Below are 72,089 nucleotides of genomic sequence, written 5' to 3'. Positions count from 1 at the left end.
CTGTTTTGCATTCCAGCAACAATAACGGTAATAAACTCATTCGCCAAGATAATCAAAATAGATTTATTAAAACATGTACAAACTACTTTTTAAAATGATTTATATTCATCATATGTGAAGCAACCTTACACTACAATGCTAATTTCTCATGAAGCTTTGAAATTGTAGAGCCACTAAATACATTCCCGAGAAACAAATACAAAGTTTTTTTTTCCTAGAGCTATAATAGACAGATAATCAAAATGAGCTCTATGCAACCAGTAAAATTGTATGCCCTAAGGTCAAGAAGAGTGGAGAATTTGACTTACCCGTCCAAATGAAAATCTAATCGGATAGAAAGGAAGCTCTCAACTCCGTGAGCGAAAGAACGTCACCTAACGGGGAATGCAACGGTGCAAATGAGTGTAAGGGTAGAGAGAAGGCAGAGAAGGAAGAAGAAAGCTGAGTTTAGAGAGAGAAAGGGAAACTGGAATTTGGTTCAGAGTTGGGAAAATGAAGGAACCCCTTCTAAGGTCATGGTGCCTTTGGCCCTTTGGGTCTGACTGCCCCAGAACATAAGGCCCAATGGCCCATACAGTTTTCCAGGACCTTACATTCTCCCACACATAAAAATTTTCGACCCCGAAAATTAGACTTACCAATGAATAGTTGAGGATATGACTCTCGCATTTCTTCCTCAAGTTCCCAGGTAGAGTCACCCGTTCTACCATCCCAGATCACTTTGACCAAACTGACGGTTTTGCCCTTAAGCCACTTGTTTTGGCTCCCCTCAATTCTGACTGGTTGTACCTCCATGGATAGATCCTCTCTGACACTGACATCTTCAGCTTCTAGTACATGAGACAGATTCGGCACATATTTCCTAAGCTGTGAGACGTGAAAAACTGGGTGAAGGTTAGCCAGCCGGGGTGGCATGACTATCTCATAAGCTACCGGTCCTATACACCGTAAAATCTAGTAAGGACCAAGATACCTAGGAGATAGTTTCCTAGCACGAATGGCTCTTCCTACACCAGTAGTAGGAGTCACTCGGAGGAACACATGATCCCCGACAACAAACTCCAACGGCCTACGCCTCTGATCAGCATAGGACTTCTGCCTATCCTAAGATGCCCGCATCCTCTCCTGTACAAGCTTCACCTTCTCTGTGGTTTGCTGAACCAGTTCAGGTCCCGTCAACACTGCCTCTCCATCCTGGAACCAACAAAGAGGTGTTCTGCAGCGCCTCCCATATAACGCTTCAAACGGTGCCATGCCGATACTGGCCTAGTAGCTGTTGTTGTAAGTGAACTCAACCAGTGGCAATATCTCATCCCATACCCCTAGGTGATCCAAAATGCAAGTTCTCAACAAATCTTCAAGCGATTGGATCGTCCGTTCAGACTGTCCATCCGTCTGGGGATGATAAGCCGAGCTCATCTGTAGTCTGCTTCCCATCTCACTTTGGAGGGTTTGCCAAAATCTGGATGTGAACCTCGGGTCTCTATCTGATACAATACTCGAAGGCATCCCATGTAACCTTACTATCTCCTTCACATACAATTGCGCCAGCTTCGTCATAGACATTCTCAAATCGATTGCCAAGAAGTGGGCACTCTTGGTCAATCGGTCCACTATTACCCATATCACATCGTGTCTTCTAACAGTGCGTGGCAAATGGGTAACAAAGTCCATAGCGATGTTATCCCATTTCCACTCAGGTATCTCAAGCTGCTGTAACAGACCTCCAGGTCTCTGATGCTCTATCTTAGCCTTCTGGCAGGTTAAACAGGAGGCAACAAACTGAGCTACATCCCTCTTCATACCGGACCACCAAAAAGACTCCTTGAGGTCTCGATACATTTTAGTCATGCCAGGATGCATACTAAAACGACTCTTATGACCCTCCTCAAGGATTAACCTCTTCATTTCTGAATTGTTGGGTATACAGACCTTGCCTTTGAACCTTAGAATGCCATCAGCCCTTGAGGTAAAATCCTTGCCTTGCTCGGTTCCAATCAAACTTGCTGACTTCTGAAGCTCAACATCTTTCAACTGCTCTTCTTTAACATTCCTCAACAATTCATTGGACACCACCAATTTACTGCATTTGATGTTGTCAGCTTCAAATTCTACCTGCAACCTCAAATCTCTGAAGCTTTCCACCAGCTCTAACTTTCTGACCATCAGGGCTGAAATATGCACTGACTTCCTGCTCAATGCATCCGCCACCACGTTAGCCTTCCCAGGGTGATAGAGGAGATCAAAATCAAAATCTTTAAGAAACTCCATCCATCGCCTTTGCCTCATATTAAGCTCCTTCTGATCAAAGAGGTATTTTAAACTCTTGTGATCACTATAGATTTGAAACTATGCACCATACAGGTAGTGCCTCCAAATCTTCAAAGCAAATACTACCGCCGCCAACTCTAAGTCATGAGTGGGGTAATTCTTCTCATGAACCTTAAGTTGTCTCGATGCATAAGCCACCACCTTCTTCTCCTGCATCAGTACACATCCTAATCCCTGATGAGAGGCATCACAGAAAACCTCAAAAGGTTTACCTGTGTCAGGGATAACCAAAACTGGTGCACTAGTCAACCTTTTCTTCAGCTCTTGGAAGCTAGTCTCACAATGATCTGTCCAAACAAAAGGTTGATCCTTCCTAGTTAGCTGCGTCAACGGTACTATAATCCGGGAAAAGCCCTCAATGAAACGACGATAGTAGCCCGCTAGACCCACAAAGCTCCTGACCTCCGTAACAGTCTTAGGTCTCTCCCACTGAAGCACTGCTTGCACCTTAGCGGGATCAACAGAAATTCCTCCAGCTGAAATCACGTGCTCCAGAAAAGGAACTTCTCCCATCCAAAACTCATACTTAGACAGCTTGGCATACAATCTTCTTTCTCTCAGCACTCCAAGCACTGCCCTAAGGTGATCTTCATGTTCTTCTCGACTCTTAGAATAGACAAGTATGTCGTCTATAAATACAACCACGAACTTGTCCAAGAAGGGTCTGAAAATTCGATTCATATAGTCCATGAAAATGGCTGGAGCATTAGTCACACTAAAAGGCATAACCACATACTCATAGTGGCCATATCTAGACCTGAACGCCGTCTTTTGCACATCATCTGCTTTCACCAAGATCTGATGATAACCCGACCTTAGATCGATCTTAGAGAACAATGTAGCCCCGGACAGTTGATCCATAAGGTCATCTATTCTTGGCAATGGGTACTTATTCTTGATCGTCAACTTATTCAGCTGCCGATAGTCGACGCACAATCTTGAGCTACCATCCTTCTTCTTTACCAGTAACACTAGCGCACCCCACGGCGAAGCACTCGGCCTGATAAACTGTTTCTCTAACAGTTCTCCAATCTGCTTCTTCAACTCAGCCAACTCAGCTGGAGCCATCTGATAAGGAGCTATGGATACTGGCCCTGCTCCTGAGACCAGATCAATTGAGAACTCCACTTCTCGCGGAGGAGGTAAACCAGGAACTTCTTCAGGAAAAACATCCATGAAATCACTCACCACCAGAAGGTCTACACTCTGGTCCCCATGCGCTGAAGAGCTCATATCAGAAGTCCCATCCATATGAAACATGATTAGGAAGCAGCTGGCACCCTCAAAGATGTCTTGTCTCAATACGCCTAGTGACAACGACAGGTCTTCATCTCCTTCGGAAAATATTAGCTTTTTTACTCCGCAGTCTAAGAGAATTCGATTGGCGGCTAACCAATCCATTCCAAGTAGCCCTTGTAGAGGTAGACAAATAAGGTTCACTCTGAACCTGCGCCCCTCTACCTCAATAGGACATCTGGAGCACACATTAGATGTCCTGACTAACCCAGCTGCTGGTGTGGACACCACTAGATCGCATGGAAGCTCTCTAACTACTAAGCCAAGCCTCTCCACACAAGCCTTAGACACAAAAGAATGTGTCGCCCCCGAATCAAACAATGTCACACACGAAGCTCCAAACAACAAGCAACTGCTGACAATTAAATTACCTGCACTGGCTGCCTCAGCTCCAGTCAATGCATAAACTCTCCCCGCTGCCTGTGGTCTGTGCCCACCCCTCTGTATAGATCTACCAGCCTGGCGCGACTATGCTCCTGCCCTCCTAGTAGTAGGACAGTCTCTGGCATAGTGTCCCTCTTGCCTGTAGATATTACACCTCCTATACCCTTCCAACTGAGGGCAAGCAATTTGGAGGTGTGGCCTACCACACCTGAAGCATCTAACGGGGCTGGCAAAGCTGGACTGCCCCAATGACTGTGAGGAAGATACTCTGGACCCGGAGGAAGTAGGTCTAGAGAAAGGGGTACTCCTAGAACTGGAGCCTCCCCTGGATATCACAGGTCCACCAACCCTCAATGGTTGGCTCTGCTGTCTCTAAGACCCCTCAGATTCCTTTTTAGTCTTTTCCATGTCGCGAGCCATCTCCACTAGAGCAGGAAACTCTCTGATGCGCAACCCCTTCACCAGTAGCTTGATATCACCTCTCAAGTCGTTCTCAAACTTCCTGCATTGCCACACCTCATCTACTGCCATAGTGTTGAAGCGGAGTAGATGTTTGAAACGATCAACATATTCTGACACCGTTTTGTTGCCCTGTACCAACTCCAGGAATTCCACTTCTTTGGCAAATCGGACACTGTCAGGGAAGTACTCAATGTAGAACTTGACCCTAAACAGCTCCCAAGTAATAGGAGTCTCACTCCTTTTTAGTATCATCCTCATGCTGCTCCACCAGTGGCCAGCTTCTCCGGTCAATAGATACTGAGTGTAAGCCAGCTTCCTCTCATCAGGACACGCCTTAGCCTCATAGATTATCTCCATGTCCCTAAACCAATGATCAGCTTCGTCAAGGATGCATTTTCCAGTGAATCTAGCCGGATGATGTTGGAGAAAGCTCTCCAGACTCCACTCTTGGACAGGAGTAGCGGACGAAGAAGCACCTAGAGTGGCCCTGCCACTAGTCAGTACCTCCATAAGTTGCCTTTGAGTGTTCTCAGATGACACTCTTGCATTCTCGACAGCTACCCTCGCGGCTTCCAGATTTTGCAAAGCTATGGTGTTCTGCTGAACCAATGCAGCATTCTGTTGTTGTAACGCCTGAAGCACCGTATTTAACATATGATTAGAGTCAGACGGATCGACCTGTGGGGGAGGAGGAGGAGGAAGCCTAGGTGCCATCTTCTGTTGACATAGAAAGGAAGATCCTCAGTCTAGTTCAAACAAGCAAGAACACCCAATTTGAACATAAGTAAGAGTACACAAGCATAAGCAAGGCACACACATACCCTACAGGATTTCCTAAGGACAGAAACTGCTCTGATACCATAAATGTGACATCCCAATTATATAGAGAGCATATATATAATAAAGACGTCCACATGTATAATATAAGAAAACAGTTGAGAGTAAATAGGATTACAGTCATCCTTTAAGTAACTTCAGAATATAAGCTTAAACTCCAAAGAGATCTAAAATGTAAGCCGAAAGGGAAGTAGTATTTCAGAGTACAAAATCAAACTAATAACATCCTAGGGGACTAGGTAGCAGTATTGTCTTCAACTTCCAAAGCTGTCTCCAAAGGAACCTCCTCGCCATCTGCTCCCATCCCAAAAGGATGATCATTGCAAGAAGAAACATACACAAGCAATACAAACAAGCAAGGGTGAGTTAGATACAAAAATCATGTTAATCAATCACATACGACATGCAAAAGCCACTTATCTATAGCACATTGACATCACAAGACCCATTGCTTTATAGAACGACTCGTCCGGACCAGAATGATTACCGAGCTATGGCGGGTTATGCACTCGTGGTGGCCTCTACTGCTTTGCAAAGCCATTGCCAATGGGTTCCACCCTACCACCCTGGAGCATACTGGAAGCCTCCACGACTAGGACCTCCTGCTACTCCTCACCACATGGATCAATCCTCTCTACTTGAGAATGAAAGACCATTGGAGCGTTAGGAAAACCCCCAAGACTGAGCTACCATGCAATCATTCCATACACCCCCAAATCACCACCATGTATCCTCTCCTTGAGGATCATGGAATTACGTCCATGAATCATACTGTTACTATGAAACTTAACCCAAGTCATGAATAACCAGATACCTCCATATTATCACAGTAAATCCAACATATCATGCATTCACATACTTTTCACATAAATCACATCACAGTATATATATTCCAAACATTGTGCACACTCAATTCAACCCAGAACAAGAGCAAATGGACTTAGAACCGAACACCCTTGGTCAAGACCTATTTGGCCGAACACTATTTGGCCGAATACTATTTGCCGAACGCTATTTGGATGAACGCTATTTGGACGGACGCTATTTGCCGAACACTATTTAGACGAACACTATTTGGCCGAATACTATTTACTGCACTATTAGGTCGAATACTGTCTGGACGAACACTAAGAGACCGAACGCTATCAAATCGAACATTGTGAGGTCGAACAATGTCTGGACGAACGCAAAGAGACCGAATACTATCAAATCGAATACTGTTTGGACGAATACTAAGAAACTAAACACTATACACTGTCAGGTCGAATACTGTTTGGACGAATACTGTTTGGTTGAATACTATTTGGACGGACGCCAAGAAATCAAGTACTATTAGGCCGAACACTAACGGTAGAAATCTGAGAATAGCAATTCAAGACCGCCCGCTACAATCACTATTACATGGTTAAGGTCGAACGCTAAATATCACTACAGGAGAATACCAAACCAAAATCGGACGCTATTTGTTGAACACTGTTAGGTCGAATACTATTTGACCGAACACTATTTGGCCGAGCACTATTTGGATGAACGCGCTTTCTGCAGAATTATACAGAATCGCAACCAGACTTCCAGAGCCCCATTTTCATCCCCTTTTTCCCCAGATTCTCAACAAACAACATAATATCACAGATCTCAAACACAGTTTATTATTCCTACAATCTATAGAAACAGATCTAGCTCCCCTTACCTCACAGTAACCTGCAACAGTTCATGTATCCACTCACTATCCATTCTAACTATTTCCCAGAGTTCTTATTCCAATCCAGAAACCAGTACAACCAACACATGCTCATCCAAGTCAAACAAGGTTCAGTACATCATGTATACACAACTTTCACACATCCAGCAAATACAAATCAACATGTTCATTTCCAAAACATAATATAGCAGTACCATGAATCACAAGTTATTCAAACACACACATAATACAGTCCAAACAGTATATGACTAGCTCCCCTTACCTCGAGGTTGAGTAGTACAGCCAACTAGAGTTCCCTAACAGCGCCTTCACAGAGAAAATCTAAATAGTGCCCCACAACCACCTAAATGGTGATGAAAACAGCTCTTAGAGCTATAATAGACAGAGAATCAAAATGAGTTCTATGCAACCAGTAAAGTTGTATGCCCTAAGGTCAAGAAGAATGGAGAATTTGACTTACCCGTCCAAATGAAAATCTAATCGGATAGAAAGGAAGCTCTCAGCTCCGTGAGCGAAAGAACGCCACCTAACGGGGAATGCAACGGTGCAAATGAGTGTAAGGGTAGAGAGAAGGCAGAGAAGGAAGAAGAAAGCTGAGTTTAGAGAGAGAAAGGGAAACTGGAATTTGGTTCAGAGTTGGGAAAATGAAGGAACTCCTTCTAAGGTCATGGTACCTTTGGCCATTTGACCCTTTGGGTCTAGCTGCCCCAGAACATAAGGCCCAATGGCCCATACAGTTTTCCAGGACCTTACACTCAGCAGTTCTCCAAATACAATAGTTAAGTATATATAGTATTAGTGCAAATTTTAGATTCTATGACCCATTTTAACGATGAAGTCATTATTGGAGAAAAAAAACACGTGATGACACTGCTTTGTAAATAAATGTAACTTTTTGATGACGATTAACCTAGAACACTCGTTAAAAGTTAAAAATTGACAAACAATGTCTCTTATATGATCATTGCTAAAAGTTAAAATATTAAGAAATAAAGAACATTTTTTTGCAAAATAGTCCTCATTCCTCTTTCAAAACAGAAAAAAAATCGGATGTGCTTATCACTCCCTTTTCTATTTTTGAAAAAAATTTAAATTAACTTTTTTATAGTTTTTAATTGAACTAATATGTTCTAATCTATTACCATTTTCGTTTGCACAGTTTTTTTTTTTAAATTAAACATATTTACAAAGAAATTATCATTAATTAAACATATTTATAAAGAAATTATCATGATGATTTTACCTTTTTAAAATTTTATAAAAAAATGTTAAGATTCATTATGACTTCCATAGAAAAATTATAAAAATTTATAATAATACTTTCGGACTGTAAATTTTAAGTTAATTATTTTATTTTTGTAATTTAGAGGATAAACTACCATCATTTTTTTTCCTTCCTATTTTCGTCATTTTGTTTATAGTGTTTCTCATTGTTACATCACACTTGTTGTCCCTTGTTGCGCCTACTACTATGTTTGCTATTTTACACCTGTTAATGCTATTCTCATCGCAACGTTTTGTTCCTACGATCCTAGGCTCTTTTTTCTTCTTTCACCACCACAACTTTACACCACTACATCATTATTATATAAAGTTACCATGGCAATCGTCATGTAATTTCGTTTTAATAATGATCATGCTTGTAACACATTTTTAATAACAATGGATATATATTTGTTTCTAAAATAATAGTAGTTGAAAATCTTGTTTACAATAAGGAAATAAAATAGTTAAAGATAGTTAATAAAAACATAACCATGAAAAATAATTAAATAGAATATAGTTATTTACTATTTAACAAAAAAAAATATAGTATTGATGTTATTAATATCTAATAGACAAAGTTAGAGATTTGTTATTCATAAAGAGACATCTGTCTACATACAGCCATAAATACGTGTTTCTGTTGAAATGAGACGAGGATAATTCTTGTGCGATACTCCCGTCTTGGACGAATGTGTACTTCCTCTATGCTCTGGGTGACCGATCAGTTTGAGGGGATTGAGCTGCAGAAGACACTTCAACGCTCAAATCAGAATTTTTCTCTGAAAGTCTTAAGTAATTCAATTATGGAAAAAATCTCATTTATCTCAAAATTAAACATATGTTTATATAGAGTTTACAAGAATTTGACCAATTAGTATTAGTCTTAACCAATCATCAATAATAGTTACTGTATTGATTGCGTTTTAACTCTGCTCAATTGTTATCGACAGAACGAAGTCATTTTTCGTACCCTTACCGTTCGGTTCATTCTACTCAACACAGTCATATCAGATCGGTCAAGTTTATCCCTGTACTAACAATACGTAACAATATCAAATATGTATTTTTAACTCTCAAATATAATAAGACCTACTTGCAGGCAATTTAAAGAGTGAATTTTCTAAGCCGCCTACAACCCAATCTTAAAAGTATGTCACCTTTTGATATCACGTGCATCCATATGATCCAATGTAAAAATTCGTTTTTTTTTCAAAGATTCTCAAGAGTAGACATTATAAGATGACATGATCGGATGAAAAAAAAAACTTTTTTTAAAAATAAATTATCAAGAGTAGACATCCCAGAAAGACACTAATTACCTTTTTGGTTATATTGTATACTAAATTATAAGTTTAGGAGAAATGAGTGTTACGTATTGGATATCGGTGTCCATTCATTTTCACTTACGACTTCTTATAATCTGTGTCTCCTTTGTGATTACTCAAATGGGAAAAGTAATTTTGGTTTGCATTTTAATCTGTATGGTTTGGCAGATTTTTCATTAAATTGCGTGGGACCAATTTTTGAAGACGCAGAAAGAATAGACCAGCCAGCGTTCATGACGTGCGAGAAAGGGTTCATGCTCGTGACTAGTGACCTACTTCTCAATCACATGAACAACTACACAAATAAATATATTGATTCGTTCTTATTCACTTATATATATTAGTATAAATGTATGTTACTATTATTGATGATTTCAGCTCATCTCAAACTTTTATGGAGTTTTCTATTATTTAACGTTGAATTCTTAATCAAGTTTCATATCGTTCCACATAAAATAAAAAAAATAAATATATAAATATATATACATATAAAATATTTTTATTGATATAAGATTTTTTAGAATAGTGTAAAAATAAATTTGTGAAAATTTAATTCAAAATAAATAATATTTTATCATTGTAGAGATTGTGTTGATTTCCCTATATCATAATAGTCAATTTTTGTGATATGATAAAAAAACAAAACAGGTGCTCGGATCACAAGAGGCCTTATTTAGAGAGAGAAATTGACATTCTCAAATTTGATGAAAAAGTTCAACAAGTTTCTTTGCAATAAAAAATAAATAAATGTTTGCTCTCCTAATATACTCATTTTTATTTTAAGTAATTAAGGTTTTCCTAATTATATTGGATATTCAATTATTTGAACAATTTAATTTGAGTTCTTTCTTATTTAGTTTTAGTTCTTATTTGCCTCAATTCTACAACTCATGTTTGTTAAGTTAAAACGTGTCTAAAATAATTTAGAACGTTAATGAAGGATGCGTATTATATTTTTTTTATTACTTGTACTAATAATATACATCCCTATATGTTAAAAAATTTGATACCAGAGAAAGATTTAAAAATTTAGAGATCATATAAAATATTCAACACGGACAAAATTAAATAAATATAGTTTTAGTATTTTTTTATAATTTAGATATCGATTTTTAAAAAAGGTATTGGATATTCAAAGTAAAAATGGATCATTTGCAATTTATTTAAAGTAAACAAGTATCGTAATTAAAAATTTATACAACTAAATTTATATTGATTCATATATTACTCAGAACGTCGTATATTAGATTCGTTAAGTAAACAAGTAATGAATATAGCAATGTTTGAATTAGCTTTATACATTGAATTAAGTCATATTATTTTAGTTTGGAGACTATTATGAATGAGAGTTGAGTTGTCCATTAACCTAATCAAATTTAAAGGTAATTTGAACACATCAATATTTTGAAATTAAATAATAGCTTTTTGAAGAATGGTTTTTGAGTTATACTTAGGTAATTTTAGTTTGGTTTAATCTTTTACATTTTTTTAAATACATTTTTTGACATTGTATTAATAATAAATTAGTATTTAATAGATATTAATATTTTAAAATTTATCAATGTTTAAAAAATTAAATCGAAGTGATCGGTCGAACTAGAAAACCAGTTGAACCAAAAAAAGTTATAAACAGATTGAGTAATTGATTCAAACAAATAAGAATTTAACCTAAAGACAAAACTAATAAAAACAGTTCGGAAAGGACTAATAAATAACTGAATATAATATGATTTAAACCAATATAAAAATAATATTATTTAAAAAAAATTTCTTAAAAAATAACATCAAACCAAAATAACTTTAATATTAATATATAACAATAATAAATGTTGATATTTATTGTTAATACTTTGATTTAAACTTAAAATGTAATTAAAGATGAAATATTTTTAATTTCAATATTGTAAATTATGATAATATTTAATATAATTTCATATATTAATTTGTAATTATAAATTTATCAATATAGATTTAACTACAACTCAAACCATTATTCTGTAAATAAGTGTTATGAAGATTGAATGATTCTAAAAAAGTGAATTTAATGAATAAATGTGACATATTTCAAACATGAATTTTCTGTATTCGTAAACATTGAGCACAAACCGTTTATTTAATAGTTGTTTAAGATTCTGATTTAAACGATGAAAAACATTTACTTTTGATATTTTTAATATAATTTTAAGCCGAAAATAAAGATATAAATGAAAAAGAAAAAAAAAGGTTTAATTATTCAGACAGCATTAAATGAAGTAGCTTGTTTGTTAACCGAGGAGGAGAAAGTTGAATTAGTAACATTAACTAAGATTATAAATCCCATCTTACTTTTTCTGCTCCTACCTAGATTCTCTTTTCTCTCCTTTAGCGAATACGGTTACTAACAATCTATCTCTTTCAATCTCATCTCATTCTCATGTAAACACTCACACAATCCCTTCTTTTCTTTTCTTTTTCCTCTCAACTCTTCTGAATCACAACCACTCCTCTCTCATCAATCTCAAAAAGCCAAAGTAACGTCCAAACACCACTTCATATATAACATAACACCCGCCGTAACGTATCGTGTCCTATGATGTTTTTGGTTGTTCCATTCAAACGTAGGATGGAAACAAATCACTTTGTTATGTTCCGGCGTGTCTGAATTTGTAATGCACGTGATGATTATGATGATGCTGGCTGTGGCGGCTTAAGAAGCAGATCCTTTCCTCGGCCATGGGGAAGAAAGGAGGCAGCTGGTTTTCCTCCGTCAAAAAAGTTTTCAAATCCTCTTCTAATAAGGACTCGCCGGTGCCGGAGAAGAAGGTTACCCGTTCCCTCTCTTCTCCCACAATTATTTTCTATTCACAATTTTTATCACATTGTACCTTCATACTCTTCCTCTTTTCTTCTTTTCCATTCGTCTCTATAAATTGGTTTTTGTGAACTACGATTTTCGATTTTTGATTTTCACTGGAGTTCCACAAGCCTAATGAAGCATTCGCCATGCCTCTTCCTTTTCTTTTTTTTTTTAAATAAAATCATTACCATTTTTCACTGTTTGAAGATTTCCAGAATGGATTATAATGGATGTTTTTTTTTTAAGATTATGATATCATGTTTGGTGCCGGGAGTTAACCAACTGTTTTTTTTTTCAATAACATTATTTGAAGACTAGTTTAAGGTATGGATTACCATACGATGAAATTCTAAGAATGTTTCATTCTTCTTGGAGGAGACTTTTTCATCTGATGTTATGTTAAAAACTAATCTAGTTAACTTTGATGAATATGTGTGCATCCGATTACTATAATAAGATTGTTCTAATTTATTAGTCAGTAGCTTTAAAACTATTAGGTCTATGATTAGGTTAATTATTCATGTTTTTTTTTTGCCGCGGTTTGACCTAAGTTAACTGAAACGTCATTGCTTGAATAGAGGATATATAAAAACACAGTGGTTAACCTTGAAGGGATTATTTACTGTACCTTATATAGGTGGAGGAGTTAATTGTGTGTATCACGTCATTAATAGCGATTGAGCTCCAAAGTTATTGAATCAGTCACGCACGAGTCATGATCATGACCTTTTACTCAATCCCCAACAAACCTAGAAGAAAGTAGAAACTGCTTAACTGCAGCATAATTAATGCTATCACTGCGTTCTACCTTACACATTGAAGGCTAATAGCTCCTTCGTATGTATAGTAAGTGGAATTCTTAGTTGTTGCTGTTGTCTTTTGTGCTTCCACATAAAAAGGATGAGCGACCTGGTCCTTAGGACCATCGACCCGATACAGTGTGTAATTATGCGCGTATATGGTCCCCTGTCATGTGAACATGTATCAAATAATGTTACTAGTATTCGTGTCACATACTTATCATATCACCCAACCCATCACATCATTCATCTCCACCATCATGTGCTTCCCATGTCAGATCTCCATCATGCTAATTAACAGAACACATTCTGTTTCATATTTTGTTACTCCTTGATTTTCCAAATGATTGCTAATTAGGACATGGTTGATGTTGGGATTTCCACTTTCAGAAAGACAACAAGAAGGAAGAACAATGGCAGCTGCATGAGGCCCCAGAGGAGGTGTCCTTGGAGCATTTTCCTGCTGAGAGTTCTCCTGATATTACCAATGAAGGGAGTGCCACGTCAACACCGGTGACTGAAGATAGAAGCCATGCTATGGCCTTTGCAGCAGCAACTGCTGCCGCTGCCGAAGCCGCAGTAGCAGCTGCTCAAGCGGCCGCTAGAGTTGTGAGATTGGCAGGTTATGGACGCCAATCCACGGAAGAAAGAGCTGCAATACTCATTCAATCATACTACAGAGGTTACCTAGTATGTCCTCCTTTGTCTTTCTCTTACAAACCGAGTAATTAGTTCTTGTCTACTTTGGGTGAAGTTGTTAATTGTTTAATATCAGAGTGTAGCAGGGCACTTAATTAGTTTGGTATGGACCACAGATACGCCACACCCACCCCCAAGTTTTACAGTTGTATTTATAATTACATGGATGACACTTGCAGTACAATATGATCGCTTTCCTCTACTATATATCATTGAAATTCACGCTCATTTTTAATTTATAAATGGTGAACTTATTGAGATATTAATTGAATTCAGCGTACGGGGTAGCAGAAAACTAAACAAAATACAAAATTAAAAATTGAGGTCATAAAGGGGTTTATCTGGAAGTACAATATTTATGCATACTGATCAGTAGCTTGATCATTGGGAATTCTTGCGTGACTACATTACTTACAAGCTCAGGATATTAACTATTACTATAAGTTTAGTACAAAATTACTCCGTTAAGCTTTTGATTGATTGTGTCTATATCATGCAAATTATATTATTGATCACTGCACTAATTAAAGAACGAAAGTGAATAACTTGATAAGTGGATTCGTTGGTTGAGATTACTGATCGTTGCATACTCAAGTCATTATTTATTTTTTCAAGAAACATTAGAATGGTTGAATTCTGCAGGCTCGACGTGCTTTGCGGGCTTTGAAGGGATTGGTGAGACTTCAAGCGCTTGTGAGGGGACACAATGTGAGAAAGCAAGCCCAGATGACAATGCGATGCATGCATGCATTAGTCCGAGTACAGGCAAGAGTAAGAGCTCGAAGACTCCAGTTGACTCAAGAGAAGTATCAGAGAAGAGTTGAGGAACAGGTCCAAAGAGGACTAGAGGAACAACAACAACCTAAGCTACTTTTGAGCCCCATCAAAATGTTAGACATGGATACATGGGACAATAGGCGTCAAAGTAGCCAACAGATTAAGGAGAATAATTTGAGGAAACATGAAGCTGCAATGAAGAGGGAGAGAGCTCTTGCATACGCTTTCAACTGTCAGGTATTCACTTTTGTCCTTCCAAGAGAGAAGAGAACCCACATGCACCAAAACTATGAAACAGTCTTGAATATGTAGTTTCGTTCAATCTTTAAGGACTAAGTTTTTCAATAATTTAGAATGATGTCTCTACATCGTTGATGATTTTGTATGCAACAGCAGAAGCAAAATCCAAATGATGATGATGTTGGAAGCTATAGCAATGAGCGTGAAAGAGCCGAAATGGATTGGAACTGGTTGGAACGGTGGATGTTATCACAATCACAGAACTCAAGGCACTTTGGGTCACGGGAGAACCTTTATAGAACTCTTGCTACTGCAACTTCCACCACTGATGACATGTCTGAAGAAAAAACAGTTGAAATTGACATGGCTGCAACTCTGGATTCAGCTCATGCTAACATGGGTCTCATCCACCAAGAATCTTTTGACACAAGCCCAATATCCAATAGGTACCACCAGCGCCACCACAGTGCAGGTGTACCAAGCTACATGGCCCCAACTCAGTCTGCAAAGGCCAAGGCTCGTAATCAAGGCCTGTTTAAAAATAGGGGTTCACCTGGGCCTAACTGGAACTCGTCCACCAGGAGAAGTTCCGTTCTAGGGCTGGGCTGTGACTCAACTAGCTCTGGTGGGCCCACTGCAGCTCATGGGTTACCAAGAAGTCCAAGCCCAAAAATTAATGAAATTCGCCTCCAATCCAGACGGATTTCGGGTAGCAGCCCGGATAATGTTCACATTGAGGATTGGGCCCTTCCCCTTGGAACCAGTGGTTGGACTTGACTTTGTTAATTTATTTATTTTTCTAAATATTCTAATAATTAATAGCATGTTTTTCTAAATAATAGCATGCTCTGAACTTTGGTCGTTGACATGCAATGGTGCTTTAATGTGTCTGTTGTTGTCGTGTCATGAACAATATAATCCCTCGTCAGAAATATCCAAAATTGGGATTGTAATGTCTAGCCTGCTGTTAAGAAAATGTTTGAATTTTGTTTTTCCAAGGAATTAATATTTTCATGAGTGTATTGTTTTTCGTTGAGAACAATGTACGTACACTATTTATTTGTTGGGTTGAATATCACCTTTTTTTTTGAAAATATACGGACTAATATTATTACTGGTAAAAGACTTGAATTATTTATAATCTTTTGTCTTGATTCTTCAACAGTCAAATCATTAATAAACTCCGTTAAAATTTATACATATTACAAGAATTTTTTTTAATATTTACAACTTTTAACTTATTATTAAATATAACTATTTTATATTTATTTAACAAAATTTAAATGTTTTCTTATTTTTCATATTAGTTTGTCTACTATTTATCTAAACATTTGACATGCAGTCTTCTCTTGTTCATTTTATGATTGATAGGGTTCTTCATTATTTCAATGACCAATTTATATTTTGTTTTTATTATGGTCGACTTATTCTTTGCTTTGATCAACTTGTTACTTACTGGGTTCTTTGTTATTTTAGTAACTAACATTTTTTTAACCAAGTTCTTATCAATCACACTTAACTTTTCATCCATTTCACACATCACTTCTCATATTGCACCTTTAATGCAACTCTCAAATCTTTCTTATCACGAAATTGTTCTTGCAATCTTAAAATATTTTTATAGTTCCAAGCACCTTTTATGCAAAACCTACTTCTTTCTTTCTAAACTTGCATGTAACTCTACATTACTTCTAACTTCCTTTTCAATTCTTTGTTGCAAATTGTCTCTAGCAAGCTCTAACCATTGAATAACAAGCTCATCTCCACACATGATCGAGTTATTTGAGGTGTTTAAATGCTCCACCAAGATTTCTAAGCAAACTTGGCACCCCATCAAGCTTTGGAGGCCATTTGCACGTCTTATCGACTTATCCATACTACTCGATTATTTTGTGATACTTAGCTTTCTTGTCGAATTCTCCACTTGCTTACCTTGGGCCCAAAGCTACATTCCATCATCAACAACTCCAATTTGTCTTCAACTTCTTTGATGAGATTGATTGTCTTTTCTCTTTAAACTTTAGATCGACAATCTTTTTGTGAAATTCCCGACCCTTGCCACAATTAAAGCACTTAACCAATTTGCATTCCTTTGCATAATGACGATGCTTACTACTCTTGAAGCACTAAACGTCTGAGTTGCTTGACCGACATCCTCTCCATTAACCTTATCTCAGCCACACCAATTTTGTTGATCAGACTGTTCTTTCTCTTCTTGTCCTCCTCAACCTCTGCCACAAAGATCGCTTCCTATACCTCATTAGTATCATTAATTGTCTTGAGTATTCTCCGCTTCTCCCTTTATTTAGAGTAGTTGATCAAGGGGCTTCCATGTCTTCTTCTTCCATTGTTCGTGCCCCTCAAGTAACCCAACAAGCTCTTCAACCGGAAGTGTTGACAAGTCATTGGACTCCTTAATAGTGCATACTATATTTTCAAAGTCATCGGTTAATGACCTCAAGATTTTCTCTACTACTCGGCTAGTGGGTAGGGTGGTTATCATTGTTTCAACTCGAGATATGTACTTAGTTGTTCCCTAAGTCTCCTACATCCCCATGCTCTCCAAATCTCCCTTGAGAGTTTGAAGTCAAACCTACTTCACTTAATCATTTTGAAGATTTTCTCTTATTCGTTTTTTCTAGAATGCCCCTTGCTTCTTTTGAAGATTTTGCACTTGTAATCTTCTTAAAGCCAGAATCGTCTACAACTTACAGAGTTGCCTTGTCCTTCACATGTGCTTCTTTCGACACTTTCAACTGAACATTCGACCAATTCTTGGTGTTGATTGGTTCTTCGAAACCATCTTCAATCACCTCCCAATTGATTGGGATCCAAGAAGAGCCTTTGTCTTAAGATTCCAATTGTCATAGTGATGGGAAAATGGCTTGCTGATGAGTCAATATTTTCTTGATTTCACTTAGCTTATTGTACTGGATTTAATTAGGGAATTGTGCTTAAATGTCTAGTATTTCCCCATTTTTGCTAATTGTGCTTAAATTGACTAGAAATTCTTATTTTAATTAATTTGAAGTATCTGAGGCTAATTATTTGCATTATTAATTGTAGAGAAATTTTTGGATAATAATATGGGACATTTGGAGGACTGTCACTTAATTCAAGACTCTCCACAAAAGAAGTGTGGACAAGAAAAAGGGAAGTGACATCCAAAAAAGCATTTGACATTCAAAAAGGAGCTTAAAAAAAATAAATAATGTGTCACGGCCCATGGGGAATGCACTACACGGTCCAACAAGAAGCCCATGTGCACATGAAGAGGGTGTGCATGTTGGAAGAAAACCAATGGGAGGTGCACATGGAAGAAAAAAGTTGTTGCCACGTCTTTGAGAGTGATTCTCCCTGCACCTCACGCGTTTCGTCCTACACCTCCAAATATAATTTAATTCCAAGTATAGCCTTTGCAAGTCAAAATTGATTTTTAAAAAGTTTGACTAAAACTTTAACTCTTCCCTGCCGCATTTCAAACTCAAACCCTACACCCCCTTTCCAAATCACCCCTCCCTCTTTTTCTCTCAGTCTTCCTCCGTCATTCTTCTCTCCCCCGTATCCTCTACCACCACTGTATTTTGTCTTCGCCCTCCCTCTTGTGCAAGCGTTCGTCCTTCGTGCCAAGACTCTACGTTCGTCCCTTTTGCGTTCGTTCTTGCCACGCTTTGCGTTTGTCCTGTCGTGGCCTCACAGATCTCTGGCGTCTAGGTTAGTACCATTGCATCTACTTTGTTTTGTTTGCTGTCATATGCATGTGCCTGTGTGCTTGGGTGTTCGCTTCGTGCGCCGGTTCGGTTCGTTCGTTCGCCGGAGAGCTTAAACGCCGTTGAAGTTGCGGTCAGAGACGTCCGCAGTTGGAAGTGCGGAAAGGTGCAAATAGAACCGCATTTCGATCTACGGAAAGCAAACGATCTACGGAAAGCGCAAACCGTAGTTCGATCTGCGGAAAGGACAGAGTACCACCGCATTTCGATCTGCGGCGGCAGACTAACCGCACATGGAAGTGCGGTTACGAGATTCCGCCAAACGTACCTGTCTTCTTCCTCTCGCCGAACAATGTCACAGCAGATCTCCAAATCTCCCAACACACCCAACGCTACCACCCGAGAATGATAACCACCAACTCAATACACAGTAAAGGAGTGAAGAAAAATAGCAATGCTTGCTACAGTGAAAACGAAGAACAGGGCGCACCTGAGGGTTTATACCCAAAAGATATTTTTGTGGTTGGCAGTTAGGAAAATGGTTGGTGGTTAACAAAAATAAATTCATTAATTAAGTTTTGACTTTTTGTTAAATAAAGGGCAAAGAAGTAAAATTGGGGGTGCAGGATGAAGGCAGTGAGGTGTAGGAAGAATCACTCCGTCTTTGAATGGAAGTGTCAGTACAGCAGCAGGTCACGACCCACGCTTGGAGAGAAATGAAGGCATCCCATAAGCACATCTTGGAGCATCCAGCTGGCTTGGGAAAAAGAGGCCTTCAATTGGAGAATGTGCATCACGGTCACGAGGAGGGAACTCAAGCTCCAGCCGCAACCTAGGATGGGGGCTGTTACGGAAATGAGAGAAACATGTGGATGGAGTGAATGGGCTCCAGCTGCCACCTATGAAGCATTTTTTTTTTGGCTTTAAAAAGATGTAGTGCGTGGATGAGGGAGCTACACGGTGTCACAGCTAATTCCAGGAGCTGGGAGTGCACACGGTGATTTACTTTAGAGGCAGCAACGGTGATTAAATTGGAAGGAGAGCACTTATTTTTGGCTTAGGGAATTGGGGGAAGCAGAGCCAGCCGCCACCTGGGAAAAGGGGGAGGATTCATTCACTTCATGGAGGAGTAGCATGTAGTTATGAGAGAGTACAGCTGGAGAAAGGATGCACACGGGCAGCGAGAAGCACATTTCAATTTCTTTTTAGAAGCACACGGTCACATACAGGGATTTATTCTTTCTTTTAAATTAGGGGCAGAGTGCACATGATGTAGGTGCTGGAAGGAGGTTGGCATTTTACTTTGCTGGAAGAAAAGTGAAGCATGGTGATTCACGGGAGAAGAAAGAAGCGCGAAAGCAGAAGAAGTGGCACACACGGTGTTGGATTTTGGATGATTGATGATGGAGAATGGAGGTGCAGCAGCCACCTTGAGAGGAGAACACGGTGTTGGATTTTGCACGCTGACTCATTTTGCTTTGGAGGAAGAGAGTAATGGAACGGTGATTCAAGGTGCTGTCACGGTGAAGAGAGACACACACGGCCTGAAGTTTCATTTAATTTCCATTTGAAAAGCACATTTAATTTTCATTTTGCTAGAAGCGGTGCACACACTTTCTTTCTTGCCTTTTAGCTATTCTGTGATTGAATTGCATTTCAATTACTAGATAAAGCATATACTCTTTTATTCCAACACGTTTTGTCATTTATTTATTGCATTTCAATGTGTCGTGCACTTTGGGATTTCGTTTATACCCGATGCATTTAAATTTGTTCCAACCCTTTTGAATTGAAGTTTATTAGCTAAGTGTGTTTCTTTATTTCCACTGCAATGAGCATTTTAATTATTAGTTAAACTTTGTTTCTTTTATTCCCGCGGCTTTGTGTTTCAATTGGTTAACATCCTTGTTTCTTTGAATTTTTATTCCAAGTTGCAATGTGCATTTCATTTCTAGCTTTAGTGTTGCATTTGAATAGCACACCAATTGTTTCTTTATTATCTGCTGCGTTTTAATCAGTTCATTTTTAATCACAAAAACACTTTCAAACCCCCACACTATGTGTTTGACCTAAGCCTCGAACCACATTTGGTCCTTGAGAGACGACCTAGGAGTCACTTCCTAGCACTGTACTGCATTCTTTAATGCACATCAAATTTGATGGGCCGCGACAGCTGCATCACTTGCTCCAAGACCAAATGATGGAAGTGGACCAAGGCACTATTCACTAAACTACAAATTTGACACCAATGGTGGAATCATAGCCTAGAGGATAGGACATGACCCATATGAAGGAACAAGGTTTGATGCCAAATGATGGGAACCTTTTTCATGCAAGTTGAAGAAGACAACATGGATATGAGGTGTTGGACGCAAAAGCATGTAAAGATGAAGGAGTATGTGTTTGGAGAGTGGTTTGGAAGTGTATCTTGAAGGAGGTTGGGCCAACCATCAAGAAAATGTTAAGAGACATTAAGAAGACATCTATCCTAGTGAACTTAGAAAAGGAGAACTGCAAAATTTGGTATAATTTCTCTTCATTAATTCCAAATTGATTGTAGAAATGCTTGAGAACTTCTTTTTATAGAAGGGGCAGAGAGCTCAAGTCTTAACAAAGAAGAAACCATGAATTTAATGAATTATAAAAGTGTAATGAACCTAGGAGCTTCAAGAACCTTCTTCAAGAGTAGATGCATGCACAAGGTTCTTTTACCCACCCCCCCCCCCCCAAGTAAGGTTTTTAAGGGTTACTTGAGGCTCAAGCAAGCCCAAAAATCCGCTTAGTTCGTATACCCACACAAGAAGCAAGTTAAAAAGCTAAAACTGACATTTCTGTTGCAAGTTGTCTATTTTAATCGATTATGAAAAATTGATATCGATTAAGTCAAACAAACTTCATTATTTTCAGAATGTGTCTAAAATAATCGATTATTGGATAAAATAACAATTATTTCAAAGGTTGGTCCAAAGAAATGGCCAAAGTACAAGCCTAAATAAAATGTAACATTGGCTCAAATACAAGGCCTAAAGAAAAGACTTATTTACATGTTTACAAAGCTTAAGAGAAGGAAATATAAGGTAATAAACTATCGCCTACAAGAGTAGAGTTCTTTGAAGTCCTTCTTCTTCTTCCATTTTCCTAACCTTGGTTCAAGTTGTAGCTCCTTGGATGGGTTTCTATTATCCCCTCTCTCTTTAAAACGATTTGTCCTCAGATCGAAAAGATATCTAAGGAATCACAACTTTGGTTGTTTATTTCCTTTAAGATAAAAAATGTATCTACAATAACCATCAAATAAAAATTGAATGAATTTTTGTATCAAAATATGAGTATATCTAAAGTAAAAAACAAATTAATGAATCATTTTTGTATTTTTGAAACGATTTTCCTTAAGAAAATATTTTTGCATCCTTCACAAAAGAAAGTAATTTTATTGGTGTAGCCATCAAGGATGGATCTATGGTCATTTTTGTATTTTTGAAACGATTTTCCTTAAGAAAATATTTTTGCATCCTTCACAAAAGAAAGTCATTTTATTGTTGTAGCCATCAAGGATGGATCTATGATCATATTGACAAAGCCTACCAAGTAAAATATGCCCAATTTCCATAGGAATAATTTCACACAAAACATTTTCATCATAATTTGTTATAAAAATGGGTATATTGACTTGGTCTTTGACAGTTATACCATCATCATCTTTAATCCACTCAAGTTTGTAAGGATTTAGATGGGGCTTAGTAGTCAAATCTAACTCTTCCACCAATTTTAAACTACAACAATTACAACTAAATCCATTATCCATAATAGCAAAACAAATGTGATTAAAATGTTATATCTTGTGTGGAAGAAATTCACTTGTTGTGATTATTTTAATTTAATTGGATGGATTCCAATAAGTGTACACACCAATGATAACTCTCCCCCACAAGAAAGAATTTCCTCTACAAAATCTAAAATATCTTCTTCGTTAGGTGAAGAAAGAGAGTCATCAAAGCTTCCAATGCTTTGATATTTCAAAACCAATGTTCTTTTGTAAGAACATTTAAAAGAAATGTGTCCTCTTTCAAAACACTTAAAGCACTGAACACCTTTTGTTTTAATTTCTTTAGACTTTTCTTTAAAATTAATAAGGCATACTTCACAAAAATGTTTTTGTTCATTTTGAGTTATTTGTAACTTGTTAGGCAACAACAACTCAAAGTACGATTTTTCAAAAGCTAAGGAGTTTATAAAAATGGGGAGTGGAAATGGAGTTACAAATTCTTTAAGAGTGAAGGTTGAAATTAAGAAATGTGAATCATTAGTGAAATGATAAAAGTTCAAAGGTTGGAAAACTTCCTTTAAAACTTTTGACTCAATTATAATTGTGGGAGTGGGAGGTGTCTTTAGTAGCGCTTCCTCCTTGAGTAGAATTTCTTTCTTCTCCTTTTCTCTCCTCTCAATCTATTATTTCTATTTCTTCTCTTTCTCCTTCCTTTATCTTCTCTCTTTGTTTTCTCGCTCCTCCATTTCTCTTCTAGTTTCTTCTTCTCTAACTCTTTTAGCGTTACAAAAATAAAGGAAGATAATACTAAGGAATCAAGTAATATTAAGAAAATATCAAGTAGACTCAATAGAATCCTCACTCTAAAAACCTTGTTATGAAACTAAAACCAAGCATGAAGTCAAGATCTAACACAAAAGTACAAAGAACTCAACAAGACTAAAATATTTCGTAGCTTTTAGATTTTAATGATGTAAAATGAAAATAAAAGGCTAAACCAAGAAGTAATGACAAGTTAGACTAGACATGACATTAGATAAAACATCAAAATTATATAATTCAAGAAAAGACACAAAAAACTGCACATATTAATCGATTAAAATGTTTCTTAATCGATTAAAACAAAACCTATTGCACACATGAAAGGTTCAAGAAGAATAAATGGGTTTGAACCAAATTTAAAGATAATATGAAACACATATATCACTCAACATAAACACATATATACATGTAGGGAAAGGAAGAAACAACACGAACTTGGATAAAAAACATTTATCTCTTAAAGACCCATGAATTAAATTCATTCACAAAGGATGTAGCCCAAGCTCTGATACTAAATGATGGGAAAATGGCTTGTTCCAAAACCAAATGATGGAAATGGAAGAAGGCACTCATCACTAAACTGCAAACTTGACACCAATGGTGGAATCATAACCCAAAGGATGGGACATGACCCATAGGAAGGAAATGAGTTTGGTGAAAATAATGGAAACTTTCTTCAAGTAAGTTGAAGGAGACTCCATGGAGATGAGGTGTTGGACACGCAAACATGTAAAGATGAAGGAGAATGTGTTGGGAGAGTGATTTGGAAGTGTATCTTGAAGGAGGTTGGACCAACCATTAAGAAAAGGTCAGGAGATGTAAGACCCATAAAAAATATATATATATTTCTAATAGTAATTTTAGCATTTTATTAGTAATAATAATTTTAATGGATAGAAAAATGTAAATTTTTGGATATAAAATTATAGTAATTCTAGAAGGAGAGCTTCAAATTTTTGATAACTTATTTAGGATTTTTTTAGAAAAGTGAATAGTGAATAGTAAATAGTAAATAGTAAATAGTGAATAGTGAATAGTGAATGGTTAAAAAAAAAAATATTAAAATAAATTGTGGAAGAGAACACTCCACGTAGAATTAATCATTCAGAGATAAGAATGGTGAATAAAAAATAATTTTTGAATAGTAAAAATGAATAGTAAAAGTGAATAGTAAAAATGAATAGTAAAAATGAATAGTAAAATTTTTGGCTATAAATAGCCAAGGGGGGAGGCTGAAGATTTACACCAAAATTCTAGAGAAATTGTGAGAGAAGAGAGTTGGAGGAAATTCTAGTTGAAGAAGGGAAATTCTGGAAGTTTCCGGAGAACGGTTTGAGAAGAGGAAACTAAGTCTGGAATAGAGGTAAGGGGAGCTAACTTTGAGTATTTCTTTTTGTATTATCCTAAATCTTGAATATGGAATATTTTGTTTCTGTATGATCTTGAATTTAAATGAGAGTATGCTTTTGTGTTGATATCCAAGTGTGATAGTTGTAAATTGTGATGTTGAATATGTTATGTCATTTGTATGTTATTAGTTGTTTATTTTTGTATTTTGGAAGGATTAGAAATTGTCTAACCGGCTCTGCCAGATTCAATTTCTTGTTTCCCCAAACATTTTATTGTTTTCCTTATTTATTTTTATTGTAATTTGGAAGGATTAGAAATTGTCTAACCGGCTCTGCCAGATTCAATTTCTTGATTCCCCAAATTTTTATTTCTTTCCTTACTTATTTTATTACATTTTTGGAAGGATTAGAAGTTGTCTAACCGGCTCTGCCAGATTCAACTTCTTGTTTCCCCAAACCATTTATTGCTTTACTTATTTATTTTATTACAATTTTTGGAAGGATTAGAAGTTGTCTAACCGGCTCTGCCAGATTCAACTTCTTATTTCCCCAGACATGTATTGTTCTTGTTATTTAATTATATTGTATTGTTGGATGGATTAGAAGTTGTCTAACCGGCTCTGCCAGATTCAACTTCTTATTTCCCCAGACATGTATTGTTCTTGTTATTTAATTATATTGTATTGTTGGATGGATTAGAAGTTGTCTAACCGGCTCTGCCAGATTCAACTTCTTGTTTCCCCATAAAATTTTATATTAAGATTATTTTTATGATTGTCAAATATTGTATTCTTCTATGACCATTTATAGTAATATTTTATTATTGTTAATTATTTATAATTATCTTGTATGAACTCTATTATGGATGTTTATTGTGATGAATTTATTGAATGAGTTTGTTGGCTGAAATTGATCTTGTTGGAAGGTTTGGAGAAAGGGTTCTGTAATAACTTGTATATGGGTATTAAATATACATATATTGTTTGAGGTTGTTGTGAGAGGAAGTAAAATATTAAAATTAGGCATTTTAGATTTAGAGCATAAGAGAATAAGGTAGATAAATTAAATAAATAAATTGTAAATTATTAAGGGCCTCCCTTTGTTGGTAGGATAGAGGAACCTTAAAAACCTGAGTTGGCACATCCCTGATCATAGAGCAGCCCTGGCCTGGTCCAGTCAGTTGTGACTAGTCATATGTGCTCGCGTCGAAGGTGAGTTTGATGCGTTCAGACATCTGGGTCCTCTCCGGTGACAAATTGGGGTAAAGAAAGATCTCTAATAGGATGAAAATAAAATAAAATAAGTCAATTGTAAATGCATAACGTTATCATGGTAAAAACTTCATATATATTTTATTTGTCATTACATTGAGCCTAGACTTTAATATGTAGTTCCTAAGATATGTTGATATATTTTGGTTGTTCCATAATCTTTGTTTGGTGAAAATACGTTGAGTTATACTCGTTATGGGCAAAATGAGTTTATAATATGAAGCATGATATTTGGCAATATGTTTAATTTATTGATACCAAACGGGTTATTATGAATTTATGATTAAAGAATGAACATGATTGAGTTAGGTGGATAAGAGGGTATGAATTGTTGGTTTTATGAAATGTTGGGGTGGATATGAGAAATTCATTACTTATGAAATGATGTTACTACCGGGAGTAGTATGATCGAGTTATACCATGAGAGTTTGGTATGAACAAAGTAACATTGAGGTTTATAGAAGCAGGCAGAGAGGGGTCTGACCATAAGGCTTCAGAAAGTAAGACATAGTATATAAGTGAGGCTTAAGGAAGCAGGCAGAGAGCGGTCTGACCATAAGGCTTCATGAGTAAGCATGGTACACTTGTAAGATTTATGGAAATGAGGAAGATGATTTTGATAATGATGAATTAATGACATCGGAATAATGATATTATATCAATTGCAAAAATACATGATTATAATATTTTTATTACAAGTTTAATGATTTTATGATATGGTTGGCTTACCCTTATTTGTTTGTACTATGATCATATAACTCATGTTATATGTGATTTGATAATGTTGCAGATGCGGTTGAAAAAGCTTAGAGATGAGAGAGATGCGGGGAAAAACTTTCAGGAATTTTTGTAAAAAGAATAAATTTGTATTGGGAAGATTATGTTGTGTAAAACTTATAAGTTGAAATTTCAATGGTGAAGACTATTTGTTTAAAGTTTGTATGTTTGGTATTGTACTTTGGAGTAATTGAAATAAAGTTTGATTGTTTATATGAGACATCAAATTAATTTAGTCTCTACTATCAGTAATACCCTTTAAATTATTTGGGTGTTACAGGAGACATCAAGAAAACATCTATCCTAGTTAGCTTAGAAAAGAAGAGCCGCAAAATTTAGTAGAATTTCTCTTCATTAATTTCAAGTTGATTGTACAAATGCTTAAGCACTCATTTTTATAGAAGTGAGGAGTGAGTCAAGTCTTAACAATTAAGAAACAAAGAATTCAATGAATCAAAAAAAGTACAATGAACCTAAAAGCTTCAAGAACCTTATTCAAGAATATATACATGCACGAGGTTCCTTTACCTTTAAGTAAGTTTTCTAAGGGTTACTCGAGGCCCAAGTAAGCCTTAAAACCCAACTAGTTCACATACCCACTCAAAAAGCAAGTTAAAAGCAAAAACTGATGTTTTTGTTGCAATCTATTTGTTTTAATTGATTATGAGAAACTAATAATCGATTAAATAAACAATCTTGATTTTTTTTCGGGATGTGTATGAAATAACAGATTATTGATGAAATAATCAAAGACTGATATAATGAAATGTTCAAAATACAAGCCTAAATAAAATGTAATATTAACCCAAATACAAAATCTAAAGAAAATACTTATTTATATATTTACAAAGCTTAAAAAAAGAATGTAACTAATAAATTATCCTCCTCGAAAGTAGAATTTTTTTTGAAGTCTTTTAGCTTCTTCCATTCTTCTAGTTTTGAAGTTGTAGTTTCTGGGATGAGTTTCCATCCTATAGTTTTTTATCTTTATCAACTTGTTTCAGTTATAAAAAAATGTTATTTATAAGGTTCATCATTTCACTCAAACTTATTTCAATTATTTTTTAACTCTTTCTTTAAGTATTCAAGTTTTTTTAATTATAATATCAATTTATTGATAATAGATCTTTCTAAAAATATGCTCATTAGTACTTGTTATCAAAAACTATAAATTCTACATATAAATTCTACATGAACTATTTATAAATAATTTATCTTGACTCTTCCATTAAATATAATTATTACATAACATAGACACTATTAAAAGCTTTCATAACTTTCACAACCTCCTGAAAACTTATTGATAAATGCAATTATCTGAATGTACCCAATAAATACTACCATAGTTGTTCTTCATATAAGTCCATTGGACTAACAATCATTGTCTGAATGAAAATCATAATAAGTGTCCTGTAAACACTAAAACCACAGTACATATCCACAGTAAAACACTCTCACTTTTGTTTCTCGCCTTTTATTTATTTCTTTCTATTATTTTCAATGACTTGATAAAGAATAATTCTCACACACCCTACACCGCCAGTGCAGTTTTTTTCTTAGCTAGTTACATCGGGATATGAAACTTATGTTTTGTCAGAAAAGTAATTAGATAGGCGTGGAAAATTGAATGGATGATGTATATCGCATTAAATTAGAAGTAATTCACCAACATAGACATTATGATATCATAAATAAGATTTGTTATATACATACACATATGTAATTATTATTACAATCTACTTTTTGTCCCAGAATTATTATTGCAATAATATAAACAAATTTATTATAAATATTAAAGAATAAAAAAATTAAAATTTAACTTTTTAAAATGTGACAAGATGATAGTGATAAAAGATAGACAAACACTATAATTTTTATTTAACATCTATCCAATACCCAAAAAATAGTATTTTTATTTTAAAATATAAAATAATTTAAAATGAATGAAATTAAAGAATAAAAAATATTTTTATTAAGTGTGAATTTCCTTAATTAAATCCAATTCAATGATGTAGGCATTGCGGCATTCTAACTTGTCAGTCTTCGCACATCTTATGGTTCGATGTTCTCGTAACTTAAGCAAGAGACGAAAGAGTCAGAACAACAAAAATAGAAAAATAACTACTAAAATTAAAACTAATTAAAATATAAGTATAACTATATTATTAACATAGTTTTAGATAGTGATTATGTAGAGAGTAATAATATTTAAGCATAAATGATATTCATTTAACAAATATATTATAAATGTAAAATATTCATAGAAAAAAATAACTTCTATATTTGTAAAAGGAAAAAAAAAGTAAATAATAATGAATGGTAGTTTCAAATAGCTGTAAAATATTTGTGTATGTCAAAATATCATCATACACACGTTAAATTGATTTGATATTGTATATGTAATATAATTATAAAAAGTTAAACTTTTATATTTATAATAATAATAATATTAATAATAAATGATAGTATTAAATAAATTAAAATATAATTAATCGAAAAGTAACATTAATTTAGCACAGACTACTCGTGCAAAATGGAAAAAAGGAAATTGTCTACGGTGGTATATGGTTTTTTGGCGCTTTTTCTGGATCTGACTCGTCGTATCGTATGTTCCTCTTTCTAAGTCTTAGTTGCACGTCATGTGAAGTGTGTAGTGTTACAGAGCCTCTTTTTGTTCTTTTCTCCGCCAACTTTCCTTTGTGGTTCACGATCCCTTACCTCCTGCATCAGACTTCTCTTCTCATGGACTCTCTGCAACTCCATGCTCTTCAACTTCTGCATCCACGCACATCATCACCATCAATAAGCCAACCGCGTTTCCCTCCTCCGTTAAAACCAAATTCTAGAAATCTCAACTTCCGATCGTTTTCTGCTCACACGGGTGCCGCTGCTTCTCAAGACGGACCCTTTGCCTTTGAAGAGAAAATTTTCACTTCCCCCAAAGATGATAGAGCTCTCGTGCTGTCCAAAGAAACCGACGATTTTGGCTATCTCGTTGGCTTCCGCTTGATTCCTGAGACTGGTTTTCTACCTTTCTTTCATCGCTTTTTCATTCCCATATTAAAAAAAAAAAATTTACTCATGTTTTCATTTTCATGCATGTGACAATCTCTCTGGGTTTGTTCTAATTCCATTAAGTTAGTTAAACTCCTCTGCTTTTCAATAGGATTGAGAATATGGTGTATCTATGTTATGTTACGATGACATCGGAAGAATAGTGTTGCATCCATCTAGTTTCCTTTAGAGGAAGTTATTTTTTTGGTCTTTGAAGAGTTTTTGAATGTGTCACAGGTCTTGACGAGTTGATGAGTGTGTCACACGCAATACCTGGGGAAAAGTCTAGGATAGACGAGGTTGAACAACTTGGGATTAGGGAAACAGATGAAGTGAAACCTGAGACTGGATTGTCCCTCAACATTGTTTTTGTGACTGCTGAAGCTGCGCCCTATTCCAAGACAGGTGGTCTTGCTGATGTTTGTGGCTCTTTGCCAATTGCTCTGGCGGCTCGCGGGCACCGTGTGATGGTTATCACGCCCAGATACATTCATGGTACTTCTGGGGACGCTAAGTTTTCTGGGGCAGTTGATCTGAAACGAAGCATCAAAGTGCCGTGCTTTGGAGGTGCTCAAGAAATTGGTTTTTTCCATGAGTATAGGGAAGGAGTTGATTGGGTATGCTGTCTAGAATTTTTGGTTTTAGGCTTTTGTTACTATTGAGTTGTGCAAAACCATTTGACTTCTTACATTCTTAGTAGATGATGCTTAGAGTTGCAACCTTGTTTCAGGTATTTGTGGACCACCCCTCGTTCCAGAGACCAGGGAATCCGTATGGAGACAAGTTTGGGACTTTTGGGGATAATCAGGTATATTCTTGTTAATTTTAGCTTTGATACTAGATTACCATTATACATTCAAGAATAATGATAAACTTCTTTCTCTTTTGGTTTTACAGTTTCGGTTCACTTTACTTTCCCATGCAGCATGTGAAGCGCCATTGGTGCTTCCATTAGGGGGGTTCACTTATGGAGAAAAATGTTTATTCCTTGCTAATGATTGGCATGCCAGCCTAGTTCCAGTGTATGCATATCTAACTTTATCCACCCTTTTACCAATCTCGCTTTTTCTCCCCTTCCCTTTTCTTTTGCAAATGAAGAAGTACAATGTGTTTTTATCCAACCATATTATTTCTGTCTGATGTTTTTCTTTGTTAAAAAAAAAGAGCAAATACAGTTGCCTTGTTAAAGACTATCTTTCTTTCAATGGCTCCACTGAAGTCATGCAATTTCGTCTTTATTTTGGAAACTATTCATTTCTCTTTCTATAATTAGATGAATTATGTCTCCTCTCATTACAGATGCCTCAATTGCACTACCTTCTAGAGATCAAGATGTGCCATACTTTAGTCCATTCAGTTGTAATGTAAACAAACTTCCTAGGGACCCTTTTTCCCTCTGACATTCTCAGCATCATAAAAAACCATTATAGGGATGTCTAAAACTTCATTTCATCTTATGAAAACCTAAAAGTAATTAGAGTTTTCTTCGTAACTAGCTTTCTGTGCCATTGAAAGTTGAATAGGAAAGAAAATGTCCTTAGAAGACTTGTTCATAGTTGCTCACAGTCACTAAGAAGGTTGCTTATATTAAAATGAACTAAAGTGTAGCTTGTTTTGTCACTCAAGAAAGTATAATTTTTGAAATTAGGGGAGTGGGAAAGGTAGTTTAAGCATCCCTTAGGTGGTGAGTGTAATTTGTCCATTTAGTTATAATTAGGTTTCATTATGGCATACGGCTTTACATTTTAAAGTTTTCTTTGGAGCTTGTTGTGATTTATCTTAGAAGATATTATTGTCTTACTGAGGATGAGACTAGTACTTGATTTTGGTGCAGACTTTTGGCTTCCAAGTATCGTCCACATGGGGTATATAAGGATGCTCGAAGTATATTAGTGATACACAATATAGCACATCAGGTAATCTGTTTCATTTTATTTTATTTTACTATATAGAGATATTACTAAGTACAATAACATCGTGCTTTAATCTCTCTGTTTCTTAAAATGACATTTCAAGCGTCACCAACAAAACAGAGGTCTCTATAAGTTCTATTTTATACTTTCCATCTAGATGCCCTCAGCTTGGCTGCCTATTATTAGTGTTCATTAAGTCACATGCTAGAAATTAGAGAGATAGATCCTGAATGGCCAATAATAAAAGTTCGTCATTAAAAACTGATATTATTACTTGTATCTATGTGTGAGGACTTTATTAATATGTAAAATACTATTGTGTTGGTTGTTGTCACATTGAAATGAATGATTTGAACATGACTGTCGCAGTGCATGCAAATCAAAGATGCTAATTTGTGTAGTGAACCGTTTTGGAAAATAATACAGTCTTAGATATGTAATGCTACAAATAGGTTCCGCAATGCTTTGCCAAATATGATGTTTAGTCATTTATATGATTATATCTGCAAAGAGGCTGATGAAATCATATGTCAGGGAGTGGAACCTGCAATTACATACAGTAATTTGGGGCTACCTGCAGAATGGTATGGAGCACTGGAATGGGTGTTCCCTAATTGGGCAAGGACGCATGCTCTTGACACAGGTGAAGCTGTCAACTTTCTAAAAGGTGCTGTTGTTACAGCTGACCGGATTGTGACAGTAAGCAAGGTAGCAATTCCGCAAACTACATATTCTGCTCTCTTCTGTTTTATCGTGTCAAATATTGGGTATTTCTTTACCACCCACCCTGAAGTTAAAACCACACATCAGCGTGATATCTAACAAGTGTATCGTATCTACTATGTAATGATATTCAATGCATAAAGATCTGCCTCTCTTTTCCAGGGCTATTCCTGGGAGATAACTACCAGTGAAGGTGGATATGGTCTACATGAATTATTAAATAGTCGAAAAAGTATTCTCAATGGTATGCTTTTTTTAACATTCTCTTTCTTATGGCATACATTTTGAAGTTCATCCTTTGAAAGATTCATTTATGACTGAAACTTTAGAGTTGGTAACATGCGGTTCGTAAAGCAACACTAATTCTTTGAGAAAGTTAAACCCACTTGGGCCAAATAATTATCTTCAGTGCAGATCTGCATCTCCTATGAAGTTTCGGATTATATATTTTATACACTTAGCCTCGATGTTGCTGACAGTTTGACGCTCGTAAAAGTAGCTTTATTTCAATGTCTTACGAAAACTAATCAATGGGTGGTTAGTAAATTTGTTTATTCTTGTTAAACAGGAACCTTTTGATCTTCTCAATTTAACAAGCAATGCATATCTTAAGTAGTTTTTTTCTCTGTTGTGAACCAAATCCTATTCGAAAGCTCAAAGCAGTATTTCATGTTTACTCGATTTCATAGGCACTGTGTGACTTGAAGTTTTCTATTGAATTGATTAGAAGACTTCATATTTATATATCTAATGCAAAACTTTGTTGTTTGGCAAATGCTAATGCTGCTCTGTACTCGCAAAGTTGAGTTTTCGTTTATTTTGCTTGGCAATCTTTTTTCTTGACTTGTGGCATAGAATCTGTTGAAATGATACTGGCCTGTATTTTGATTAGGAAATTGTTGAAACTCGCTCAAATTTATTGTCAGAATAATATCGCCATTCGATTTCACAAATTCATTAACTCAGCATAAAAGGAATTGTTATTTTCCGAAACACCACAAAATCTAGAAGCTTCTTTTGTCTCTATTTTTTTCATGATGTTTCCTAATGCTTTCAGCTGTGCAAGTAATTCTGAGTCAATGTATGTGAATTCGAAAGCAAAACAAAAACTATATTGTCAATTCGTTACTCAATGATGTGCCTTGATGCTCAAACTCATTACAATTTTATTATTGACTAGGGATCACAAATGGAATCGATGTCACTGAATGGGACCCATCACGTGATAAACATATTGCTTTCAACTACTCTGTTGATGATCTTTCCGGGAAGGTTTTACATTTTCCCTTTGTCACCCTTCCTTTGTATCTTATTAGCTGAAATCTTGTCACCCTTCCTTTGTGATCTTTCCGGGAAGGTTTTACATTTTCCCTTTGTCACCCTTCCTTTGTATCTTATTTGTAATGTACAGGCCAAATGCAAGTTTGCTCTGCAGCAGGAATTGGGTCTTCCAGTGAGGCTTGATTGTCCATTGGTAAGTTTGCTATATGCCATGAAAATTAGTTCTCAGCCTTTCTGGTATTGACAATTGCTGAAACTTGCAGATTGGGTTCATTGGAAGACTGGACTACCAGAAAGGTATTGACTTGATCCGCTCGGCAATGCCGGAGCTCATGGAAGCTGATGTTCAGTTTGTAAGTTATTCTATCTGTTCTATAAATACATGTTGTGGCAAGTAATTAAATCCATGGCGTGGTGATATATAAATGCAGGCTGTTTACTTGTAGAGTATAAAATATATCTTGAGACATTGCAGAGTATGCAAACTAAAATTTTAAACATAAAATAAAGCGATTGATCATTTTTCAAATGCAACCTCCTTGTATGAATAATTGCATTTTGAGAGAAATTGAGGCCATAACTTGTGAGTTATGAGAAATGTGTTGTATGCTTGTGGCCCTCCTATATGGTTGACAGCTCTTGTTATTTTTCGTAGGTAATGCTTGGTTCAGGAAACCCTATTTATGAAGATTGGATGAGAGCAACAGAGTCAACTTATAGAGATAAATTTCGGGGTTGGGTGGGATTTAATGTTCCAATATCTCATAAAATAACTGCAGGGTAATCCAAAAATTTACGAATCCTTTATACGAAAATTTGAAGTCATTAAAAATTTCCATACTGAATCTACATCAATATGCTTCTTAATGTATTCCTGGTTTTTCAGCTGTGATATATTGTTAATGCCATCTGCATTCGAGCCCTGTGGACTGAATCAGTTGTATGCAATGAGATATGGAACTATACCCGTCGTTCATGAAACTGGAGGCCTAAGAGTAAGTCAAGAAAATATAAGAAATTGACTAGTTCAACATGATTTCTTTGCCTTAACGCCTTTCTCTTTATTCAGGATACTGTTAACAATTTTAATCCGTATACTGAAGAGGGCAAAACTGAAAGCACTGGGTATGTTGTCCATGAGCTTTGATTTTTTATTCTTCTAATATGCATTGCAATATTTTCTTAATAAACCTAACATGTCTTTGGTCCAAGTGAAACGAACACAGTTATATCATAGTAAAAACTTAGAAATTCCTGGCTGTGAATCAAAGAAGTAAGAGATTGCCTATGCTGATTACTAAGTATAATAGCGTGATTAGAAATAATTTAAATTTGTAAAAGTAACGTAAGTCTAATAAGTGATCAGATAAACCTTCATAAGCCTGGATAAAATGAGACATGTAACTCTTCCTATTACAAGTTTACGTTGTACGAGCAACAGATTAGGTGGTCACAACTGTCAACTGGAGTTGTTATAGGAAAAAAATATGTAAGTAAACAAAAAGCAGGGCCGTTTATTCAAACTTAGTGTTCTGCAACTATAAACAAACAGTTAGCTTTAACAATATGTCAGATGTAACGTAATCCCAGGACTCAACTAATACAAAATGAATATGTTCATCATGTATTGTTTGACATTATTTTGAACTTCATTGACAGGTGGACATTTTCTCCACTAACAAAGGAGAGCATGTTAGCGGTAAGCTTGATTTCCTGCCATTCAAATTCATTGTTTTTATATTAAGCATACTTTGACAGCATCTTAATATATTTAATCTTGACGATTCAATATAATGTTCGTAGTTGTGAGTGTCATCATTTTCATGTTGTATATGGGGGAAGTGGAAGCTATAAATATATATGGATAATCATTCTTTCTACCAAAACCTATATAAACTTGTCTGAGCTCATCGGGTTGCTACACTTGGTCTACTGAGAATCATGGCATGCTTGGCCTAGTTTACTATAGCTGATGAAATGGTTCTTTGTAGGGATCATTAATCTCTATTTGGCATTGTTATCATTGGGTTGGCTTTCTGAATCTTGTGTCGGCCTCTAGATGTTAAAAACAGCCATATGAAGTTACTAAAACATCAAGGAATCTGTACCAATCTCATCTAACAGTCCATACAGTCTATGGTGGACATGTTGGAACGTGGAACTATTTGCTAACTTTTCTCATTTTTTTGTTCTCAGAACATTGTTTCGCCTGTTTTGTCACCATGATGTTAACTTTTTTACTACTTTTGACAGGCTCTAAGATATGCCATTCAAACATACAAAGAACACAAGTCTTCGTGGGAGGGATTGATGATAAGAGGCATGACAAAAGACTACACATGGGTAAATGCTGCTACTCAGTATGAACAAATCATCAACTGGGCATTCATCGACCCTCCCTATTGCTGAAATGAAGATTGAATAAATGATCAACGCAAGGATTTCTTCAATAACAGGCTACTTAGAGGATTATCATGCTCATAATTAAGTCTTGCTGATAACAAAAGGGAGACCATAATTTCTTCCAGGGAGGCAGATATAGGGTACATAAAGTCAGCTAGGCATTTCAGAAGGAATTTTTTTTACACTGATCGAAACTACAATTTGTAACCACGCCAATAGATAGTGCTGGTATAAGTTTTCTACCTTTTTGTTTTTGTACTAGAAAAGGGTTCTAGAAAAGTTAGTTGATGGGACACATTGGAATGTATGCCATGTGAGAGTGTGTTTATTGGCACTGGTTAAAAGTGTGAAAAATTACGAGAGCTGTGCTATTGCGAGTGACCGACATGATTTGTAAGATGCGTCAAACTGTGTCTTGTGCATGCATCTATTCGGTATAATCCAGAAGCTGACCCCACTTTTTGCGTTAGAGTTGTTTTGGCAAATCCCCAGTGGCCTGCAACCTAGTCATTATATGTGGTTGGGATCCAAAGGGTTTAACTTAAAACTTTAAGATATACATCACTCCTAAATAACTGTTTATGCAACGAAACTTGTGGGGATTCAAGATATCTAATATGTTTTGATTTAATTAAGGTTTAAATATCTCAAATATTTGAGTATTTTAATTAGGTACTTGTTAATTTTAAAATTTATGTTTTTTTTATAAAATCATATTGTTTTAATATGTTTGTAAACATTTAAACTTAATTCAAAATATGCAAAATTATGATTTTTAGCATTGAGAAATAGAATAAATAAGAAAAATAATGAAAACATTCATGTTTGATTTTATTGGAAATGAATTGTAAAACTGCATGTTTGTAGTTTTCGGCGTTATTAATATAAAAGAATAATTTAAATTTAAAATTCAAAAATATTAAAATTCGGTTTCTTAAATTTTTTTAGATTTATATTTTTTTTCAGGTTCATATTCTATTTGAAATAAGAACGAAATGATTTATTGTATTTAAATATAACTTTACGTATTTTGAATTAGTTAGCAACTAAAAAACATACATGACTATAATTTGTAAAGATTCTTTTACTTTTATTATAGCTTTTAACTATTATAATATATTTATATATATGAAAAGAGAAAGTTCAAATTACGAATATGATAATAATTATTAAAAAAATTGGATCATTGGTGTAACCAAACAATAGAACTACAGTTATTCTCTTAAATTTCCATAAATCTAAAATTGGTCCAACATCATTTTTTTTTTCTATATTTAAATTCCTTTCTAAAAATGGAAGAGTTCTGATATATTAGCTGCAGTTGCGACTAAAAATATAGATGCAGACGAGAGAGAGAAGAGGAGAAGTATTGTTGAACACAAAAGTTACTAGGAAGAGATAATTTGGGAACAAACAAGTGTACGTTGATGGTTAGTGATTGCATTGAAATGAAATTGGTATTATAGATTTAGTATTTTGTTGAATATTGTAATTCCTGATGGTGAAAGATGTGACATAGTTTATTGTTATTATTAAATGAAAATGTAAATTGGTTTAGAGAGATTGGCGTAGAGGGTAGTTTATGATGATGGTAGATATAAAAAATAGAAAAAAGTGGAAAAGAGAAAGAAACGAAAGAAGGTGGGACAAGAGAGGAGAAGTTGGTAATTTAGAGGTTAGGAGAAGGACACTTCGGTATGCGGTGTGGTTGGGCGCGGTGCGCAGCCAATCCCATCGCATCATCGCCTACCCTCGCCACTCCTCTCATTTTTAGTAACCTCCATGCCCAAACCAAAACCCTAATCATTCCTATTCATTCTATTCCGATGCCATAGAAAATAAATATTAATAATAATAAAAAAATAAATCAAAATTCTTGATCCCAGCTTCAGAAGAATTGAATTACCATGATTTCCAATCCCGAATTGATCCACTACGCCTGCATTGCTCGATCGGACACCATTCTGGCCCAGCACCAGAGCGACAAGGAGCCGAACATGGAAGCCCTAGCGGCCCAATGCGTGGCCCAAGCCCCGCCCAACCACTCCCTCTACTCCCACACCGTCAACAACCGCACCTACACCTTCCTCATCGACCCTCCCTTCGTCTTCTTCCTCATCTCCCACCACACCCTCCTCAAATCCCAAACCCTCCCCTTCCTCCACCGCATCCGCTCCTCCTTCCGCCAAACCCTACCCTCCTCCGTTCAATCCCACCACCACTTCACCCCTCTCTCCTTTCAGCCCCAATTTTATTCCATCTTCGACCACGCCCTCACCAACGATTCCCAAGACCGCGCCCTCAGATCGGAACCCCCGCTCAACCCTCCTCCTCAGGGCCTCAAGAAGAAGAAGAGACCCAACGATGCCCCCGCCACGCTCGATGTCTCCGACGACGTTTCCCTCTCTCCTCTCAAGCACCAGCCCCACGACCGCCACACCAAGGCCAAACACGTCTGGAAGAAACACGTATGGCTCCTCCTCCTCCTGGATTTGTTCGTCTGTGCCGTCCTCTTCCTCATCTGGTTGTGGGTCTGTAGTGGCTTCAAGTGCATGACTTATTGATCCCACTTTTCATCTCTCCAACCATAAAACAAAGGTTCTCCTTCTTGTTCTTGTTCTCGTTTCGGCTTCGGTTTTTTTGTCCCTTACTGAGGGATTCTTAGCTTCTTGTTTTTTCTTTTTGATTCACACTTGACAAAGTTGCAGACTGCAGGGCATAAACATGCATGCATACCTGTTATGTATATGTATGTAACTGGGGGTTCTGTTTGTTTCTTTCCTTCTTTTTTGTTTCCACTTTCCATTGGGAATTTCCTTCTTTTTCTTAATGGGATTTGCATATCAATTATCAAGATCATCTTAACTTATCATCGGCCGTGCTCGATTGTGCAAGATCACATATTCCAGGTGTTCGTTATCGTATACTTTTTTTTACCTCCTTAACATTATTCGTACTTTAGCTTCAGCTTTGTTTAAGGTTTATCTCTTCAATTATTTAGTGATTTTGTTATTTGCTCTGAAATTTGGTAGATGTTGTTTCATGCATGATGTGAAGGATGCAAATCTGTTTTAGAAATTGCAGAAGAGTGTATGATTAGTTTTTTTTAATTCTGTTTTCATTTTTAATTAATCAAATGAAAATCTCATGTTTCTCATACCAATTTAGGGATCTATCATCGTCTCAGTTGTCAGAGCGTTAATTTCTCTGCAAGATCAGTTATGTGATTTGTAAAAGGGTTAACAGTTAAATTGTTGATATTGGGAGTTAGTTAAAATTGTAAAAAATATTCGGAAATGTTTGATTGGTCAGTTTAAGTAAATGTTATGAAAGGTTGGCTTAGGTTAGGTTGGGATTCTATGCAATAGCTTTCATACCATAGTGAGATACAGCACAAACAGAGAGAACTTTTTCTGGTACAAAAACTGAAAGTTTGAGCTCTCCTCGACCAACCCAAATGAGAAGAGGAAAGGAAAAGTTTAGCTATGTTGTCTTTGGGGTCGGTGTGGTGGGACTGGGGAGTGACAATTTCTGTGCTGGCACATTGATGTGTCCAACTATGGACATCTTTTAGGAAGTGTTCTTACATTTGTCCATGATCGACAAATGGGTTCAGTTTCAGGTGCCATCACATGGGCATCCGACACGTTGCAACCGTCTAGAGATAAGGCAGGATGGAAGCTTGGTTAAATTACTGATATATCTAACAAATCCTTAGGAAAAAAATATCTAATTATTGCGCCAAGTTGGCACCCTAACTTCAGATCTAATGAACATTTCACATTACCCTCTGTGTCATACCATAATCTGATTACTAATTATTGATGATGTCATATGTTTGAAATCAGTATCTAATCTCAATCTAACTTTATCTTTTTTTCATTTTTCTTTCATCTTTTACTAAACATTTAATGGCCCTGATATTATGCAGATCATCTAAAATATATAATCAACTAACTAATCATGCATCATTTGGTGCTTATGACACCAATTTCCAAGAGGAAATGTTTCTTTTCCTCCAATAATTTGGAAAAAGAAAACTTGTACACATATTCTGCTATTATTCTCTAATGAACTGTAAAATTTTATGATGTTAATCTACAAAACAAAATCCAGGATGTGATAACAGTTGTTCTTGTATGACAAATTTATTTAATTAGCTTTATTGTATTTTTTTATATACTTTATTTTTCATTCTATTTGTATTTATTGTTTTATTTCTGTTCACTTTATTTATTATCTATCATTTTCCTTACATGAAATGGATTCACGGTGTAAAGTTCTGTTTATTACTAACATATATCTACTAGTTTTTGCAAGTACGTTGACAACTTATAGTTACGATGATGTTAAAATATATTCAAAGTGTAGTTTGCTAACAAGTTGTTCTCTAATTGAGGATTTAAGATATGACCTGACAATGTAATTCTTTTAACAAATAAATAAATAATTGATGGAAATCGCAATTTATAATGCACGAAAATAATTGAATGTCTGATTTGAAGTTATGGGCTGTGGGAAAAAGCAGCAAAACTAATTATTTTCTTCCTTTGTTCATTATCTACAATATTAAAGTAATGATTAAGAGATAGCAAGAAAAATAGGTTTTTTCATTAAACGAAACAGATTAGTCACATTTTTTAACATGCATGTCTTAATGCTACCTAACTCACTAGACTTTCTCGTATTCTGCAATTAAATGACAATACCATCGATACTTGTTCATTTAATTGTGTTGCGTGCGACTACATCTTATTTATCTCGCATATAGATACACTAAATTGTTCTTTTTTTCTGGTAAACTTCTGCGTTCCTTTGTAAGATTCTATAAAACTTGCCTTATATATATATATATATATATATATATATATATATATATATATATATATATATATATATATATGCCCAATAAAGGACTTAAATATTATATTCACAATTTGAGTTCGACTGAAATCAAATAAAAATATGATTAGAAAAGGATTATATCAAAACTGTTTTACCTATTTTTTTATATTAATTCTGGATCAAAATTAATAATATTTCCGCAAATAAAATCATACAAAATTACCACCAATCATTTCTAAACTTCATCATAAAAATAGACAATGGGTTGTCTAGTAATTCTGTTATTTTTTTCTTTCTATGAATTTTCAAATAAAATTTTATTACTGCAGTTTGAGAGGGACTTTGGTTGAAATTATTGCGTTAGTAGTTTAGTGAGCGTACACCGACATAACTATTTCTATTGATTGAATTTGAATAATTTAATTCCGATAATAAATCTTTGACTCTTTCTTACTTGTGCAATATTTAATACGTGAAGAATAATCAATATTTTTAAAGCATTTAGCTTCTTTTTTATGCAAAACAAATTCTAAAACCCATGCAACATTGTGATCTCTCGATATTACGAAGGAGAGTATTTTTATACACACTTTCTTTCGTTAGAACTATGAGAATATTATCCTATAACATGTAAACTATAACATTTAGAAATTTTTTTAAGCCTTTTCGAAAGAAACAATACAACTAGTTTGTTCCGCACAACGAATTTGGATTTTTTTTCCTAATTTTCACAAAGATTTTTTCAACATCATTTGATATCCGATGTTCTTACCTGTCACATGTTTAAACCAATAAACACAATAATTTCTTGAAATAAGTGTATTTTATAAAGATTTTTGGAAATAAAGAGTTAACTTTCTCAAATTACACTTGTAACTTATTACACTTGTAACTTATTGCATGCAAATATTTAGTTTATCTTGTGGTTTTCTATCACTTTGCCTCTAAACAATGTTCTACGACCTCCTCATCCAATGGAAGTGGCAGAATAACCTTCCATCACATTATGATAAAGAGAATATAAGTGTCAAATATCTTTATCAAAACATTATATATATATATATATATATATATATATATATATATATATATATATATATATATATATATAGTTTTGTTAATGAGTATTTTAATTTCTAAATGGGTATAAAATCTTTCCGTTATTGTTAAGTTTCAAGTGATTATTTTACCATTAAAAATATAATATTAGGGTTCAACTTTATTATAAATGAGAAATAATTTCACTATAAATATGTAGCATTAGAAATTTATTTGAATTTTTTTCACATTTATAAACTAAATTAGATTTTTAATTTTTTTAAGAACAAAATTGGTATCATTTAATAGTAAAACTAAATTGGTCTTTCACTCTTATTAATAAAAAAAAGTATTGAGGGCAGCTTTTTTGACTTAATAATTTATTTTGTTTCATCATCATTAAATAGTCTCAATTAGCTTACCATTTCAAAAACGATTCAATATATTATTTTTCATCAACCTTGCTAAATTGTCTAACAAAAAATGATAACATCATTGATAATTTTTTTTTCTCTCTTTAAACTCCTATAATTGATCAAACTCAAAGTCTAGGAGCTGCTTTCCACCTACGAGTTCCTCAATGAAGACACCCCTATTGTCTTAGGTTACATGATCTTAACCTTGAAAACTTTCATGGTGAACCTACACAACAATAGTGAATGAGTCAACAAACTCTATCAACTCGTGAACAAAGTTGACCACAAAATTTTCATTCCATGAAATTTTGTTGAGATTTTATGATATCTTTGTGCGAATGAAATATTATATTTGATTGATCATAAATATAATTTAAGATCCTTCTTTTTTATTTAGATTTGAATTAGAAAATTTGTTATTTTTTAGTTGAAAAAGAAAAACTTGTAATTGAAAAAAAAAATTAAAAATCAATGTTTTTTTATAACAGCAACAATATGCGAAAATGTACAATTTAGTTAGAAAAATTTGATTATTTTCATGACCAAAACGATGTGAGGATGTCGCACCAGTTTCATGACTGAAACTTTGCGCTTGATTTGTTTCACTAGTCGCTCTTTCTTCAACTTTTTTTTCTTTATGACCTTGATGGCGACGTTGTCATTGGTGAAAAATTGGGAAATGTGTTGTTCAGAGTGCAACTAATTGGGCCAAGAGAGGACGGAACATTCTGAATTAGTGGAGATGGGAAGAACCTAAATGAGAAAGATTGATGCTTTTGAGGAATATGGTGTTCGAGGGACATACCAAGTTCCGAAGAAAGCATTCAAAGGGGTTGAAAATCTTCATGGGGCATGTATGATGAAGAAGAAGAATACCCACTAGAGTGACATATGAAACAGATGAAACATGAAGTAGAAGAAGAAAACAAAATCCCTAATATATTATTTTAACATAAACCAATTAAATTTTGTCATGTCAAAATCTCTTAATTTAATAAAAATTGCACATAATAAAACAATTAACATCAACATATTATAACTGTGCGACACATCATTATCTGTTAACGACGTCTGTCAACACTTAACAGAAATGACTTAATTGTTACGATTTTTTAAAATTTAGGACCCAATGACTTAATTGTTACGATTTTTTAAAATTTAGGACCCAATTGAGACCGCTTTCAACAAGAGAACCCACTTGAGATTCCTTAACAAATATGAGGATCATCCAAGAGTTTAAACCAAAGAAAAATTCTAAGTTTCCCTTAACAAAATCCAATAACCTCAATGTTGATAAATATTTTCAAAACTTAATATTAGTTTAGAGATATAAGTGGTTTAGCAATTGCTATAGTAACTTACAAAAATAATAAGTTTATGTTTAACAAAATTCAACAACCTTAATGTTGATAAATATTTTTAAAACTTAATATTAGTTGAGATATATATGTGGTTTAAAGAATGCTATTGTAATTTGATATACAATAATATAATATTAATAGATGATTTTGTATAATTATTCACATAGAGATTTCTAGAACAACTTTAAACAACTTTTATATTAGAGAATATTAAATATAACAATGAAAGTTGCTTAAAAATAATTGAGTGGCTAGACAAATAACTCTTATAAATATTATTAATATTTAGTATGGGAATTATAACAAATAAACATATAAAAACAAACAATATCAAAACAACAAAAACTAAAAAAAGAAATTCATAAACTAATGAGCAAAGTCGGAAAATAAATCCTATAAAAAAGTTAAAATACTTTAATATGGATCCAAACATTATGGTCTAAATAACCTTGTGAGCTTCAATTTGAAGCTTGAGGTAGGGGTGACAAAAAAGGTCAATTCAATTCATTTAAGTTTGATCGAATTTTGGCTCGCCAAGAACGAACTATAGTTGGCTAGTTTATGCTTTTAAGAATGGGTTGAATTTTACAACCTAGCTCGTTGAGCTATCAGGCTGAACTGGGCTCATGCTGAACTATTAGTACGAGTTTTTACATTTGAATAATTTATAATTTATTTGAATATAACTTTACTAATGCTGAGTTGCCAAGCTTGCGGGACTGGTTCGAGTGTTGTTGTGGGCAAGAGAAAATTTCTTATATTTAGGTTTTTCAATGATTACAGACTATCGAGTGTTCTACTAGGCTGGTTAGGCCGCTCTAAGTATTGTCATGAGTGAGACTAAGTTCCTTACATTTAGGTTTTTTAATGATGTTGACTAACCTACTAGATTACCCGGTACCATATTAAAGAGGTTGTCTCAATTTACTTTTCTTTTTCTATTGGAGTGTCCGCTAAGCTGAGTCTTTTTTGCCACCCTTACTTGAAAGGTTGGATAAAGAAGTTTAATTTTTAATTAATTTATAATATTAAATATTATTACATATTTAATTCTAAATTAATAAATAATAATTATCATGAAGTTTTTTAAAAATTAGTTTACTAGAATTAGGATGGATATGAATTATATTAACAATGAAAAATTAATAGTTATATGATAGTTATACTTTAGTTTTTCAATGTAGGACACAATTCAAGAGTTGTTAGCATTCCATATGTCCTAACAAAACATTCACTTAATAGTGTTAACTTATATTGATTATTTTTTTCAGAAAAAGTAGGGCCAAGTTAAAAATTTTAAAATTAATAAAATAAAATTGAAAAAAAAATATTGCGAGAATATTAAATATTTGAAATGACGAGGTTTTACTCGAGGATGCATGTGTAGTGTATGTATCGTGTACCCTTCCACATACAATACAACAAAGAGAGAAAGTTCCCTTCTTTCTTTCTCGCGTTCTCGATAGTTCTATTTTTCTCCGTAAACTCTGTTTCAGATTTGCAAATAACACAAACAACCATCGGGGGAATCCAAATCCTGCCGCAGAATGGAGGACTTGCCGTTGCCGGCGCTCTTCGAGCAAGCGCGCAAGATCCACGCCGACGCCACCGAGTCCGCCGTCGACCAGGTATGCTATTTGGATGCCCCTTTGTTCTGTTTCTGACTTTGGTTCTTTAATCGACATGCTTCGTTTTTGGGGTTCAGGAGGTTGTGAAGAAGGGGTGCCAGGCCCTGCATAGATGCGAGGACATGGTGAATAATCTAGGTTTGTTCTCTTCCAACGAGACCAAAGAGGATATCAGCACCGCCAATCTCAAGTACATTCTGGTTCGTACTTCTCATTATTCTCTCCCAAACCTAATTTTAATGGTTGCTTCCTTCCCTTGATTCTTCTTCTTCTCCTTTTATATGTTTTAGTTTAGGTATGTGAAGTTTTAATTCAAGCGATTGTTTAATATATTCAAGGAAAATCAGTGGCAGCATGAACTATCTAGGTCGTGTTTGGAAGAGTAAAGCAGGCTGTAGTGGTTTGGAGTTGTTTTTGCTTCTTAGCCAAAGAGCCGTCTCTTTAGGAGTGTTTTGGCTTATAAAATAGAATGGATTTTCTGGGACGGCCCGAATCATATTCAGTTTTTCAAACTCCTAGAGTCGTAGAAATTAAGTACATCGAGAGTGGTTAAACAAACCATCAAAACATGTGGGTTGAGGTTGATTAACTTTATAATGCTTTTAGAGTGAAATACAAGCCACTGAGCGTGCTATGTAATAATTTCTCATAACGTAATAAACTATTATACTTTTTGTTTTCCCCTATCTTTCTGCATGAGGTCTACCTTGACATTTTAAAATCTATACCCACATCATAAAATATTGATTTGCAGTGCCCAAACAGTGCAGACAGTACTTTCCAATGCATTATACTTCATTGTGAAGCATCCTACACTACCGATCTCAAAACGACAATTAACTACAACTGATTCGTACTGGGAATCTGTTAACAACATATCCAAAATGGAGGAAAATGATTAGTGAAGTTTCTTTCATTACCATCATTGAAAGTTAAAACTAATTTTTGTTGTGCATCTATTTAAAGTTCTTGTTTGAATCGTGTGGAATTTGTATTACATTATACTCTTGAAGGTAGATTTCATGCTAGGTATTCTGTCAGTTTAGTAATTTAGGACAGTATTTACTCTCTGATAAAATGTAGTTACTTTTTATGAAGTGCATTTGATAATGAATTTTTTTTTTCAAAAGCACTCTGCTCAAAATCTCTTGTAGAAAGATTTAGTGGTGGATTTTCTAATGGAAAAAGTTTCATCATGGGAATGGTTGTTTACTCTGTTTCCTGCTGTGCTTTACATAAAGGAATTTGCAACAATTAGTAATGGAAAATTGGTTAGTGGTTATCTATCATCACTATGCATTTCTTCAACTGATTAGTTCAATCGAGCATAAGAGTATGTATGAATGTGGTAAGGCTGGACACATGCACTGCCCATGGGATATTTCCTTCATTTGTTTTAACTTCTAATTAGTACTGATTGTCAAACATAACTGAGCAGTTGAAATGGATAGCCTTTTACTATTTCATTAATTTCTTGTCATAATTTCCTCAGGTTCCATTTTATCTTGCGGAGTTGATGGAAAAAATAGCACAGGAGGACAGGTTACAGATTCTAAAGGCTTCCCAGGCAAAGTTAAAGGTGAGAGATGATGACCATAGAAAGGAAACGCCTTTCACCAGCAGCCAATTCAACATAATACGTAGCATTACTAGTTAAAATTTTGAAATATTCATTTCAATCAAAGCTTAGTGAAGACATCCTTTTTGTAGGAATTTATCTCATTTTGTGAAGCAATGGAGCTGGTCCCAAAAGAGGAGTTAGAATCTTATATGGAAGGAGCACCAAAAACTGTTGTGGATCAGAGAGCTAGGAAGGTGTTATTTTTTCTACATATTTTTGTGTAAGTTATATATCATGATTTGTATAGATTCAGGCGCTGTAAGTTTGTATCCTGTTGTGCAGATTGCTAGGTTCAAGCGTCAGAGAGCTGCAGAATCAAAATTGTTAGAAATAAAAGAGCGAAAGGAACGGCGTGGACGTTCTACCAAAGCAGCTGCCCTATCCACACCTGTTGAGGCAGGAGAGGAAGAAGTATTGGATGATGATGGTGAAGAAGAAAGAGAGGTTTGTGTCTGATCTGCTATTTGTTTTGTGTGACACTGTTAGTATTCTGTTACTACTATTTTGTGAGCATATGCTAAATGCTTGTATAGCAGAAAATATGTTTTAATGTGATTCATCTGCTTCACACTATATAGGCTTAAATTCTGCTTACCTCTGACAGGACAACATATGTACTTAGTGCACACTGGGTATGTTTAAAGGGTTTGGTTAAGTTCTTAAAAATTGGTTGCTGGGGCCTGTATTGGTTTTACATGTACTTGACTGTGGCTTATGATTTATGAAATAGATTTTAGCTGTTTCAAATGCCTGAAAGAATTTGTGTTTGTGATTGCAATATTGTGATTTCTATGAAGTTTGAGTTATATCTGCTCATTCATTTATTTATTTTACAGGCTTGGACCACCACCATATCTTTGGCAATTTGTAAGGTTGGTTTGTACTTATGTAGCAGTTTCTGTTTAAAATTTTTATTTCCATTGTTCTCATGTTTATCTTGTGCCATTTGATTGAACCCAGGCACTAGATCTGCTGGATATGTTGAAGAAAGAAGACGAGATGCTTTCTGCTGTGAAGGATAGACAATCCAAGGTAGTAAAATGCTTGGTGTGTCAAATACTTCTGAAGTACTGATGTGTTTACCTAGTCAGCTGTGGGCTTGTTGCTACCATTTTACATTGGTATTATTACACAGTGAAATATTTACTATTTTATGAAATGTTGTGTTAATCAGAACTTGAAGACATGTTATAAAGTAGCAGAAATTGATACTCGTTAACTTTATTAAGACATCATACATGTTGTGTTTCTCAAGCTAATTCTAGAACTCAGGCCAAATGTAGCACATACAGTTAAATATAATAGATTATATTTTAAATTGGAACAGAAAATTGTACATTTTTTCTGACTTATATTTGGTTTTATTTACTATTGTTTGTCACTTTGCCATGGTTTTAGGATGGGGCTGAGTTCTCTAGGGATGTTCTGGATGAACGTGCCAAGAAAGCAGAAGCTTGGCATCGTGATTCTGCAGTTCGTGCGCGGTACACTAAGCCCTCACCACCAATCACATGTGCCACTTTTGCCCAAGATGTGCTAGAAGGAAGAGCAAAGGCTTCACAAGCACACGATCACAAGCACCAACCACTGATATTTGGACCTGCCAGCCTTGTGAATGGAAGCTTAACAACAGAGAGAGAAAGAATGGCAGCTCAGGTCTTCCAACCTAGTCATAGGTACACATTATCCCCTTTATCAATAAAATGCACGCTGCCTGGCTAATGAAAGGCTTCGGAATGGGGAAATATTAGTGTGTTTTAAGCAGACAATCATATGCTTGAAAAGAGATGAAATATTTTTTATTTCCTTGTAGTTTTCAGTGTTCTATTGCCTATGGTTGAGAGAAGTAACTTGGTTGAGTTTTACAAATCCTATGGGAACAAGGTTTAAGTTACTGTCTGGTTATGTTGTTTTAGATGCTAAGTTGAAATTTTTTTTTGGAAGGATGCCAACTATGAGCATTGAGGAAGCTGGACTAAAAGAAATGGAAATAATGAATAAATGGCAAGAGAGAAATGTCAAACTCATGGAAGAAGCCAATTCATCTTGGCACAATGATAGGAAGTCAAAGCCTGGAGAAGATGATGATGATGAAGATGACGATGCAGCACAAGAGAAAGCAAGGGCTTGGGATGACTGGAAGGATGATAATCCACGAGGTGCAGGAAATAAGAAACTTACCCCTTGTGGGTAAACTGAGTTCTTCCCTGTCTTGAGAGTAAATGGGGTTGGGATAAATGTTTTTGGACGAAATCTCGTAATCTACAGTTAATATACGCATAACTTGTAGTTGATATACTCGTAATTAGATTGTGCAAGATTTTACGTGGACCATGATTTCATTTGATTATATGTGCATATTCTAGGAGTGCAACTATGGTCTTACTCGATCGTGCTCACTTTTGTTTTGTAATTTGCACCAAAGGTATGCCTTGTTAATTGTTATATCAACCGAAGCTCATTATATTAACAAATCATGACAATCTTTCTTATTGAATTACAGAATAATTTTTTCATTATATCCAGAAAACAGATCCTTTTCTCGCTAAACAGCAAGAATTAACCATTGATCATATTCTCTCTCTCTCTTTGTTAATTTCTATTGCAACAGCCATCATGGTTCATATTTTGCAGCATTGTGGCTGTAGAGTATTTTGGCTGCAGAAGACCAAGGCCCTTTGGATAATAATTTTCATCTGTTCATTGTAGTGACACCTCAAATTTCACCTTTTAGACTTCCGTTATCCAAAATTAGTTCTCATTTCACTGAAAAATTGTGAGATGACGATGAAATTATTATGCTACCTATTGGTATGTTAAAAAATGAATTTTAAGTCTAACTTAATCTTACAACCGGTTTGTAAGTTGAGGTTTGCATTCATTTATATATCTTAAATTAATTTTATCTCTAGTTAATGTGAATCTTTCAACACCTCCTCCTTACGCCAAAGTATATATATCTCGAGCGTGAGACTAGACATTAATGGATAGTTCGATAATGACCCGATAGCAGGTGAAACAATATGTCTAACAAATATTGCTAGGATAGACTCTACTTTGGCTCTGATACTATAGTTGTTTTTTTGTAATATATCAAGAGTATACTTCTTTTGGGAGATTACAACTCCATCTTCTGATTGTGATACTTCAATGCCTAAGAAGTATTTGAGACTTCCAAGATCCTTAGTTTGAAAATGTCTACACAAGTACTCTTTTAATTCACCATTATCATAGAGAAACTAGATGAACAATGGAATGGAACAGATAGAAAAGCCCTAGAAACTGAAGAGGAGACTCTCGCATCCTCAAATCTCCCTCTAGAGGAGCAAAATGTGTGTTTATGTGCTTATGCCATCAAGAGATACAATCCCTAGGACGTGCAAGTCCTTAAATAGAACATAAAAATAACAGAAAAGGGGTCCAAGCTCACGAAACTGGCGCTCAACGCCCCAAAAGGGCGCCCAACGGTAGCTGTAGCACTAAACTGACGCTCAACGGTGGCGCTCAAGCGTGAGACAGAAGAAATTGGCGCTCAACGTCCTTTTTCTGCGCTCAGCGCCCTTTTTCTGCACTCTGGTTGACTTTTCTGCACCCTAGTTGACTTTTCTGCATTCTGGTTGACTTTTCAGCATTCCAACTATTTGATACTTTAGCTCTTCTTTCAAATCATTCCAATAGCCTACAAAATCAAGGAAATTTAGTGATAAAATCATCAAATATAACCTCAACTTTCTTATTTACAAAACTAAAGCAAAAACATGAGTTCAAGCTAGTTTTTAAATCATAAAAGGGTGTTTTTAATATCAAAATTAAGTATAAAAATAACGATATTTCAACCGTTATCACAACCCCAAACTTAGAACTTTGCTTTTCCTCAAGCAAATAAGATATAACTCATTCTTCAACCAATCAATACAATGGTTCAACCCATTCAAAAACTCTTTCTTCCAAGACAAGTAATTACTCAAATCAGCTCATCAAATAGAATTCAGTCAAGATGTACACTTGCCTTGTTTAAAATCACTCATCATGGTGTTTACATGGCCAAATCGAGGTAATAAACATTGTTTTGGAAGATTATTTACGGTGCTTCTATTCTGAACAGCCAAGAAGTTGGAGTGTAATGCTGCCTTGGGTTGAATATTGGTACAATACTAATTATCAGGTTGCAGCCAGATGCACCCCGTTTGAGACTATATATGGAAGGGCGCCACCTTCACTTAGCAGATTCGTACCTGGGGAGACACCAGTAGAGGCGGTTGCCCAAGAATTAGTAACAAGGGATGAAGCTCTCAAACAACTGAACTTCCATTTGAATCGAGCCCAGGATTTAATGACTAAGCAGGCAAACAAGAAGAGGTTTCCAACAAACATAAAGGTGGAGGATTGAGTTTACTTGAATATTCGACCCCACAGGCAGTCTTCTATGCCCACAAGGCTCCATCCGAAGTTATTAGCTCGTTACTTTGGCCCTTTTCAAGTGGTGCAACTGGTGGGAGAGGTGATGTATAGACTCAGGTTACCCGAAACAGTTAGGATACACCCGGTCTTTCATGTATCCGAGCTCAAGAAGGCAGTGAGCGAAAATAAGGTGGAGAAGGAACTGCCGCCTGAGTTACAAGCAGAAGGACCTACTTTCCGGCCAGTTTGAATCCTGGAAAGCAGATAAGTGCAGCAGGGAGAAGAGATGGTGCAACAAGTACTGATGGAATAACAAGAAGGAGGAAGAGAGGGTGCAACCTGGAAGGACATGAGTACTATCAAGGACCAATATCCAGAGTTCAACCTTGAGGGCAAGGTTGTTGAGGGAACGGAGGGTAATGTTAGGACATGAAGAGTATACGAGAGAAGAAATAAACATTAATTGCCTAACTGCCTTGGCAGTTAGGAAAGACGGGAATAAGAATGTATAAATAACATTCAGTTAGTTGAGGGAGGGGGACTTTTTGATTGATTGTGTTTCTAACAGGAAATCTTAATCACGTGGGGAAGGTTAGACTCTCATTTGGTTCTCTGTACATTGTATTCTTGTTACTGTCAATATAAGAAGAGGTTATTCTTTTGCTGAGTGTGTGTATGCGGACTGAATCGTGTTAGTCTGTGGAGGTTTCTGGAGTAGAAACCTAACAATCAAAGAGAAAAATAGGAGAGCGATAATCGATGATAGCTAAGAAAATTATAAATTGGATGAGGGTTTCGAGTGGAACGAGTACCTTTTCTGAGGGCAATAGCTCATGCTGAATCATTTTCAGCAGGGAGAGTTTGTCTAGACTTGGAGACATGCCATGAACAAAATATACACAACCAAACACTCGGAAAGATGTATTAAAGAGAGAATCATTAGGAAACATAATGGAGAAATGGATTTTTTATCAAGAGAGGAGAAGTGCGTCCTATTAATAAGATAACATGCAGTTAACATGACATCACCCTAGTGATGGATAGGAATATGGGCACCAGGCAAAAGGGTATGGGCAGTTTCAACCATGTGTCTATTTTTTCGTTCTGCTATACTATTTGGTTGCGGTATATAAGGACAAGTAGACTGATGTAAGATACCATGGGAACTCAAGAGGGTAGAAAAGGAGGATTAGAAATACTCTTTGGCATTATCACTTCTTAATATTTTGATGACTTGACCAAATTGATTCTTGATTTCATTCAAAAAGGTTGCAAAGATGGCTAACAATTCAGAACGATTTTTATAAGACAAACAAAAGTACATCTTGAATATTCATCCATGAAGGTAAGAAAATATTTAAAACTAAAGGAGTGTCTCTCTGAACCACGCTCCTGTATAACAAAAGATTTGTGATTAAAAGTATTGAACAATTTAACATTTTGGTCAACTAACTTAGGAAAATTAAATTAAAAGGACAAATAGGAACAAAAAGGAAAAAGTTGAGATTGGGAGGGAGACAAAGAAACATGATCGACTCCTTTAGAGGAAGTTTTAGATCTATTTGCAAGGGTTATGAAATGGGGTTTTTCACAAAAGGAAATAGATGAGAACAAAGAGATATTACTAGAAATATGATCAGAAGCACCTGAGTCAATTATTCATGAATTTTACCCTTCCATAGATTAAGAAATGAAAACGGTTGATGTATTAGGAGATTGAGATGGTTGTGTCAAGCTGTTAGACTTTAACTTTAAATACTCTTGATATTCATTCTCAGTGAATTTAGAAGTGGAAGTTTCAGTTTTCAAAATATTGACGATTTAAAAAAAAAACATATAAGGAGTATCGATTCTTTTGAGGGTAACCCATTCTTTTATAGTTTGTATATTGAAGACGTCTCCGATCTTTTCATCTCTCCTCTAATGTCATATCCTCTCTTTCTCGGATAGCAACCATGACAGATACTCTATAGTTCATATGGTGAAGAATATTTCCTATTCTTCTGCGTGTGTGCAGAAAATGGTGCGCATCTCTACGTGATAATAGAATATTGTATTTTCAAGTTTTGGGTTCAATAGTTCTTCAATCATTCCACTACAAGCGTGCACAAGGATTTATGTATTTTGTTATGCATCATGATTTATTTGAGTTGATAGGTAGTGACTAACTACTTTTACAGGTAACCCATTTTGTTTTTCATTCTGTAGTACGCCTAACATATATTTATTTGTTTTGTTAGTTATACAGAAAGATAGAAAAAGGAATTTTAGCTTATTCTTGGACCATAGAAAATTGCGAGAGACTGTACCTGGACCTTTCGCGAGATTCATCATAAAATTAGAATTTAAACGACAAATTATATACAATAAATTTATACTTAGATAAGTTAAGTACAAATGATTAACATACTATTAAACCGCCTAAATCTTAATGTGGAAAATAAAAAGAATTAAAGTTAACTAAAAGCAAGTTGATGAAGAGTATGTGAGTAGTTTTTTGTTGTTCCACCAATCATATTTTAATCTTTGAAACAACCTTAATTTAAGTTTGTCGAGAACTGAAACTTTTACCTTGTGCTGAAGTAATCTCTACACAAAATATGTCTCCTTACATTAAGAAAAACATAAAAGAGAAAAACACTTTCTAATAATCTCTCTAATGTTAGTGAGTTTCTTCCCCTACTCGCTACTGATGCAATGCTCATTTATATATTTGTACATTCATTCATCACCCATTAAACTCTGCTACAGTATCAATTTGCATGGGCCCAATATAAGCATCACCAAAAATTCGAGATCCCTCAAGGGAACAAAGGCTACGATTTTCTTCCTCCTAAGATCAAAATTTTCTCACACTTCGTTGTCATACCAATACTACTGTACTCAATAAAGTGGATAAATATCACATCAGCCTTTAGCCCCTCTCATCTCGTTGTCTTTAATGTTCTTGAATCAAAATTAAAATATATAAAAAAAGTACATTTCTAAAATTCATGTATGGGAGAATTTGAAGCCGGCATTGCCGAGTTCACACTCCAATAACAGATCTTGAATTTTCTGCAAAACGTTAAAACTTTACATAGAAACTGCAAAAGCTCCTATGAGTGATCTTCAGGACAATAATAAAGGCATTAATATAATATATGATATTGCTATACGAAAACAATCATTGTCTTTCCTCTTGATTCCAATAAAAATAAATCTTATAAAAATATCAGAGATACTTATTATGTCTGGCTGACTCTCCTATTAATTATTGAATAATCATTGAAAGAGTCTTCTAAACAATTTATTTCCACAGGTTTTTATCATTAGTTGCTTCAACTTAAGAAAGTGGTTGTGACTCAAAAATCAAAATCGAAAGTATAATTTTAACTAGCGAAAGATCGTTGCAATGCATTGCATAAAAAAGAACACATTTTTACCATAAAATTCCCCAAAAGTTCTGATTTTTTTTCCCTTTAATTCTTTTGCTATGTAACCTGACATTTATAATCAATTTAGTTTGTTGTTGTATAGCTTTTGTTTAACAGGCTGCAGCTTTTACAGATCTCTACTGTGAAAAGGAAACAAATTAAAGAGAAGCATATCCCTCTAGTGCGTTTGGGGTTCATGATGACCCTTTAACAACTTTATTGCTTGGAATATGTCCTGAGGGCGACATTTATATATTTTTGCCCCACAGCCATGAAGGATCTGAGATTGTAGAATTGGTGAAGAAGATATTTGAAATTCCTAACTTGTGAAAGGTATTATATTTATATGGATGCAAACAATTGGGCAGTAATCGTGGGATTAATTGACGGATAAGATAAGTGCGTGGTCCAGAAAAGGATATCGATTCGGTTGTTTGTATTGTTGTTTTTATACTACAAACTACCAATCACGAGAGGGACCAATTTTTCAAATTGGGTAAACCAAGTTACAAAGCAACCCCTTCTTCTTCTCGACCTGTGTTACTTGTATACTTATACGAAGAAGGGAAATTCAAAAATATAGTTTATGTACTTTCAAATAATATGTACTGTTTATGATAGCTAATTTATGTCAAATTTTTTATACCCTGGTCTTGCAAATCTTTTATTAATTATTCTTGTGTATTTCGATCAGCACTAGACAGGTAAGCGAGTCTGATTAAATTGAATATTCCATAGGCAAATTGATTTTGGATATGAATTCTTTTTGTTGGTGAGTTTCTCTCTCTTGCAATTAATGGTGACAAGCATCCAGGAATCTAGTGCTTTTTGCTTGCTAAAATGGTGAAGGGCTTAGGCAAAGAGAAAGGAGTGTGAAGAGTAGGAGTTGGTGGTGGTAGGAGAAGAAGGGGAATTAAATTAAAATAAAGGAAAGGGAGGAGCATGTGGGGTTGATATAGGGCAGTGTTTCACTGAAAACCAGGGAGCACAATTCATAGTTTTCTTTCTATTCAGTGTAGAGTAGTAGAGTGCCCTTTTTCAACCGAATGTGCAGTGTTACACGTGTAAGAGGCTATCTTTTATGCATTTCTAGGGTCATTTTTTTTGGAAGATACCTTTCACATCAGTTACATAAGGTTTGCTGTTTGGTGTGACGGGTGGAGTTAAATCGTCCATTGGGATTATGCTTTTTCCCTAGCTGCAGTTTCTGCTTCAGTGGCTTGTTTTTTCCCTGGAAGTTGCAGCAGTGGAAATGTAAGTTGCTGAATGTTTTTTAAGGAAACTGTTGCTTTAGTCACATTCTGCACCCATCAATTTCACCGGGTATTGCTGTTCCTCAATTATTGCGCTGGCAATGTACTAAGCCTAGTTGGTTCCCAATTATTGAATCATTTTGTGATCTGTTTTATCAGAAGTGGGTCTATACTTTTCCCCATATATGTGGTCTGAATCATGTGAGTTGTAAGGTAATGTGGGACTTAAAGTTTGCTGGTTTTGTTTTTTAACTTTTGGTTTTCAGTTGCAGAGGTGCCAGAGAATCCGATCTCACAGGAATGGGTGAGGAGGAAATTTCTGTTTTGGATAGAGTTGGGTGTGACAACAAGAGTGACACTGAAAGCATGTATCCCATGTATTTTGGTGTTTCTTGTGCATTCTTTGCGCTCCAAGTCCTCACAGAAGTGCCACAAGTTGAAGTTCAAAGATGGTGTAAAATCCGTGACACCATGCTTCAAGGGAGTGCTCAGCTGTTGGGGTTGGTAGTGTGGAAGCTTCAGAAGGGAATGCCTGATGGGGGAGAGTTCCGACTCAGAAGTGCTGAGAGAGAACTTGAGAACCTGAAAAGGATGCGGCACGAGGATGCCAAGGCCAATGAGAAAGTTGTGGGCATCTTTGCAGCACAAGAGCAAAGCTGGTTGAGTGAAAGGAGGAGACTCCGCCAGCAGATTGGGGCTCTACTGACTGAGTTGAGAGTTTTTGAGAGAAACAAGGATGCTGCTATTTGTGAATTGAATCAGAAATTGAAGGACATGGAGGCTTTGGTGGAGTCAAGAGACAAGGAGATGGAACAGGAGGAGCAGAGGAGGAAGGAGCTAGAAGAAAAGCTCAACAAGGTTGAGAAGGATGCTGAAGAAATGAGAGATTCCGCCAGGCGTGAAGCTCAAGAGCATTCTTCTGATCTAAGGAAGCACAAAACTGCTTTCATTGAACTTGTGTCAAACCAGAGACAGCTTGAGGCTGAACTTGGTCGCGCAGTTAAGCAAGTGGAAGCTACTAGACAAGAACTTGCTTCTGTAGTGGAGAAGAAGGAGGAATCAGATTTGATGGTCCAGAAGTTGTCTTTGGAGATTGCAAAATTTCACAAAGATTTGGAACAGAAGGATAAAATTTTGTCAGCTATGTTGAGGAAATCTAAACTGGACACTGCAGAGAAGCAAATGCTGTTAAAGGAGGTCAAGTTATCAAAAGCTAGGAGGAAGCAAGCAGAGCAGGAGACACAGCGATGGAAGGCAGTTTCAGAAGGAAAACATGAACGACATTCCTTAAAAAGCATGTTGGTGAACTTGAGTTCAAGGATGGATGTTTTCCCTAGTGCTAGAGGTATGCAGCATGGTTCCACAGGGTCCTCACACATTGCAAATGAACCAGACCAACCTTCTCCCTTTCCTGATCACTATTCGCAGCAAAGAATTGGAGACTTGTGTAAGACTAAACTCTTCAATCTTTTATTGTATCTGATTTTATTTGTTGCTACTATACAGAGTTTCGTTGACCCTTTCTCCCATAATCTGGTCCTCAGCTATTCCTGCTAATGCTAAACGTTTGGAGGATTGGATGCGAGCTGAGGCAGAAAGGTACGCAACCTTGATTAAACAGAGGCATCATTTAGAGCTAGATGCTTTTGCTGAACAAATGCAGCTCAAAGAAGAGAAAGTTGAGGCGTTTCGCTGGCAGTTGTTGAGGACAGAATTAGAAATGAAACAGATGCAGGCACATGTCGAGGAGCTGGTCAAGGATGTGACACAGCTGAGACATGACAAGATGAGATTAGAGACCTTACTGTTGGAGAGAGAAGATGAACTGACTTCCCTGCAAGAGAAATTTGTTTCAAAATTAAGGCCCTCAAAAATTAACTCAAGTTTCCCTCCACAATCTTCAGAACTAGCTCAAGATGGTGTCTGGTCAAAAGTGAAGGTTGTCAAGAGAAAGCCAGGTGAAAAAGTGCTAGAAATGATTGAAAATTCTGTTGAGGAAGATTGTGAGAGGGAAGTACACTGTCTGCACCATGACCAACTTAACAATGGTAGTTTACTTGTTCAATCTCCAGAAAATGAGATTGAAGAAGAAGAAAAAAATGTTTCCAGGGAGGATAGTGCTACTCATATTCAAAACCTGTCTCCAAATAAAGTAGAAGCCGATGCTTCCGAAAAGATAGCATCTACCAGCCAGACCCCCAGTTCAACAAAACAGTCCCTATGGAAGATGGATCTTCACGCTCTTGGAGTATCTTACAAGATCAAGAGGCTGAAGCAGCAACTTCTTCTTGTTGAAAGGTTAACAGGAAAACAAGCGAATGAAGAGCAAGCAGAAATCAATGATGATAGCAAAGTTGGTATGAAGGCATATCTGTCCTTGACTACTCTGCTCAATAAACAAGTTGCAAGATATCAATCCCTCCAAGAGAAGACAGATGATCTTTGCAAACGGATGGTAAGCATTAATTCTATATAGTTCCATTATCTTTAAATTCATGTGAGCATTTTTAGCATCTTTTTGATACCCTTTTATGAAATAGAAAAATGGAGCAATGATGAACTGCTATATTATAAACTCCAGTGTCCAATTCCATTTGGCACTCCGAAGTTGAGCATGAATGAATGAATCATTTGTTGCACATTATTTCAGCACGGGAATGAGCTCTATGCAAGCAGTGGAGATTTGAATGTTGCAAGAGCAAAGGAGAAAACATCAACACTGGAACAGTTCCTAGAGGAGACATTTCAACTACAGAGGTACATAGTTGCAACAGGACAAAAATGGGTGGAAATTCAGTCGAAGATTGTTTGTGGGTTTGTTGGGGTGGCAGAAGAGATGCAGAAAAGTTCTGGCATTGACATGAACCGGTTTGCCGACAGTATTAAAAACCTGTTCCATGAAGTTCAAAGAGGTCTTGAAGTTAGGACAGCTAGAATTATAGGAGATCTTGAGGGAACACTAGCTCGTGAAGGAATGACATGTTTGAGAAGGTAGCAACGAATTCATGTGTTTATTTGTCTATACTATACCTATTACTCTACTTTATAACACCAATCTGTATACAAAGATTCCAATGCAAATTCAAACTTTCACGATTTTTCCTGTCTCCTTGGTTGACTTGAACCAACTCGCAGACCCACCTTATTAAAAGGTGACAACATAACAGCAATCTAAACTTCACGTATTTTCCTTATCTCGTGGCCTTAAATATTTTGCTGTCTGTTAGGTTCGATAAATAAATGAAGATTTTAATGCGCTCTTGTTTTATTTAAAAAATATCGTATTCCCATTTATAACATACGCCACCAAATATACCTACCTATCATTATGTCGTTGACAAGCTCTATCCCATGTTGGAAGTCTTACATCGACAACAGATAAGACCAATTTATAATATATAAGTAAGGTGCAAAGCCAGTTTTATGGGATTAAATTAAATTAAAACTCGCTTTCTAATATGGTATCAAAGTCATGGTTAGAGTCTATTCTAGCGAGTTTTAAGTAAACATTTCTGTTTTCAACCATTGTCGAACTAGAGATAAAGTCTATTTATACTTTATAAGTGGGTGCAAATCTCATCCTACAAATCGGTTTTGTGAAGTTGAATTAGACTTAAAGTTCACGTAAGTTTTATTTTTTTTGTTAAACTTTTGGTAATCGCATGAGTTTTTGATCAGTGAAATATTTTCATTTTGTTGAAATAATATTTCATAGAATAAATAAGGTGGGATATATGGGATATGATAGCTCAGTGATGTAACAAGTTCTCTCTTTTTCTAAAAAGTTGTGAGGGAACAATTCTCATATCTCTCTCTTTTTCCCATTTAGCTTTCAAATTGGAAAGTAGAAGAAAAGCATAAAGGAAAAAAGAACAGAAAAGTGTGAGCACCAAAACTGGTCCATAAAAGTGAGTTTCATTTTGGGGTGGTGAAAGTGTGGAAAAGACGTGTTCATTACAACATTCTAATCTTCTCCTTTGTTGGGCCATTATCCAATGAATGAGTCCTCAAATTTATCTTCTTGGGCTTTCAAACCATACAATATTGAGTGATGCTCTCTCTACCATCCCATCTTCTCCCTTCACCTCTCCAATTTTTTTTAATTTTAAATTTATCCTTTTTACTTTTACCAATTTTACATTTTATTTTTTAAAACTCTAATCTCAATCTCTCTCACTTTCACTTTCCCTTACACTCTTGACAGCAAGTCCTCACCCCTCACTTTCACTTTCTCTCTTTCTCTTAATTTTCACCCATTAACACACAATTTGACAGAAAAAACAAATTTTGCATGGTGTAAATTTAAAACATTTATAACTTCTAATGAGTTTTGAAGTATCATGATTCCATAATATAATCTGCTAAAAATTTCTTCCCCACTTCCTTATCTTTAAATAACCAAACTTGAAAATCTATGCTTAAAATTACATTTGTATTTAGAATGTTGCAATGAAAGAGAAATATGTTTGTTGAGTACAAAATAAAAGATGAATAAAAGAAAAAAATAGTTAGTTTAATTTATCTTCTTCTTTTTCTGTCAAATTTTGTGTTAACGGAAGTGGAAATTAAGAGAAAGAGAGAAAGTGACACTAGGAGATGGGGGCTTGCTGCTGAGAGTGAGGGATGGGGTTTGCTGCTAAGAGTGAAAGAGAAAGTGTAAGTGAGAGGGGATTGAGATTAGGGTTTTAAAAAACAAAAAGTAAAATTGGTAAAAGTAAAAAGTAAAAAAGATAAATTTAGAATTTTAAAAAAATTGATGAGGTGTAGGGAGAAAATGGAGTGGTGGAGGGAACATCACTCTACAATATTTAATTATAATATAATTTGGCTCAATACAATGAATATCTTCATCTTACACTTCAAATAAACATTATGGTATTTGAGGCTATTAATATATTTTATATGAATACATTAATTCGCCAATAAATATGAGGTGGATATTTGAAAAGTAAGGAAGTTTGTGGTATAAGTTGATTTTCCCGTTCAATTAGTAAGTTGCTTTAAGAGAAAAACATAAAAGGAAAGGAATATTGGATTAACATTAAGTTGAAAATAACTTGAAAACATGCCCACTTTGATTATTTTTCCCCCTTTAAGTGGCTTATCACTTCAACTAGATCTGCTTTTTTCTTCTTCTTCTTTATCCTCTTTGCATACAACGTTTATCTGTTTTCAGTGTCGCACTACGGTGGAAAAAGAAGCAATAATCGTTTTGAGAGAAAAGAAAAGGAAAAAAAGACAAGACAATAGCATACATTTTTAATAGTGGATACTTTGGAAAATAACATACATTTATTCTTCCCCACCAACTCTATGGCTATGGTGCTTTCATATTCTCAGCTGATGTACAAATCTACAAATGAGACAGTTTCACGAATCCTAAGCTTATATTTTAATAATATTGGTGTTGTGTCTATCAGTGAATTATCTATCGAAAGATTTATTAGTGATATAAAAAAGAAGGTTAGACTTATTTTTTGAGTAAGGATTAGATATATAGGTGAATTTCGTTATGATGAATAAAATACATGTAAATGATGTTCGTAGTTTGAAATATTTTTAGTCGAGGAAAAGTATCAACATGAATGGATTAAAAGATAGTATTGTTAAAATTCATGTATGAGTTTTAGTTTCAGTGAATAAATATGATAAAATTGAATATAGTACAAAAAAAAACTCATAAATTTATCATTTTAAAATTTTGGATTAAAAATTTCTTTATGTTATTTAAACTTGTGTGTTATGGATGTTTGAAGATTTAAGCAGGAGTGACTAAAATTACTTTTATGTTATAAAATTGTACATACAAAAATATTGTAATTTTCATCATTCATCAGTGTAGAATTTTTTTTACTTCTTATTTATATCGGTTATAATTATCAGTATAGAAAGTGGTGCAATGATAATTTCATAAATATCAGAAACTTTTCTATACCAGTTTGACTTAAAATCGATATAAAAAGTAATACGATGACAAAACTGTGATAAATTCCAAATTACAAAATTGTGATGAGATGAGTTGAGTTCGACAAACCAATATGTAAATTCAAATAAAATAAAATTTTACATGGATTTACATAATTTACATAAACTAATTTTTATATAATTTTTTATTTATAAATGATAAGATAAGTTAAGTTCGACAAACATGGAAATCCACATAAAATAAAATTTATAGAATTAAAAGTTTGTCTGTTTATTTTGATAGTCTATCTAATCTATAATAAATCAAAATATGGATCAGTCTCGTTTGGATGATAATCATTTTAAAGAAATTATAAAAGTAAACAATAACTTAAAAAATTAACTTTTTTATATTATATTTTTCCATAACCAATTTCGTCGGAATTGGTAAATAAAGATAATATGGAATGAAGAGGAAATAATAAAACGTAAAATAAACTTCATATAAATTTATTATTTTTAAGAAAAAAGTTTTTATTAATTTTTTTTTCTCTTTTTTTCTTTCCAGTATGCATTTATTTTATTATTATTATTATTTTTTAATTTTATTTTATTGTGTTTTATTTTTATTTACTTATTTTCGTTTTTATTTTAATTTTTATTTTTGAACTTCCTTTTTTTTTTAATTTTAATTATCACTAATTTATCTTTTTATTTGTTTTTTTAATAAAAGAAGATTTTAAAATATTAGATAAAAACGTGCATAATAGTTTTGCTTTAAAGAAAAAAAGAGAAAAAAAAATTGAAAATGGAAAAATTTTTGGCAGTAGGTTTGGCTGAATAAAGGAAAAAGAAAAAAGAGAAGGAAGTATGTTGAGAGAGAGCGAGAAAAACGGTCGAGGATTTCTTTTGAAAAAAATTATACACAACTCATTACCACAGCAAAAGGGGCACTGAGCAGAAGAGAGTGAAACGACTTACAGCAAGTGCTGCACAAAAACCTTGCTGCCCTCCTTTATTACACTACGTTTTCTTGTTTCATTTTCTCCGTTTCTCTGTCAGTGCCTCCTCCACACCACCAGTGACGGAAAAATCTGAGAAAGATGAGCCAGTACTGCATGTACGAAGCTATTGGTCTCGGCGGATACTCAATAAGTTCTTTCCTCTTTATTCTATTTTTCACTTTCTTTCTAGAGCTATTATAGGTAATGTAACTCAGTGATCACTCTTTCTCTTTTTTTTAATACTCGCAGACCATTTACAGAGGCAAGAAGAAAATTTACTAAGAATATTAACGAGTATTTGGCCATCAAGAAAGTGGATAAGTGTCAGGAACCTGAGGTCCTAGAAGAGGTAGTCATTAAAACTGATTTAGTGTGCTTCCCTGTGTTTCTTGTTTTTTTTTTCAATACTAAGCCTGTTACTGCTATAATGTTTTAGTTTGCAACAGATTAATTTTCATGAGATATAGGTCCCACTTTTCTCTAAATTTTTGTTGAGATACAAGGCTCGTGTTTGTAAGTTTTCCTGATTTAATGCAAGCAAAAATTCTTTGTTTTAGGGGATTGCTTCTCATGATCATGGCTAGAAAACCATCTTTGTTTGCTTAGTTTCCTAATTTATTGGTATAGTTTTAGGATACTAAAATTATATTTCTTCTTCTTGATTGATTAGAATTACATTTGCTTTATATTAGAAGAAATGACTAAAACTTTTTAATTACAGACAACGAAAACTCTCACAAACACCTACTCTCTTATAAGCGCAAAAACGTGTATACACACTCAAAAGTTTGTTGTCGGGATGGTGCAAGTAAATACAAATTTTTCCATAAACAAATTAATGTAAAAAAAAAAAGAGAGATTAGAATGAACCATATAACTTAAAAAAAGGGTTAGAATTTTGATCTCTATACATTGAGCCTAATTGGAATGGGGGAGACAACACTGATATTTTTTGTTTTAACTTACTTTAGGAAAACAATTACGTTTTTCATTCTAAAATTGAAAAACAATAGGATGATTATTTTTTTGAAAATAAACTAACCCAAACACATTAAATAAAAAATAAACAATTAAATAAAAAATAAATTAATACCTTTAGATCCCACTCAAGCCCGTGACCATTCGAATAAAAAGGCTGGTGACATGTTGGTCAGTCAATTTTGAACAAAAAGGTATTGCTGATTTTTATTAACAGAAATTGGAGGAATAATCTGGCATCAGAACCTGAGAAACCCCGTTGCCTATGTCCAACCGCTGAAACTGCCCGAATGATTCATTGAACAACATTTCGGACATATCATAGGGCATGTCTAGATCAAATAGAGGCTCATTGGAAGTACCCACATTAGATGAGAGTGAATGCTTCTGTGACATATGCGTGGCCTGAAATGCACTCTGTCCATGTGGTGAATGATGTGAGAAGAACGGTCCTTCAGAATATGTAAGCTGATGCATTCCCAAGCCATAGTTATCAGCGGGCATCGCTATCTCTCTTGTTGCAATCCGCAGCAGTCCTTCCCATGTGTTCTTATCCGAACGGATAAAGAATTGTAGGAGTGAAATATTAATATAATTCGAAAAAGGAAGTCCACATATGTATTTCTATCTTTTTAGGATTAAACAAAAGGATTAGCAAATAAAAGTGCTAATGCTACAACCAGCCCGTAAATTGTTAAAGCTTCCATAAAAGCCAGACTAAGTAATAAAGTATCCCGTATTTTTTCCTCTGCTTCTGGTTGTCGTGCAATCCCCTCTACAGTTTGCCCTGCGGCAGTGCCTTGACCAACCCCAGGTCCAATAGAAGCAAGCCCTACGGCCAATCCAGCAGCAATAACAGAAGCGGCAGAAATAATTGGATTCATGAGAATTTCCTCGTAACCTACATATAAAAGAAAGAAATAGTTAATGATATAATCGACTAAGAAATTTTGACTTTCGTCAGTGCTTCATTTAGAGCTGTGCATTTTACAATTTTTGGAGGCAGGGGTTGAAGTCGTGAATATTAGTCATAAATAACAATACATTAGCTGAACGTTTAACATAACAGATGCATTCAACTATTATTCACGACTTCAACCCTGTCTCCAAAAATTGTAAAATGCACGGCTCTAAACGAAGCACTAAAGAAAGAAGTCCATAGGCTGGGATTGCAAATAGCGATGCCCGCTGATAACTATGGCTTGGGAATGCATCAGCTTACATATTCTCAAGGACCGTTCTTCTCACATCATTCACCACATGGACAGAGTGCATTTCAGGCCACGCATATGCCACAAATGCATTCACTTTCATCTAATGTGGCTACTTCCAATGAGCTCTCTGTTTGATCTAGACATGTCCTATGATATGTCCGAAATGTTGTCCAATGAATCAATCGGGCAGTTTCAGGGACTGACATAGGCAATGGATAGATTATTCCTCCAATTTCTGTAAATAAAAATCAGCAATGCCTTTTTGTTCAAAATTGACGGACCAACATGTCACCAGCCTTTTTATTTGAATGGTCATAGACAGGCTTGAGTGGGATCTAAAGGTATTAATTTATTTTCTATTTAATTATTTATTTTTTATTTAATATGTATTTGGGTTAGTTTATCTTCAAAAAATAATCACTCTATTGTTTTTCAATTTTAGAATGAAAAACGTAATTGTTTTCCTAAAGTAAGTTAAAACAAAAAATATCAATGTTGCCTCCCCATTCCAATTAGGCTCAATTTATAGAGATAAAAATTCTGACCTTTTTTTTCAAGTTATATGGTTCATTCTAATCTCTATCTTTTTTTTACATTAATTTGTTAATGGGAAAATTTGTATTTACTTGCACCTTCCCGACAACCAACTTTTGAGTGTGTATACGCGTTTTTGAGCTTATGAGAGAGTAGGTGTTTGTGAGAGTTTTCGTTGTCTGTAATTAAAAGGTTTTAGTCATTTCTTCTAATATAAAGCAAATGTAATTCTAATTAATCAAGAAGAAGAAATATAATTTTAGTATCCTAAAACTATACCAATAAATTAGGAAACTAAGTAAACAAAGATGATTTTCTAGCCATGATCATGAGAAGCAATCCCCTAAAACAAAGAATTTTTGCTTGCATTAAATCAGGAAAACTTAGCCTTGTATCTCAACAAAAATTATAAGAGAAAAGTGGGACCTATATCTCATGAAAATTAATATGTTGCAAACTAAAACATTATAGCAGTAACAGGCTTAGTATTGAAAAAAAAAACAAGAAACACAGGGAAGCACACTAAATCAGTTTTAATGACTACCTCTTCTACGACCTCAGGTTCCTGACACTTATCCACTTTCTTGATGGCCAAATACTCGTTAATATTCTTAGTAATTTTCTTCTTGCCTCTGTAAATGGTCTGCGAGTATTAAAAAAAAGAGAAAGAGTGATCACTGAATTACATTACCTATAATAGCTCTAGAAAGAAAGTGAAAAATAGAATAAAGAGGAATGAACTTATTGAGTATCCGCCGAGACCAATAGCTTCGTACATGCAGTACTGGCTCATCTTTCTCGGATTTTTCGTCAATGGTGGTGTGGAGAGGCACTGACAGAGAAACGGAGAAAATGAAACAAAAAAACCTAGTGTAGTAAAGGAGGGCAGCAAGGTTTTTGTGCAGCACTTATGTAAGTCGTTTCACTCTTTTCTGCTCAGTGCCCCTTTTGCTGTGGTAATGAGTTGTGTATAATTTTTTTCAAAACAAATCCTCAACCGTTTTTCTCGCTCTCTCTCAACATACTTCCTTCTCTTTTGTCTTTTTCCTTTTTTCAGTCAAACCTACTGCCAAAATTTTTTCCATTTTCAATTTCTTTTTTCTCTTTTTTTTTCTTTAAAGCAAAACTATTATGCACGTTTTTATCTAATATTTTAAAATCTTTTTTCATTAAAAAAACAAATAAGAAGAGAAATTAGTGATAATTAAAATTAAAAAAAAGGAAGTTCAAAAATAAAAATTAAAAAAAACGAAAATAAGTAAATAAAATTAAAACACAATAAAATAAAATTAAAAAATAATAATAATAAAATAAACACATACAGGAAAGAAAAAGAAAAGGATAAAAAATAATAAAAACTTTTTTCTTAAAAATAATAAATTTATATGAAGTCTATTTTACGTTTTATTATTTCCTCTTCACTTTTATTTACTAATTCCGACGAAATTGGTTATAGAAAAATATAATATAAAAAAAATTTAATCTTTTTAGTTATTGTTTATTTTTATAATTTTTTTAAAATGATTAACATCCAAATGAGTATGGTCCATATTTTGGTGTATTGATAGACTAGATAGACAATATCAAAATAAACAAATAAATTTTTAATTTTATAAATTTTATTTTATGTCCAACTCAACTCATCTTATCATCTATAAATATAAAATTATATACAATAATGTATTTGATTTAGATTCAACAAGACACAAAATCAAGAGAAACAACACAAGTTTATGACTTTATCTTCTCTAACCTCAAAATTTCACAATAAACAAACATTTAATTGAGCCTTTAAATACCACAAACTTCCAAACACTACAAACCATAACACTGCTAAATCAAACATTAAACAGTGATTATTTTTGCCCAGCCCTACTATTTTGTTGACCTCTATTCTCCCTTATCCTTTCTCCTTTCTTCCTCTTATGCTGTCCATCAACTCTAACATTGTCACAAGGATGGTGGGATGATTCACTTTCGAATGTTTTGTTTTTGTAATTTATTTTATGTATTTATGTAATACAATTAGGGATGATGATAAGACTTAGTAAGGACGAATTTTATTATTACATATTCATATCCAAAGAAAAAATTCATTTCCATACCCAAATCTAATTAGTATAATTTTTTTACCACATCTTCATTTCCACCAAATAATAGGTATATATACTTGTACTCATACCTGTACTTGTTCTCTTATTTATTCAATAACGATTAATTATTATTTATAAAGTAATAATCAATTCTTATAAAGGAAACATAACAATATCAATTATTCAATATCAAAAAGACACATTTTCATATTTTTTAATATTAAATATTTATAAAGAAAATTATAATTATATACATTTTAAATTTCAGTACCAAATAAAATTTTACAAAATCTAAAATATTTATTAAATTTGCAAATATTAACAAAATAAAATTGATAAAATCTAAAATATTTTTAAAAAGTTACCAAAAAAATAAATATTCAAATTTTTAAAAATATTTTAAATTTTTTATTCTCATTCTTTACATTTTAATGAAATCTCTTTTTTATATACTAATAAAAATTAGAATACACCATTATGGAATTATACAAAAGAACAAAATATTAAACTAATAATAATTAAAATTTAATATAAATTTTTTATCCTTTGACTTTAATATATGATGAAGGATGATAGATAAAATTCATAACAATGATATTAAATTATTATATTATAATAAATGAATTTTTTTATATAATTATATTGATATAATTACACTTATGATAATGAATTAGAAAATAAAAATAATTATATAAAAAAATATAAAATCAGTATTCTACATTATAAGAATAAATAACCAAAAATATAAAAAAGATATAAAAATAATCATATGTGTATCTTATAAACAATTTGATAAAAACAATTTGATAACCACACAGCAAAGAAAAACAAATATGTAAAAGACATAATAAGATGAAAAATATCTTAGATATCTAAGAAAACATTTCAGATATCAAACTAATCGATTTGTTGATAAATAATGAAAATTGGTTTAACTTAAAGATTTCTACAAATAAAACAAAAAATTAAGAATAAGAGTGTAAATAAGATAAATTTTGCATTACCTAATAAATGAAGAGTTTGTTTTATTTATATATTCTCATGTGAAAAAATAATAAATAAAAATATTCAAATATAACACATAAAAAGTATTTGTTTTATTTATATCCTCTTAATATAACTATACAAAGATTTTGATAAGAGTGAAAATATTTTGAAGATATAAATTAATTTCATAGAAAAAGTGTGTAGCTAAAAGAAAAAGAAAAAAGTTATAATTGGGTATATACATCCCTATCTTTGTCCGCATATCTAATTGAAAAATTTAGGTATTACCAATATCCATACACATATACCTAGTCAATCTGAGGATTTTCTGTCAAAACTATACAAGTTTGAACAATATTCACAGGGATGATTTTTTTGTTCCACCTAGTCATTATAAGTGGATTGACTTCATTTTTTTTTCTTAATATCCTATTTTGTCCTCAGTTTCGTTCGAAAATGTCAAATTAGTCCATCCTTTAAAAAATGTGTCAATTACGTCCTCACTTAATAAAATTTGCATCAATAAAATTCCTTCCGTTAAATCCGTACAAACGACGTTAATTATTCAAGTAGAAGAGAGAGAAAAATAATTAACGCCGTTTGTACGGACTTAACGGAAGGGATTTCATTGATACAAATTTTATTAAGTGAGGACGTAATTGACGCATTTTTTAAAAGATAGACTAATTTGACATTTTTGAGCGAAACTGGGGACAAAATAGGGTATTAAGCCTATTTTTTTTATAGTAGTGGAGTCAAAGTGTTCATCTAATTCGTCACATTATTAAAAGAGTTAAACATGTTTTTGGTCTCTTAACTGTCAAATTAGAATTAGTCCTCTTAAAAAATTTTAGACTAATTTAATCTTTCATCTTTAAAACTATGTGAATTTAGTCCTTTTAACCAAATTTTGTTAAATTTATTTAAGATTTTAAACACATTTTTAACTAACATTTGCAGAAAAAATGTGTCAAATATTGTAAACAACTCGAATACTATTATGAAATACATTATAAACATCAAATAAACTTAACAAAATTTGGTTAAAAAAACAAAATCAACACATTTCTAAAGTTGAGGAACTAAATTGGATTAAAGTTTATAAGAGAGACTAATTTTAATTTTCACTAAAAGTTAAGAGATAAAAAACATATTTAACCTTTATTATAAAAATAGTAGTTAAAAATTAAAGTATTAATGCAAATAACTTACAAAGAAATAATAAATTAAACATCCAAAATATTCAAACTAAAGAACATTCTAATATTTAAAAATATCAAATTGTAGACTTATATAATCAGAACTAATAAATAATTATAGTTAAAAACCTATAAAAAATGGTAGAAAAAACTAATAAAGTGTTGCAAGTGAGTTATGAATGATTCAACCCAGCACAAACCGGTTTAACCCTTGAATTAAGTGAGTCAAATTTAATTCATCCCACATTTTAAAAGACAGAAAATTTTTCAACCCAAGCTCAACTCATGGTTAGCCATAACCCCTCTTTTCCCACTCTTGTCCCACTTGCACAACTTTCTCTCCACACTATTTTTTTTTTGAATTATACAATACAAAATGAGAAATTTGTGTTTCAAATTGTATAATTCAGAATATATTTTTTATTTTATATTTCATATTGTATAATTCAAAATATAAAATTTATTTTCAAATGGTATATTTTAGAATATTTCCAAAAATATTCTTAAATACAAAGAGAATAAAATTAGAACCTTTAGATAATGGAGACTTTGAAGAAGAGATTCTATATGCCATAAATTTTTTGTACTTATAGCCATACATTTTTTTCAGCGTATAATTCCAAATATAAATATATTTCATATTTTATATTTCATAATATCAAATTTATATTTTGAATTATGTAATCTTAAAATACAAAATTTTATGAATGTATAAATTGAAATTATGGAAATAGAGGAAGAAGTTCCATCTTATTCAGGATTACTATATGATCTCTTAATAAAGACACTTTTCTATTTCTTATTATTTTGGTAAGCATTATTTTTTATAATTTAAATTAAGATTAATGTGACAAAATATAATTATAATATTATTTAAATATGACTTATATCTAAACATCTTAAAATTATATTTTGTTTAAATATTTTTAATATTATGTTTTTATATTTTTGAATGCTATGTTTGAAAGGTTATATAATAAAATTAATTTTGTTTCACTGATTAATATATAAATTAAAAAATGTCATAATTACAATTTGTTCCTTAACTATTATGTTTATATTTATGTAATCATGGTTTCTTTTTTTTATTTCTGAGGTTTTAGTTACTTTTTTTACGCAACTTACCTATTTTTTTCATATTTTTTTTATATAAATGGTTGGTTTTTATATATTTATGTTATTATTTATTTCTACAAACTTGTCTCATATGGTATTTTGAATGGAGTGTGTAATATATGAGTGGTAAGAGAAAAACGGTGAAAGTTTTTGTTCTAAGAGTGGACTATTGGTGTGTATATAACTTGTTTTTAACGAAATTGTCTACGTTAAATTTTATATAAATAAATTGAAATTCAAGAATTGAATAGTAATTCATAACATACAATAATTTAAATAAAATGTCTTATATAGATAATTAAATTATATAATTTAAATCTAAAAATGATTATTTATACAGTTATAACTTATATAGTGTCGTAACCGAAATCGCGACGGGACGACAATCCAAATTACGGAAAACCCATAAAATAATAAGACACGGTCCACGAAAACCATATTCTGGGTTCGGGAGTCAGTTACGCGTAGGGAAGGTGTTAGCACCCTACAACGCCTGCCCTAAGACAGTACCTTTAACTAAATATACGAATATGATGTGGTTTTCAAAATGTTTAACTATCCCATAAAATAAAATTCAAAATAAACAAAATATATTTTTTAGTTTTTTGGACCCGACAAGGATTGACCTTGCTCCTACGTATTCTCATTCATAATGAGAAATCAGGGTTACGTAGTTCTTTTTGAAACTGTGTTGGAAATGTTGTTTAGAAATTGTTTGCGAATTTTGTTTGGAAAGGATTATGGATAATTTTGGATTTTTGGGAAGTGAACCTGACAAGGACTAGCCTTGCTCCTAAGTATCTCCACTCTTGATGGAAAATCATGGATCTCGTAGTTCTGACTTAGAAATTGTTTGTCTGCTTGAAAGTGTTGATGTTTTTAGTTTTTTTGAAGATTTTATATTTTTTTGATATTTTCGAGAAAAAGAAGGTAATGAGTACTAGACCAACGAGGACGGTCACACGAGGACTCATACCTTTAGAATGATATTTAAATATTTTAATTATTTTTTCAAAAGCGAAATAATGATATTAAGCACTAGGACGATGCGAACGAT

General features: G+C 34.2%; 5 protein-coding genes across 10 annotated transcripts; all 5 read left to right on the top strand.

Moving 5' to 3' along the window:
* The first annotated feature begins 11,933 nt into the window (after positions 1–11,933).
* LOC108332179 (protein IQ-DOMAIN 21) lies at positions 11,934–15,791 on the top strand. 2 transcript variants are annotated; one of them, XM_052876726.1, is made up of 4 exons: positions 11,934–12,405; positions 13,630–13,929; positions 14,581–14,952; positions 15,112–15,791. In XM_052876726.1, exons 1-4 carry the CDS (start codon positions 12,316–12,318, stop codon positions 15,730–15,732), a joined length of 1,383 nt encoding a protein of 460 aa, XP_052732686.1. In that variant the 5' UTR covers positions 11,934–12,315; the 3' UTR covers positions 15,733–15,791. The 2 variants fall into 2 exon arrangements, with proteins under 2 accessions (XP_052732686.1, XP_017422844.1); XM_017567355.2 differs by having other exon boundaries at positions 15,109–15,791.
* Positions 15,792–29,214: 13,423 nt separating this feature from the next.
* On the top strand, positions 29,215–36,421 carry LOC108332016 (soluble starch synthase 1, chloroplastic/amyloplastic). Its single transcript, XM_052876392.1, has 15 exons — positions 29,215–29,672; positions 29,942–30,321; positions 30,435–30,512; positions 30,602–30,726; positions 31,539–31,620; positions 32,152–32,325; positions 32,503–32,584; positions 33,521–33,612; positions 33,752–33,814; positions 33,885–33,974; positions 34,277–34,401; positions 34,508–34,616; positions 34,691–34,746; positions 35,281–35,320; positions 35,875–36,421. Exons 1-15 carry the CDS (start codon positions 29,258–29,260, stop codon positions 36,028–36,030), a joined length of 2,067 nt encoding a protein of 688 aa, XP_052732352.1. The 5' UTR covers positions 29,215–29,257; the 3' UTR covers positions 36,031–36,421.
* A 1,180-nt stretch (positions 36,422–37,601) lies between these two features.
* On the top strand, positions 37,602–38,893 carry LOC108330008 (phytolongin Phyl2.2). The gene has a single exon (XM_017564445.2). The coding sequence runs from the start codon at positions 37,932–37,934 to the stop codon at positions 38,586–38,588; it is 657 nt and encodes a 218-aa protein (XP_017419934.1). The 5' UTR covers positions 37,602–37,931; the 3' UTR covers positions 38,589–38,893.
* Positions 38,894–45,063: 6,170 nt separating this feature from the next.
* On the top strand, positions 45,064–49,307 carry LOC108329858 (PP2A regulatory subunit TAP46). Its single transcript, XM_017564214.2, has 9 exons — positions 45,064–45,312; positions 45,390–45,512; positions 46,805–46,891; positions 47,023–47,127; positions 47,216–47,377; positions 47,770–47,805; positions 47,894–47,965; positions 48,332–48,609; positions 48,878–49,307. The coding sequence occupies exons 1-9, from the start codon at positions 45,232–45,234 to the stop codon at positions 49,125–49,127; spliced, it is 1,194 nt and encodes a 397-aa protein (XP_017419703.1). The 5' UTR covers positions 45,064–45,231; the 3' UTR covers positions 49,128–49,307.
* Positions 49,308–54,668: 5,361 nt separating this feature from the next.
* LOC108331995 (uncharacterized) lies at positions 54,669–59,110 on the top strand. 5 transcript variants are annotated; one of them, XM_052876140.1, is made up of 4 exons: positions 54,669–55,083; positions 56,270–57,450; positions 57,548–58,458; positions 58,544–59,110. In XM_052876140.1, exons 2-4 carry the CDS (start codon positions 56,304–56,306, stop codon positions 58,613–58,615), a joined length of 2,130 nt encoding a protein of 709 aa, XP_052732100.1. In that variant the 5' UTR covers positions 54,669–55,083; positions 56,270–56,303; the 3' UTR covers positions 58,616–59,110. The 5 variants fall into 5 exon arrangements, with proteins under 5 accessions (XP_052732100.1, XP_017422555.1, XP_017422556.1 ...); XM_017567066.2 differs by having other exon boundaries at positions 54,674–55,083; positions 58,654–59,110; XM_017567065.2 differs by lacking the exon at positions 54,669–55,083 and adding an exon at positions 55,084–56,004 and having other exon boundaries at positions 56,276–57,450; positions 58,654–59,110.
* Positions 59,111–72,089: the final 12,979 nt, after the last annotated feature.

Source organism: Vigna angularis, chromosome 4 (assembly GCF_016808095.1).
Source record: "Vigna angularis cultivar LongXiaoDou No.4 chromosome 4, ASM1680809v1, whole genome shotgun sequence".
Lineage (NCBI taxonomy): Eukaryota > Viridiplantae > Streptophyta > Magnoliopsida > Fabales > Fabaceae > Vigna > Vigna angularis.
This window is presented reverse-complemented; position numbering and strand designations above follow the sequence as displayed.

Excerpts from the sequence above, each read along its gene's own strand:
- LOC108332179 (XM_017567355.2), top strand. The coding sequence starts at position 12,316 with ATGGGGAAGAAAGGAGGCAGCTGGTTTTCCTCCGTCAAAAAAGTTTTC. Across the intron at positions 13,930-14,580 it reads CATACTACAGAGGTTACCTA|GCTCGACGTGCTTTGCGGGC; the intron begins GTATGTCCTCCT and ends TGAATTCTGCAG. Across the intron at positions 14,953-15,108 it reads CATACGCTTTCAACTGTCAG|CAGAAGCAAAATCCAAATGA; the intron begins GTATTCACTTTT and ends TGTATGCAACAG.
- LOC108332016 (XM_052876392.1), top strand. The coding sequence starts at position 29,258 with ATGTTCCTCTTTCTAAGTCTTAGTTGCACGTCATGTGAAGTGTGTAGT. Across the intron at positions 31,621-32,151 it reads TACACAATATAGCACATCAG|GGAGTGGAACCTGCAATTAC; the intron begins GTAATCTGTTTC and ends ATCATATGTCAG. Across the intron at positions 33,815-33,884 it reads TGAGGCTTGATTGTCCATTG|ATTGGGTTCATTGGAAGACT; the intron begins GTAAGTTTGCTA and ends TGAAACTTGCAG.
- LOC108330008 (XM_017564445.2), top strand. The coding sequence starts at position 37,932 with ATGATTTCCAATCCCGAATTGATCCACTACGCCTGCATTGCTCGATCG.
- LOC108329858 (XM_017564214.2), top strand. The coding sequence starts at position 45,232 with ATGGAGGACTTGCCGTTGCCGGCGCTCTTCGAGCAAGCGCGCAAGATC. Across the intron at positions 45,313-45,389 it reads CCGAGTCCGCCGTCGACCAG|GAGGTTGTGAAGAAGGGGTG; the intron begins GTATGCTATTTG and ends TTTGGGGTTCAG. Across the intron at positions 46,892-47,022 it reads CTTCCCAGGCAAAGTTAAAG|GAATTTATCTCATTTTGTGA; the intron begins GTGAGAGATGAT and ends TCCTTTTTGTAG.
- LOC108331995 (XM_017567066.2), top strand. The coding sequence starts at position 56,304 with ATGGGTGAGGAGGAAATTTCTGTTTTGGATAGAGTTGGGTGTGACAAC. Across the intron at positions 57,451-57,547 it reads GCAAAGAATTGGAGACTTGT|CTATTCCTGCTAATGCTAAA; the intron begins GTAAGACTAAAC and ends TCTGGTCCTCAG. Across the intron at positions 58,459-58,653 it reads ATGATCTTTGCAAACGGATG|CACGGGAATGAGCTCTATGC; the intron begins GTAAGCATTAAT and ends ACATTATTTCAG.